General features: G+C 44.3%; 1 long non-coding RNA gene across 1 annotated transcript; it reads right to left on the bottom strand.

Moving 5' to 3' along the window:
• Positions 1 to 43323: 43323 nt before the first annotated feature.
• On the bottom strand, positions 43324 to 45152 carry LOC147728676 (uncharacterized). Its single transcript, XR_015309567.1, has 6 exons — positions 45087 to 45152; positions 44514 to 44577; positions 44330 to 44429; positions 44161 to 44240; positions 43997 to 44060; positions 43324 to 43723 (listed from the first exon to the last, which is right to left on the bottom strand). It is a non-coding gene; the product is annotated as an uncharacterized LOC147728676 (long non-coding RNA).
• Between the last annotated feature and the right edge of the window lie 26937 nt (positions 45153 to 72089).

The following is a 72089-nucleotide window of genomic DNA, read 5'->3' as shown; positions in this document are numbered from 1 at the left end:
CACTGTATTACTGTATGTGTTCACAAATGCTCTACACACACCCTCTGAGATAAGCCTATCAGCTCGTGCCAACCGACCAAGGGGGTGAGCAGGGTTATTTTAGGAGTGTATCCCCCTTATGCTGACAAGAAGCCAGGTTCCCTATTTGGACAAATGTGCAAACCATTGCCAACTAGAGATCCCCATTTCTAACAGTTTCCCTCTGCTGCCTCACCTCCATAAGTTTTGGAATCTTGATTGAAGTAACACTGCACACATAGCTTTATCATCTGTGTAGAGTCTTTGGGGAGAGAGCTCCACCCAAGGGTTCTGTGCATTCTATTGATTTGTATCTCCTCTGTTTCACTCAAGATCGTCAACAACCCAGGTAGGAGTTTCTCCATATGAACACAAATGCAACAGCGGACCACTGGGACCCACCTCCCACACATTTCCCTTTAATCACAGAATGGTGCACTTCATGCACAGTCTCAGCCATTGCTTCACAACTCTTTAGGTAGAGAGTAGGTAGAAGCAAAACACAGAATGGTGCACCCAACACTGAAAGGTCCACAGTTCTTGTTTGTATTTGTAATCTCCTTTATTGAAATTTGATGTTTTTCATAAAAACAGCCAAAATCACAGCCAACGTGTTTTATTCAGAATAATTGAACTTCATAAGAGCTGCAAGTAATACATAACAAACATGTAAAAAAACACACAACGCACACTAAATAAAAACACATTGACTCACAAACGTGATAGCTTCATATAATTAAGACATGGATATTTTAAAACAGCCATTAAGTGCTAATTAAATTATGTGCATATGGGTGCTTCATGGAAAAAGGGATCCCCATTTGGTAACATATTTTAAAAATCAATACATATACTTATATACTAGGATATACTAGAAAGGTATAATTGAAAGCAAAGTTTGACTATTTCAATTTTTTCTCAAAAGGAAAAAGACAACATTTAAAGGAACAGACATCACCATCCAATGTGATATGTTGGGCAATCCCCAGACCCTACTGAATATTTCATATACCACACAAATTAGAGACAAAATACGCAAATTAAATCCATCAATTCAAATTCCAATGTTCCTATTGCAAACTGAAATGGACAATAGATAACTATATTATAGAAATGTATAACACAATCTATGCATTAGGTGTAAAGTGCCAGTATAAAATTTATGGAAGAAAAAAAGGGTGGGGAAAATTCAGCTCTTAAAATCCCTAATGTATACCCATCAGAGGTCATGCAACAACGATGACACAGTAAAATCACGCACACAAGGAAAAGACACTACACCAATGAATTATAAAAATAAAAATATCTTTATCTCAGTTTCAGGCCAGATCAATCATCAGATAAATGCAGTTGCAGGCAAGATCAATAATGAGAGAAATCTAGTTCCCAGGAAAGATCACTAGTATAAATTAATCCAGTTGCAAGGCAAGATCAATATTAAAAATGAATCCAGTTTTATATAGAGGGAGTAAAGTTATCCCTATCTAGAAATTGTGCAAGGTAAACAAAAGTACTAGGATTCCACACGTAGAAAATCACAGGTGTCAGTCAAATGACTTTTGGTATTGTTGATACACAGTTCCGAGTGGGGACTGACTTTTAATGAGCACACATTAGGGCAAAGCAGTTCCTCAGCCACTTAGGGCAGAGCTTGCCAGTCTCTGTTCCTTTGGGGTAAACGGTTTCTGAGGCGGTAGTGGATTAGACACGGCTCCCAGGCGCTAGGAGCATGAGGCACTTTGTAGTCATGGTAGGTCAGCTCCCCAAGGGACGGTGATTAAGCCCTGATCGCAGCTGGGGTAAGGATGTGACCCTTGCACCCTGCTGAATGGTGCACCGGGGCCTCTCCGCTTCCCTCGTAGTCACTGTCCTCTCCGAGTGGGAGTCCCAAGGGAATTATGCCCTGTAACCTTCGTGCAGTAGGGAGCTGTGGGACGCTCTGAACAGCAGGGTTGCAAGTCCCTGAGGTGTTCAGAAAAGGGGTTCCGATCAGGGCCACATAGACCCCGGCAGTGTGGTGAGGTGAACGTCCAAATGTCTTAGGCTGTTCACTTAGGCAGTCCCGGGGAGCCTGCCGTTGCCAAGAAATGCCCCCAGGTGAAGCAGCTTGCGCGGACCCAACAAAAAACAGGCGGTCCGCCAGTGAGTTTGTGCCATTCCAGGCCAGCGGCCCGCAGCCCCGCCTGAATTCGCACTACACTGCGCTGTTCAGCGCACAGCGTTACCTGAGGTTGTAGGGCGAGCCTCCGGGCACTCGAACCTTGGCACAGCTTCACCAGAGCGGAGAAGCCCTTCCTGCTTGTAGCACAGCCTCGCTCCGTGACGATCCCCTCATTGCCGGGCCACACCCCGAGTGGGAACCAATCTCAGTGCGGCCTCCTGACACTGGGGATGGCGCACTCATGGCTCTTGAAGCTCCCGGGCCGTGGCGGTGACGATCGGTAGGCAGTATTAAATATACTTAACACCGGGGCAAGCAGTGGTGAATTTACTTGCGCAGCTCTCCCTTTTGCAGCACGCCATTCACGGGCACACAGCGCTCCTTTGCCCCAGCGTTTTCTCAGCAACCAGGGCTCCCTTTCAGTGCCGTAAGGTCCGGGCACACAGCGCCTGCAGGCTTCTGAGCTGGCGAAATTGGCGGACACCGCCCAATGTAAGAACCTTGCCCCGGCAGCGGTGACCTGGTCATGTACAGCGCTTCTTTCCCACAGCACTCTCCAGTTCAGTTAGGGGTGATCGAGATGGCCATACACACCCAGGGCTGCAGATGTAGTTCCTTGAGAAGTCACCAGGCAAGCGAGGTTGCACGCAGGCCCAACGTTACAAGGGCAAGTTTTTCCAATGTTGCAGTTTAGAAAGGCAGTCCTTATGAATTTTTGTGGAGACACTCTGGAGGTGTTTCTTTAGGTCTCCCTAGCAAGGCAGGATTAGGGCAGCTCAGCAGGTTGGGGCAGCAGTTACTTTGAGCAGTCAGCCTTCTCCCCAGTGGCAATCCTTCCTGGCGCAGCAGTCCTCACTCTGGCAGAGATTCTCCTAGGTCCAGCAGTGTAACAAGAATGTGAGGCCAGGACCCTCCCTTATATATTCTACAGTCCAGTGGCTAGAAAGTGGTGGAAGTCTCTGGAAGGGTCTTGGAGCAGGGCCTTCTGGAAGAGACCAGGGAGTTCCGGTATGTTCCCTGCCTTCCCTGACCTGGCTGTCACAGTGACGAGAGATAGGCCGTTAAGGCTACAGTGGGCAGCCCATCACAGCCCATCCCAGGGGAGAAGGTGTGAATCACCACTCCCACCTCTCAACCCAGGCAGCTATCAGTATGCAGAGGGGAGGAGGGGAGTATACAATGCCCAATCTAAGTGTAAGCAGGAAAAGGTCCACTTTCTAAAAGTGGGATCCCTAGCGTAGTAGTGCCCAAACCCCATATATCATTGGAAAGGGTTCCCCGCCCCGAGTCCAACAAGACCAAACATGACAGGCTTATTAGGTCCCTGTCAGAAATTATCCCATAAGGGGGGGTTCCCAATGTTAGCCTATGAAGGATTATTCCAGCCCGGTCATATAATGCTGTTGTGCAAAAACCACATATCTAATCACAAACCTGCCAAGTCAAACCTCCCTTGACACTGGGGCATATATAACATACATGCATATGTGTTAGAATAAATATACAGGAATTGAAATAACCCATGAACACCACATTATACCTTAGGATTCCTAGCTCTGGATTTCCAAATGATCTCAACGCTTTTACAAATACATCCCATTTCATTGCAAAAATGCGGACATTTAAAAAAAAAAGGGAAACAAATCACAATGCACCTTGAAAACCTGTCTTGGGCATCCATAGAATCCCAAAGCTTAACAATAACACTACCCATGTTCCCTATAAAACTGAATCACCCGTCAAAAATCAGACCAGCTAGCTCGTATTTACCTTAGAAGCATAGCCCATATGAAAATACGTTATAACTCTTGTAATTCAAACCCAGGGTGCCCTAGCTTACCTGGATCCATGGCTCCCTTTAGTGAATCTGGTAGTTCCTCACGCAACAACTGGCAATTGCCCATTATAGATTACTGAGCCCATATTTAAGTCTGCATCATTCATTTAAAATACGTTCACCTGTGTGGTTAAACCCAATCCCTAAATCATCTAGAGCTCACAATCATTTCATATATCAAGGAATAAACCTCACATCATGCCACCATATTGATAGTAGGGATCATGTTCCCATTCACCTGTACATTGAAGGCAAGATGCAAAGCAGAGCAGAAGACATATTTGAACGTCTTTTTCCCCTATCTGTGTCTTAGTCTTCCCTACTATTATGTAACCAAGACACTAATTTATTCCATAATGGGAGGAAGATTTGGTACACAGTTGGTCCATGTCATAACTGTCCAGTCTAGATCTTGCCACCTTCCCCGATATCCAAAATCCACCTCACACTACGTCACATGATAATCACCATGTCGGAACGGCAGTTACGTCTCCGTTAGAGCGTGCCGTGTGGAAAATGAAACCTCGCAGCAGTCCTATTTGAACGTATATCTCCCAATGTAAATCCCCGGACATTCATAATGAAGTTTGTTTGAGCTATCAATTTTTATCATCCAAGGAAACAACATTGTGGCAAGCATATTTGGATGAATGTTCTCCCCTTATAAGTATCTCAGTCTTCCTTACTATTGTTTCCCCAGTTCGCCAAACTGTTCCATAATACTAAAAATAGCCGCAAAATAATTGGTCCACTTCATGATCGGCCCATCTGGAACTTTTTGGCAGCTCAATAACAAATTACCTCATACTGAATCCTGTAATATCTGCTATATTGTGATTAGGGTACATAATTTTCTCCCTATATAAATGTATGAAATTTTAAATTTCTCCTCTAGTAGAGAATTGTCCTGATGATGACAACTGCTAGAGACAGTACTCACAAGTTGATGACCCACCCTCCATGTTCGTCAGTCAAATACATTTAACAAACACCAAATCCATGTGCGCACCATGAAAAATGCGATTGAGCCTAATCACAAATTTCCACTAATACCTCATCATATCAATCCAATTCATCATGACAACCAGTTATTTTATTGCTCCCATGCCAACATGCCTTACAGAGTCCACCATCCTTCAACCATTTATGTGTATTCATCATGCCTGAGTAAATCAATATCCCAAAATATGATTAAACTCATTGTCTGTGTTATGTCCCAATCCAGCTGCTCTCAGATGGCAAATCCACATGGCCTCAATCTGGATTTGCCACAACATGGTCAATGCCTTGAAACCCAACAGTTTTGTCTTAGGGCGCTCCTTCCTGTAGTGTTCCGTCATTGGATATCTATTGTCCCCATTTTTAAGAGCCCTACAGTGCTTTTGTAAGCATAATTTCAGACTTTGGGACATGCTCCCCACTTATATTATGTTGTAACTGCACTGAATACCATAAATTACAAACCGTGTATTGCAGTTCATGTAGTGTCACATGTCATGCACTTGAGTTGTGTTGTATCTAAAGTTCTTAATCTTATCCTAGCATACACACATGTTGCAGTTGCTACAAGTGTTAATGCCCTCGGGCTTAGGTGGTAGGTTTTTTATTCTGGTTGCTAAGTGTGGGCTCCCTTTTCCTGATTGAATCTTTCTTTCAACTTGGGTCAGCACATTGATGTCATGTCCCCTTTTTACGGATCAATCTTTCATCTCCATTATGTGTGACCAAAAGTTCAAGTCCTCACCACAGTTTCTTCTTGAACGAACCATTTCCCCATAGGGGATAATCCTTATAAGAGATTTTGCACGTGCACTGGGGGCATTCTTAATTGTGCTCTTAGTGGGCTCTTAGTGGGCTCATGTATTTATTTATTTATAAAATTTCTAGAGCGCACAAATACCTTCCGGTGTCTCGGCGCTAGAGTTCGTTAAGATTGCAGAGAGCTCCTACATAACTTACTGGTTGAAAAGCCATGTTTTAATGTGCTTCCGAAATATAAGTAGGGAAGAGATTGATCTAATATTAAGAGGGAGCTCATTCCACAATTTAGAAGCAGCAATTGTGAAGCGTTTATCGCCCCATGTCGCTTTCTTAGTGCGTGGGATGTGAAGTAGCTGGGATGCCTCAGAGCGTAAGGAACGATTGGGTTTATAGGGAGTGATGGATTTTTTTAAAAAGTCCGGTCCGGTATTGTTCAGTGTTTTATAAATGATGCACAAGGCCTTGAACTTTGTACGGCTTCTCACAGGCAGCCAATGAAGTTGGCGAATGATGGGCGATATGGATGAGAATTTGGGTGTGCCAGTTAAAATTCTTGCTGCAGCATTTTGCACTAATTGTAATTTATTCATAACTTGTTCCTGTGCAATCAGCCATAGTCCGTTACAATAATCAATCTTTGAGAGGACTAGTGTAGACATTAGGTTTTTACCTGAGTTTGGAGGAAGAAAAGGGAGAAGCTTTTTTACCATTCTCAAAGTATAAAAGGATGCCGAAACCACTGCATTAGCATGGCTATGGAAAGTAAGCTTATTATCGAATAGAACTCCGAGGTTCCTAACTTTTTGCACTGGGTGAGGAGGATTTCCCAGCTCTGCTGGCCACCAAACTGGTGACCAAGACGGGGTCAGATCACCAAAGAGCATGACCTCCGTCTTGTCAGAGTTTAATTTAAGGCAGTTCTGGTCCATCCAAGTGCAAATTGCTCTCATTCCTTCCTGGAAGTTGGCGGCCACTGCAGCTCCGTTCCTATGAATAGCCAGGACTAATTGAGTGTCATCGGCGTATGATGTTATTCCTATGCCGAATGACTTGATCACCCTCGCTAAGTCCGATACATAGATATTAAAAAGCGTCGGACTTAGCGAGGAGCCTTGAGGAACTCCACAAGGTAAGGTGAAATTGGGCGAATAATAGCTACCCATTTTCACAGACTGTTCTCTGTCTGATAGAAAAGATGCCAGAAGAGTCTTTGCTTTGCCTTGGATACCCATGGCATCGACACGGTCGATCAAGATGTTATGATCGACCGTGTCGAATGCAGCCGATAGATCTAAGAGTATCAGGATTGCTGTACCGCCTTGGTCTAGAATTATTCTAACTTCTTCAGTTGCTTTTATCAAGGCGGTCTCGGTGCCATGACCTTTTCTAAACCCAAATTGGGTCTCATCTAGTAGGTTGTTATCATCAATAAAGCTAGAGAGTTGTAGATTAATTGCCTTTTCAAATACCTTAGAGGGATAAGGAAGTGAGGCAATGGGTCGATAGCTTTTTAACTCTGCTGGGTTTAGTGTTGATTTTTTTAAAAGGGGCTTCACGATAACTTTCTTCCAGACTTTAGGGTAATCTCCTGCCTGGAACATCGTGTTACAAATGTGGGTAAGCACCGGGGCTACCTGATCAGATACTAGTTTAAGTATACTTGGGGGGCAAGGGTCCATAGGAGATCCTAATTTGACCGCATTCATAATTTCCTCTATAGATGCTTGAGGGAGCGAGGAGAATGTTTCCAGGGTTGGTCTGGTAGATATCTGAGGAGCTGCTGGGCCAACTATAGCATCAGAGATTTTTTGTGTGAAGTTATTAAAAATATCTGTAACTTTTCCTTTGAAAAAGTCTGCGATTTCATTACAGAAGGCTTGAGAAGGTTCTGTAGAATCAGGAACCGTAGGGTTGGATAACTTTTTTACCACCTGGAATAACTGTTTGCTCGAATTTTGAGCTGATTCTATTTGTGTGGTGTAGAAATTACATTTTACCTTCGTAATAAGTTTCTTGTAGTTATGCAGGGCTGTCTTGTATCTATCTTTATCGTTGTTGTCGTAATTCCTACGCCAACGTCTCTCTAGATTGCGACAATGTTGTCTTTCAAGCCTTAATGATTCAGAGAACCATGGAGCGGAAGGTTTAGTTCGGTTAGGCTGCAGTTTTTTAAGAGGTGCCACATGATCTAGTGCGTTATTGAGCCAGCGCACATAGTTGTTGGATGCCTCACCTGGGTCATTTGGGTCTTTGAGTTTAGTAGTTTTTAGTGCATTATTAAAGGCATGGTGATCGATATTTTTCCAGTCACGACATTTAATCTGTGAGCGTGCAGAGGGCGCGTCGTATTTACGTTTCCTAATTATTATAGAAAATACGACTGCCGAATGATCAGTCCATATAACTGGGATCACCGTAGGTTGATTCATGTATGGATTATTTGTGAATAATCCGTCCAGGGTATGACCAGCTTGGTGGGTGGGTGAGGAGACTCGTTGTTCTAGGCCTACAGTTTGAAAATCAGAGATAATCTTGATGGTATCTTTATCTGCATGATTTTCTAAATGAAAATTAAAATCACCCAGTATTGTATATTCTTTGTAGGCAGCTATTGGTTCTAATAGAGGATTGAGAGCTTCCAAGAATGATGTGCGTGAGGTGGGAGGTCGGTAAAGTAATGTGCCTTTAAAAGTTTGAGTGGGGGAAAGAGTAAAGGTGAAACATAAGGCTTCCATGGAATCATGGATCATTGGCTCAGTTTTTAGAGCCAGGTTAGCACGATGTATGATAGCTAACCCACCCCCTCGTTTTCTCGAAGATCTATCTAGTCGGGTGACATAATAGCCATCAGGAGTAGCTATCTTGAAATCCGGGCCAGAAGCAGAGTCTGCCCAGGTCTCAGTTATAAACAGGATGTCAAGATTTTGAGTGGCTATAAGTTCAGCGACCTCATCCCTATGTTTGACAAGGGATCGGGCGTTTATAAGAGCACAATGTATATATTTTTCTGGGGTTAGTGGCAACCTAGGGGCAGCTAAATTAGAGTGAGGAGGAGTGGATTTAAAAGAGCAGTTTGGGCAGGGATTAATAGGCAGATTGGCCAGTGTACTGTAATTTTCTTTCTGATTTTTGGCTTTTATGGTCTATGACCGAAATAAAGCTTAAACTGACCTATTTCATGCAGTTTTCTATCCGAACATAGTGCTATAAATGACTCCATCTTTTGCATAAAGCTATAAATCTAAAAAAAAAATCCTGTACCTATGATGGCACATGGTGAGTCGCACATTATAGGTGTTATCTTTTAGAAAGTGAAGTTGTAATTCAACACCTCAACTTATCCAGTCCATCGGCAGATAATATCATCAATGTACCACCCCCAGAAGAATATTTGTTGAGTCCAGAGGAATGCCCCAGGCATGTTCTCTCTCATACCAGCCCATAAAAGGTCACCATCAGAGGGAGAAAACCTGGAACTCATAGTGGTACCTTGGGGCTGGTGGCACCAGAGTCTATCATTAATGAAGTAGTTCCAGGAGAGGATGGTATCAATCATACTCAGTATAATTTTATTATATTAGTAGTGATCTGCCCTGCCCTTGTCCAAAAAGGACTTTGCAAATGCATGCTTATAAACTTGTGACATCGAACATCATGAATATTAACTCCTCTGACCATGCGAGGTTATTACATTTGTTAAGAGTATCATCACGATAATGAATATAATATGGAAGGTATGAGACATATTGCTGAAGTTTGATATCAACAAACTCAGAGAATTTTTTTGTAGGGGAATCCTCCATTGATATAATAGGTCGTCCTGGAGGAAAGGCTCCTTCCTTGTGGTGCTAAGGTAGAACATAAATGCAGGGAAATCTTACCCCCCATCAAGCAATAATTATCTATGTTCATCATCTGAGAGTAAACACATGTCCCTCCATTCACCTAGTTTTAGTTTTAAAAAGACAATGAGTTCATTCATAGGACTGCCCTTGATGCGCTCCTAGCACTGGCCATCACTTAATTGACAATTGATATCACTCAAGTAGCCAGATTTGCTCATAATAACTACCTTTCCCCATTGTCAGCTTCATGTATCACTATTATATCATCCTTCTGTAACCTTTCAGGGGCATGTTTTTCAGCAAGAGAAGGATTATGCATAAAACGTGGACAATATTCAGGCGTGTCATCTGACTGATACAAATCACATGTTACCTTCTCATTAAATAGGTAAATATGGCAAGGAACTGGAAGCATGAATTGTGACCTTTTTCTAAGGACACTATCCCCATCCAAATTTGCCTCTATGTCCAGATCATACAGCAGTGTACTTGCATATATGTTTTCATCATTTTCAATAGACAAAATACATTGTAGATCTTGTATATCAGAGACGCTATGTTTGGTGGGCATTTGTTTGGTGACAGGAAATGCAAGATTTTTGGGATGATGATAAAAAACTCCTTAAATTTCAACACTCGTACAAATCTAAACAAATCAATGTGTATATCCACATTGTCACCTTTTGATAAAGGACAAATATTCAGGTCTTTAGATAAAATACAATTTTCAACCTCATCTTAAATCTTTTTTGGAAGATTGATGATTTCCAACTCACTCTGTGCATTCAATGGTATTGACCCATCACCCAAAATGTGTGCATCATCCTTCTGAGCTTGCAATGTGAGATTCTCTTGAACTTAAGTTTTCCTTGAACATGTCTGAACCCCTGGTCTTCTATTTTCTTTCCTTTTCCACCTCCTTCAACCCCTTCCAGTTATCTAACTTCTTTGTTGTGTTGTTTGTTTCCTTTTCTTAACCTCTCTAGTTCCTATAAAAATAATAAGAAGAAATAGAAGTGCCCTGACCTTCATGTGTAGTGGGATGGCAATGGTCCTATAGCCTGCAGCGGACATCTGTCAGAGTTATTTACTCAACTGATCTTGGTCAGTACCATGTTCTTATTTGGAAGACATTCAATTTTAATAAAGGAGGTTCTCAATATACAGGTTCAAGGGATGAGTACCAGTGACTTCAGGGAGCCCCAGAATGTGCACATTGTTCCTTTTTAACCTGACTTCAAGGCCAATCAACTTTTTTTCATGGCCCTCAGTGCATATCAATAAGCTGTATTATTATTATCTGTAAACAAGTTGAAAGGTTCCCTGGACAGTGTATTAAAATGACCTGTGTTTAAAGTATAACACACCTACTTTATGTATCACAATCAAATGTTTATTAAAAAGTTTTTTTACACCATAAAATTAAAATCACACAAAATCATAGCAGGTAGATTAGCTGTGCTGTACAGCACATTTATAAACAATTCCACATTTAAAATACAATTATTAAACAATTATGACCAGCACAATTGGCATGACAGACTAAAAGGTATGTTTACAAATTATCACTACAGTTTGTACATCCTAGATTACATGTAAACACACTACTTGTAAACACTTCAAATCAATTAATGTTTCGCAAAATTGTTATTGCTAGGATTATACGAAGTTGAGCGTCGACGCGTTTCGATGGGTTAAATAATTTTCACCATCTTTTTCAAGACCATGTCATTTGTCTGTCACAGAAGGGATTTTTCTTCTCCCCTTATGTCTGCAGAGTGAGCTGTGGTGTAAGAGGCCCTCTGTGTTTCTCTTCCCTTATTGTCGATGGGGGACCAAGGTTTTCTTAGATGGGGTATTATTCTATTTTCTCCGCTGTGTTGCCCTCTTGCCTCATATTTAAAGCCCCTGCGACTTGGAATCCAAGAGGTTTGTTAAGATCAAGTCAAATCTTTTGAAATGACTATTGACTTCCTTTCTTATTCAGAATGTTCCGCTAATCTTCGGAATACTTCTGTAGTGAATGTTGGAAGGATCGTGGCGTCAGATAACTGCCTACTGCCCCGCTTTCTTGCCTAATTCTGATGTGCGACCGGTCTGGTTCGTGTAATTCTTATCTGTCACATCCTCCAGCACAAGAACTCTATTTTTATATTCTTTGGTGGTCTTCCTGATTTTTTCCATATCTTGCCAAATCAATGCAACTGAAATTGTGACACCAAAATATTAACCTGTGATCGCCATAGTGCCCTCCACTATGAACTGTTTCAAGTCTGTAGGAGAAATCTCATCTTGTGCACTGCCCTATGTCAGTTCCTAGACTTGCAGTGCTCTGAGCCATTTTGGCCAGCTCATCGTCCATAGTAAATTTGATTTTTGTGTGGTGGGTAAAGATGCACTTACTACATCGAGGCACCTGGGTAACCACTCAAATTACAATATATAATGCTTTGGTGTCTCCATCCACCTGCTGACTCACAGGGATAGTGTCACTATCTAGTGTGGCATTGGGCACTAGACAGCTCCAGTTTTCAAGTCCTAGCTAGCAGGCCTCTCCATCTACTGGATATTGCCAATTCCCATATCTCTGTAGACACTTTATTTCTCCGGATATTCTTCTTGTATTGGCCTCAGCAATGCCACCCCACTCCCATTATGCATTACAATACATAGAGGCAAATATTTTAGTGTTCAAGCTTAGTTGCCTGTTCAATATTGAAATGTGTAGTCCCAAGGTCCAGGTCAGCTACTCATTTACTGTGTATGCTCCAGATTGAGTTCAGGGGTCAAGAGCCTCTATTATCTAAGGTCTACTTCCAGTGGGACACCACCCGCAAATTTGGTGGCAGCAGGCAGGACCAGTCACCAGGCCTTCAAATCTTCAGGTCAGAGTAGGAGTGCCTCTGCTCTGACATAGTAGCTGCCGCACAACCCACAAGGCAAGGACAGAGGCCAGGCTATGCTACTGGTCAGCCAGGGGCTTTTCCGCCAGCAGGTCACCCTGCCCATGTGATCTTGTGTTCTGGCAGCCAAGGTCAAGAGCTGAGGGGGTAGGACAATAGCTCTCAAGATCCACTGGCCCCTGAATATTAGCAGCTGCTCCCCTCTCCTAGGTGCTGACATGCAGCCCATCTCCTCTCCAAAGAACCACAATGGCCCAGAAGCTGCTCCCCACAAGTTGTTCCATTTCAGGTTTTCAAAAGAGTCAACACATGGATCCCTCCACTAACTCAGTACAGGGGTGCAGTGAGGATGCGCATCATCCAAATCTAGTTTCTGCCACACTATGGGAGTCGAGGTAGTGTGACTATTTGTCAATATTTTACGCGTCTCACCAGCAGCAGATAAGCAAAAATCAGACCCTCACTACCAGACCTAATGTCATAATGTGCAGACCCTTCTCCAGGACAATTTCGGCCTCGGGGACTCGATCCCCCAAGGCCAGACAAGTATACTGTGGGGAGGGGGGTCCATGTAGTCCCCCTTCCCTGCCCAATCTCAGCCAAATTTCAGCCTATGGGGAGAAGGGTCGTCTAGCTCCTCTCCCCAGGCTGATTTCAGCCCCAGGGAACTTACCCCAAAGGACCAAGCCATTAATACGATGAGGAGGGGAGGAAACACCTATTGCGTCATCCATTATAGTGACACTGTATGGGCAGAGATGACCCCTCAAACCTGGCAGAGGAGTTGCTTCAGACCTACCACTATAGATGGCTTTGACAGTTTAAATACTGTAATTGAACCTTTTGAAATCAATCCTTTTGACTGGTCAAAAACTTCCCATTTAAATATTAGTAAGTCATCCCTATGTAGGCAATGTATACCACACTGCAGGGAGCATGTTATTTAAAGTAGGGCATGTAGAAATGTAATGTTAACATGTCTGTACATTTACTAGCACCCAAAATGTATTTTCACTGTGGAAGGCCTAGCTGCCCTATGTAGAATACCAGAGTTCAGATTAAAATTCTAATACTGTAACTCAAGAATTGGACTAGCTGGGAAAATAGTTAAACAGCTATTTTAAGAATTATTTAAAAAAAAACATTCAATGGTGAGGATGGGTTTATATTAAATATTAAAGAAAAGTAAATTTTAGAAAGTTACTTTTTCCTTGCCTAAAGCTTCTTGATGCTAATTTGCATTTGCTCTCATTCTTCTCCCAGCTAGTGATTAGCATTAGAATATGTGTTCAACAGGTATAAAATGCTTCCCAGGAGGAAACAATAGGCTGACCTGAATGGGCAGAGATGACTCCTCTGAACCTGGAAGAAGAATTAATGTCTGTCAGGTAAGATTACTTTGCCCGCTAAATTTAGAAATTGCAGTCAAGCAGGTAGTAATTTCTAAAGCACTAGCAGGAATCGCCGTCACTTCCAATGCAATTAAAGGTTTTGAGCACTGCTCCATCAACATGATAGAGCCGTCCATAAAACGTATTCTATTTTCAAAAAGAAAAAGCTGAAGCAGGATTTTCTTTTTGAACAGAAATAAAAATGGCCCCCTCACAATGGGAGCGATCTCCCATGGCAAAAGAAGCATTAGACAGACTTTGCTGCCCCTTACAACTAGGACCTCTATGATCGACCATCTAAATTAGGTAGGAAGACATAAAGGTCAGCTTTCAAAGGCCCTTACTCAGTCGTGCTATGTGACTAGTGTCACCATGGCAGAGACGGATTAGTGTCTGCCATGATTACACCGATGGCCTGTCTGCATCAAAATTTTGTGGCAGGAGCATCATCTTGCCGGTAAGGATACTCCTTCACCATTGTGACAGAGTATCCTAACAGTCAAGTTTTAAATCAGCCCCTAAGTCAGTAAAGTCTTTGATCAGTACGAATCTGCTTGGTGTATCCGATCTGAGCTCCTGTATGACCAGCCTCAAATTGCGCCTAGGTCCAATTCTGCTGGGATCATTGGCAATCATTGGGGCTTCGTGGTTCTTGGAGCTATTTGAAATTTTGGTGTCATTTTGTTTATTACATTTTAACAATTTACTGTTTTTTTTCTCTACCTCTTTTGATGGGAGATTCGTTTATAAAATCACTAACACTTCAATAACAGCAACCATTGCCCAAGCAGATAGGTCTCGACTTTACAATGCAGGGGCCAAGCTATTGGGTTTGTAACTGTTTGTCTGTAAGACATAGTATAAAAATAAACCTAATGCTTCATTGCATCACAAAAGGTTGCACCATCAGCCTTCTTTGAATGTTTTGTCTTTATGAGAAACACCTGTTCCAAGATGGCCAACAGCGCATCACGACGCATGTTCGCAAATGGATGGCTATCTTAAAACCGGTTTTCTGAAAGAAAGGATAACCCAAGATGGCTTGGAAGTATGTGTATATTTCCTTAGGAAAAGCATTTATTATTTTGCCAATAACTTTGGTTTTGCTTTATAAATCGCTATGATTTTTTTTAAACTTCACCTTTTTGATTCAGCAGCTGTGTTGAAAGTTTCAGGGTGCTCCATCAAGCAGGGTCCGAGAAAAAACGGGGATTCCAAAACTCGTTTTCCCCATTGTAGGAGAGTAGGATCTGCTTACTATGGTTACCCCCAGTTTTTGCTGGGGTTTCACTGTTTTTCGACTTTAGTCTGGCTAGGGCACTGCTATCCAGGACCCCACCCTAGGTGCTTCCTCTCTAAATTGATTGCATTTACTATAGGTACACTCCAGTTTGGTTACTGGGGTTCCCTTGTGAGTCCCTAGTATATAGTACACTAAGTATTAAGGGTATAGGTACCCTAGAGGCCTACCAGGGGCTGCGGCATGTATTATGCCACCCATGGGAAGCCTTCCAAAATGACATCACAGGACTGCTACTGCAGCCTGGGTAAGGTGGTGCATGCACCCCTTACTAAAATATAGGTTAACTATATCTACCTTAAATCACTGCACATAGAAACCTATCAGTCCCCCCTATGGCAGGCCTTATCAATCCTGAAGGCAGGGTATTTGGTTTCATGTGAGAGGGCGTCCATGCATGAGCAGGGCCCCTCTGCAGCCTTCCGAATCTATTCTCTGGAGCTGTTCTGGGATGCCGCCAGACCATATACTCTTAAGTGCCTTATAACCTTGCGGTAAATGCTAACTTTGGAATGGCTGCATGGAAACATGTCGTGTTTGGTGTTAAACACTTTGGAATCCTACCCCCCACACCAGTTCTGGCGGTGGGGGTAGAATTCCACCCTTCCAGAGGGAGGGACATGTACACACCGGTCTGCCAGATAACAGTTTAAAAGAGTCCTGGCATCACAAAATAGATGCTGCAGCCACAGACACGAGTCTGACCTACTGCTGCTGACCGAAACTCTGGCAGGGGAGGCCTGGAAAATAGGTTTCCTGTCACAGGGAGGTGTAACCACCTCCCATACAGGCTTTAGTGTATTGGGGCTGACTGGGTGCACTCTGAGAGTGCTTTGAAGTCTTCACTGGGGCACATTTGGTGTCCAAGGGGAATATCCCAGTTCAAACCGGTTGCAGGGGCTACCAGCCCCTGCCCTGCCATGAAACTGGACAAAGGAAATGGGTGCAGCCACCCCTCTTTCCAGACCCTCTCATAGGTGGGACCCCAGAGTATGTCCAACCCCTTTCTTAGGTATAAGTAAGGAATCCCTGGCAACAGGACTTTAGATTATACCTGGACAAAACTCTGCTAAAGAATCCTGGAACTTCGATGCTCAACTAATGACTAGAGGATGGAAGAATCTCCCTTGGAGTCAAGGAGTGACTCCCATGCTTGGCAGGCACCAATTAAGCATTTGCCAGTCTGCATCTCTGAAGCTCCTGCCAGACTCCGAAGTATTTGCAGTCTCTGCTTTTTTGGCTTTAAAAGCCAAGAAAGCTGAGATAAAATTATCTCCCTATTATCTAGCTGTCGCTAACACCAGTTAGCGACAGCTAGTAGGAGATAGCGACCATCTTGGGCCCCACTTTGCATGTCAGTGATATTTATCACTAATGACATGCAAAGTGGGCGTGCCAAGATGTTAGCAACTGGAAACAGTCGCTAACATCGCTATCTCCTATTACCAACTTTTGGAGATATTCGCGCTAAGCGCGAATATCTCCAAAAGCTAACACCTGCCTTGAGCAGTTCTTAGCCATGTTATCCAATGGGAGGTGGATAACATGGCTAAGAGCATTAGCTCGGTAATGCATGAATACCGCTGACTTTTCAGCGATATTCATGCATTGCGGCCGATTTTTATCGCATTTGCGATAAACATTGGTAATACCAAGGTTTATTTGCGGTAAAAATCGCCGCAGCTCAGCGGTAAATTTTTGTCTCTAATCAAGCAATAGCGATAATTATCGCTATTGCTTGGTAATATGCCCCGAAGTTTCCTTGACTGCAGAGGGTCCTTAGAGACCACTACACCTCACACAGCGGGATTGCTGAGAGGTCTTTGGAAGATATAATTCATGTATGCACTACTGGCCTCACTGCTCTCTCAAAATCCTTCTTCGCTTGCTAGGTTTAAAAACGGAGTCACATTCTTAGAAAATGTGCACAGAACAACACTGAGCATCATGGCTTCTGGGCCTGCATGGGCCGTGAAATATTTACAGGCATTTCAATGTTACAGGAAGCTTCAAGCAAATGGAAGGCTACTCTGATATTTGATTAATAGTTGATACATTCATATGTAGTTATTAACATAGCATCTCATAAGAATATATGGACATAATAAACAAATATATTTTAAGTATGTTTCAAAAGAAAAAAGCAGAAGGTGAGTAGTGGGTCATGGGAGAGCAATGGAGGAAGTTGCCTAAAGCAACTTACATGGTGGAAATGGGGCCACAAATATAAAGCAGAATAAGCACACAAGGGGGATAAAGGAGAAAACCACATTCACTTCCATGAAGTCTTGAAAGAAAAATGAAAACGTATTTCCCAGTTGTAAGCAGTGGAAAGATACAACTCATCCAATCTGAGAAACTGTAAAACAACTATGATCCACAGGAAGGACAAACAAATGAAGAGGAAGGCAAGCCGTTAAATAAGAAGCAAGCAAAGTAGGGAGACGGGAAATACAACAATTGATAAGCAACGACTGGCACAAAGCCACTATTGGTATTGGTATGGTCCACAACAGGTCTTTCAAAAACACACAGCGAAAAAGGTCTGTAGGTGAGATCTAAAATGCAAGTTATTACTCCAGTATCCAATTTTGAATGCCTTTAGCTTCAATATTTCTCATCCAATGCGAAATGCTATGAAGTAAAACCGAAGGCTAATCAGTTCCCAGCTGAAGGAGATTTTGGAGATTTACACCTCAGTAGCCTTCCATAATCTTTTTGGGCCACCTACAATATTTTTGGTCCTGAAGAAAGCCGCACAATTAGCATAGCAGGCTGAAACTAGTTGGCCTACACTTTTTTAGGGATATTGAGGCATATTCACACTTCAAATATATCCCAACTATGTTTTTACCCATGTCCTAGGACCCTACAATTAAAACGTTTAAATGGGTATTTCCTAGAGGCATTTTTATCATTTAATTTCACTTCACATAGCACTTCACTTTCCACAATCAACCTGCTCCGCTGTAATCAGGCGTCGAAGCACAGCTGGATTGCATTCGGCAATCCAGCTGGACCCCGATGATAAAGCATGCCACCTATTAGGTAGGTGGGTGAGGGGTTTCATAAGACAAAGACCTGTTGTCAGCGTTCCTCTACTAAGGTACAGGTGAACAACCATGACCTCAACCTGATAAAGGACTTGTCCACTTTGTTTTCTAAAAAACATTTGTGCAACACTTCAAATAGTAATAAAGTGAAAAACACCACATAAAAAGGATGCCACACCTAGTTACAAAAAAATAGCTTTCTTTAATAAATCAAACAAGACAAAAATGATAAAACTCCAATCAGTAGAACCAGAGAAAATGCCATTTTAAAGATTTTAGTGAAAATAGCGCAATAAACCACAAAGCACCAACTACGGATATCTGGCTTGCACTGGGCCAGGATAAAGTGACAAGTTCAGACCAACCGCAATAGAGTGTTGTGAGGATCCATATTGAAGATACATTGCACAGCTGAATTGAAGCATCGGATCGGAGATGTGTTAAGGATGTGGTGCGAGGGCCTGGTTTCGTCATTGAGGGTACCGTGAATGGGGCTTGCACTGCAAAGTTCGGTTTCAGGATGTGGTGCATAGTCGGGCTGATGTGTCAGTTCTGAGGAGTTGTGAGGCTGAGATGCAAAGTCGTCATCGAGGCTGCGAGGGCCTGCACTGAGGAAGTGTTGCAGAGTGGCAGTCCAGGATGAGGCTTAGGAGGCAATGCAGGTCTTTGCATTGGATCTTATTCATGCAGCAGCGTTGTTCAATTCTACTCAGATTTGCGCCACGCAGCAGAGGAGATGCGTCGGTTACGTTGTATTCACAGATGCTGGTAGAGCACCTTAAGTCCACTTCCAAGGGTCCAAGACTGAGGTGGCACCACTTGGCAGGGTAGAATCCCAGTTGGCAGAATCCAGGTGCAGGTGTAAGGTTGGTGGAAGCCTATTGTGTCTCTGAGACTTCAGATCAAAAGACCAGCCAACTAGCCATTTGTGTTACTCTGGGTTCTGGGTTAAAGAGATGCAGGCCCAGTCCTTCTAAACCAGGCAAGAGGGCAGCAGGTTAGCACAGCAGGGCAGCAGTTCTTCAGAGCAGTAGACCAGCAGAGTGGCAATTTTGTCAACAGCACAGCAGTCCTTCTTCCTAGCAGAGTATCCACAGGTTCAGAAGTGTAATGAAAAGTTGGTGTCTGAGCTCCAGTATTTATACCCAGATGTGCCTTTAAAATGAGAAGAAGAAGCACCTAGAGACATGCATTTGAAGTGCACAATTGCCCTGCCTTCCTCGCCTTGGCTCCAAACTAACTACAGGGGGTATGCCACCCTTTGATGGAGACAGTACACAGAACAATGTACGTTGGGCTGAGCCAGGCTCGCCCCCCCCCCCATCCTGCAGTGATGGCCCTTCCTGTCACACCTCATCTCCCATTGTGTGTGGTAGTCTAGGAGGAATACACAAAGCCCAACTATAACTGCAACCAGTGATGTGACCCAGAGATAGGCTGCAGGCACCAAATGACTTAGGCAGAAAAATGAAAACTTTCTAAAAGTGGCTTTTTCCCAATTTTCAAAAATGCTACCCTAGAGGTTACTTTTATGTATTGAAAAGGAAGGTTAAGGCGTGGCAAAAAGTTCACTTTGCCAGGTTGAAAAGGCAACACAGGCTGCAATGGCAGGCCTGAGACATGTTTAAAGTGCTGCTTAAGTGGGTGGCACAATCAGTGCTGCAGGCCCACTTGTAGCATTTAATTTACAGGTACTGGCCTTTTGTAGGGACGTACAAGTAAATTAAATATGTCAATTGGCTATAAGTCAATGTAACATATTTTAAGGGGAGAGCACATTTGTAGCATCCTGCCCAGTCTGGGTACAGGCACATGATCACGTCACACATGGAGTAGGGTATTAGACGTCTTTTGTTTTCAGCATGTAACTGTTAACTGAAAATTCTATGTCATGATATCTATCACTCACACCCATGTGCTTACGTCAATGTTCTATGGAGTCCATCAGGAACCAAAAGGGTCCTGTCATCTCTGACCCACAAGACGCTACATCTTCCCCTTTGTAAGATAAAAAAGTACAAATAATACATATATACATCACAACTCTTCAATACGTAGTTTTGGTGCTCAAATCAATCGCCCAGATTTGGTCACATGAGGTTGCAGAGATACAGGGGAAGGGTCCATGGCTGACACTGTTGACAGAGACACTGGTACAGTTAATGGGCTGTCCAAATTCTCAGGTGGATAAGTCTCACTTCTGACATCACTAGCTGGCAAAGTTCAAGGCAGGTGCTTGAAATGTGAAGAATCTTATGTAATAGACTTTCCAAGACTTTGAGAAGTCACCATGCGTCCTTTACTAGTCACAACCCTCAGCATCAAAAGCAGCATCAGAGTAGTACTTCTGCTTCTGTTTCTGGTTGACAATAACTTAGGGCCCGATGTAGGTAAATCCCATTTACCGATTTTGAAATACCAAATTTTACCGATTCGGTATTTCAAAATCGGTAAATGGGATGTAGGTCCCAACATCTGGAATCGTTACCGATTCCTTACAAATTCGGTAATTACCGATTCGGTAAATACCGAATCGGTATTTGCTATTGAATCCTATGGGCCTTTGAAGCCCATAGGATTAAGGTTAAATACCGAATCGGTATTTACCGAATCAGTAAATACCGAATTTGGCAAGGGTGCAGGGGTGTCACTTTGACACCCTCTAGCACCCCCAAAACGGGCATGTGTGCAAGGTGGCACACAGACATGCCCTAAGGGCATGTCTGTCTGTCACATGGCACATGTGTACATGCACAGATGTGCATGTACACAGGAATCGGTATTTTACCATGGATTTGTATTCCATGGTAAAATACCGATTCTGTAAGCCATGTGCTGATGGAACATTGGCTATCTACATTGCATTTTCGGCAATTTTACCGAATCGTTATCATTACCGATTCGGTAATGATAACGATTCGGTAAAATTACCGAAAATATGCCCCTACATCTCGATAGCCCTTTACCGATCGGAAACGGCCGAAAATCGGTATTTTCGGCCGATTCCGATCGGTAAAGGGCTACCTACATCGGGCCCCAAGTCTCCTATTTTGAACACAGTGCTCCAAACACAGCATTGTCTATCCATATAGGTCTTCAGTTTGCTTTTTTGAGATGAGTCAGTAGTGTAACGTTTACCACTGTCAAAAGATCTCTTATTGGTACATTGTGGCAGTTTTGTGTCAATGGCTCTCCCAAACATGATGGTAGGACTTTCACCCATGGTAGAATAATGGGGAGTTGACCTGTGTGCATGAAGTGTAGACTGAAGTACTGATTTTAATTCAAGCTTTTTCAGTGCAGGGGGCTGAATTGTCTTCCATTCGCCTGTGGCCAAAGAGGTGTACTTTACTGATACTTGACATTGAGATGAGTGAGAAAATCTTTACATTCTCCACTATTAAAAGGCATGCCATTGTTAGATTTTAAAATCAAAGGAACATGTTGCAAAAATACTTTCTAATTTTGTCAATGACTCTGTCATGATTAGTTGACAACATATCTTCCACAAGTGGAAAACATGAATATTCATTACCAATTACTAGTAGATGATGTCAGTTGTTAAGTGGTCCAAAGTAATCAATTTGCATTCTTCCCCCATGCATGCTTTGGAAGATTAGACAAGTTTAACGGATGCGGGGTTGTATTGAATAACGAGTATTTGCACATATTACACGCCTTCAACCCTTTTTCAACTCTATCAACTCTATCATCAAGACATAGGAATCACACATAGTCCCGCAGAGCTTGGTTAGTAGCAACAACTCCACGATGTCCCTCATGAGCCTGTTCAATAACTTGTTGTCTCAGACTCTCAGTAATGACAAGTCTTGTGCCTTATAAGATGATGCCTTCTGGGGTAACTGAAAGTTCTTCCTGCACAATTGTAATTTCTAGTATTCACTATCATCATGAAGGGGTCAAGTATGTTTGTGCCATGATTGATGTTTAATAATGTCTTTGAGTATCAGCAAATCTCTGTCAGAGCTAGTGGGAGCAATGCTCTGTTCCACCGATATAGCAGCTGGGGTACTGGATTAAACAATGAATGAATCAATCAATCATTGAACTTGTAAAGCGCACTACTCACCCGTGAGGGTCACAAGGCGCTGAGGGGAGGGGGTGCTGCAAGATCAAGATCTTGAGGAGTCTTTTGAAGGTGAGCAGGTCTTGGGTCTGTCGCAGGTGGGTAGGGAGGGTGTTCCAGGTCTAGGAGGCGAGGAAGGAGAAGGATCCGCCGCCGGAGGTTGTTCGTTGGATGCGTGGGACGGCAGTGAGGGCGTGGATGGCGGAGGGGAGCTGGCGGGCGGGGGTGTAGAAGTTGAGTCTGTTGTTCAGGTAGGCTGGTCCGGTGTTGTGGAGTGCTTTGTGTGCGAGGGTGAGGAGCTTGAAGGTGATCCTCTTGTTGACGGGGAGCCAGTCCAGGTCTCTTAGGTGGGAGGTGATGTGGCTGCGTCGAGGGATGTTGAGGATCAGGCGGGCGGAGGCGTTCTGGATGTGTTGCAGCTGTCGTAGGTGTCTGGCTGGGATTCCTGCATAGAGTGCAGTGCTGTAGTCCAGCCTGTTGCTGACGAGGGCTTGGGTCACTGTTCTTCTGGTTTCGGTCGTGATCCACTTGTAGATCCTGCGAAGCATGCAGAGGGTGTTGTAGCAGGAGGAGGAGATGGAGTTGACATGCTTCGAAATGGAGAGGGAGGAGTCGAGGATGAATCCTAGGTTGCGTGTGTGGTACGTGGGTGTTGGTGCTGTTCCCAGTGTGGTCGGCCACCAGGAGTCGTCCCAGGCAGAGAGGGTGGGGCCGAGGATGAGGACTTCCGTCTTGTCCGAGTTCAGTTTTGGGCGGCTGCTCCTCATCCAATCGGCGACGGCCTTCATTCCCTCGTGGAGGTTGGTTTTGGTGGTGTGCAGGTCCTTGGTGAGGGAGAGGATGAGCTGGGTGTCGTCGGCGTAGGAGATGATGTTCAGGTCATGCTGGCGGGCTACTTGTGTGAGGGGGGCCATGTAAACGTCGAACAGGGTCGGGCTGAGGGATTAGCCCTGGGGTACGCCGCAGATGATGTCAGTGGCTTCGGATCGGAAGGGTGGGAGGCGGACTCTCTGGATTCTGCCGGAGAGGAAGGACGTGGTCCAGTCCAGGGCCTTCTACTGTAGTGTAGTTCCTATATTCCCAATAGGCTCTGCGCATTGGAATAACATAAACGGTAGTTTAGACGTAGACTGAGGTCGACTAGGTCTCTACTGAATATGTTAGACTTAATTAGGTATGCCAGCTAGCTCAGAGGTCACTAGAAACTTTCTCGAATGAACAGGGAGGAATTAACTTCCCTGATTAGACAAGAAGGGATTAGTTTCTGACAACCGCATAAACATGACAACTTTGCTCCCCCAGAATAAGGAGTATATCTCCCGAGTAGTGTAAAAACAATAGATAGCTATTTCACTCAGTCAATCGTGCATACTTAGTTTCACCAGAGTGCAGAGAAATAGAGATACAGGCGTTTTCAATAAAAGGTGTTATTTATTGAGCAGTCTTCTTTCTCATGCAAGAGAAATGAATTGCCACGATTGCAATACTTGTTATAAAGTAAAGTGCGTACAGTAAAAGGAGTATTATAAGATAATACTGTAAAAGCATTGATATGGTTTCTGAGCCATATGATACTTAAAACGGATAAAATATATACAATTACATACAATGATAAAAGTTGACTAAACGTACTCAACTGGTGCTTCTAAATACGCCACCCCAGTGTACCTAACCTAAGCCTAGTACGTGGGAAGGAGTAAGGGAGTTGCAGTTTAAGTTAAGTACGTTTTGCCAAGAATCTGACTCAAGAATTCTCTAAGGGTCTAATCAGCTCCGTACCGTGGTTTTTAGAAGGAAGGAGGTCTTGTATCTCGTCTCCAGGACTCGATCTCCCAGTAACCCTCAAGGGTGACTGGAAACACTGGAGCTGGATTTTCTCGGCAGGAGAAAAAGACACCGTCTTTCTCAGTGCGTCAAATGGGAGGGACGGCTTCCTTCGGCACTCGCATAAGCTGGGCTTTGGATAAGTAGATAGCCGCTCTGCTCCAAACCACCTTGTGTTGCTTAAGGCAAACACTGGTATATTTATATCTGGAAGGTGCAGTGTTTGACGTAAGGTTGGACATAAGACGTCAATAAAAGATGTCACTAAGAACTGGCCGTTCTTTCAGGACTCACAGGAGTTCTAGGACAAATCAAAACAAAAGCATGGGGAATTCCCAGGTTGCTGGAGGTTTGGTTTGTTTAAAGAACTTGTTGTACTTTCTAGGAGTCTAAGGAAGTAGCCTTGTCGTATTTAGACTCCAGTGGCTATTACTAAATATGGATATGATTCTTATGCCTTTATAAGGATATGATTTGTTATAACCACAAAAGGGCATAAATCGGGAATATTTAATTAGGGTCCTAGATACGTTCACAACACCCACTCCACGTATAATGTCCATCATTTCTAAATACTAAGCAATATATAAATAAACATATAAGTATGCATGTGTTTTCCAGCCCACCCGAAAATACATCAAATGCATTTGAAATGTTATAGATACACGAAATGAGTATTATACTGTACGCTTACAAGCAGTAGTATCATTCAGATAACATTTCTGAAGTGCATTATAATCTTCACTGAATGAATCACGAAATTTACATTTATGAAATGGCTCTTAATACAGAAGAGAAGGTCGAGACCATTTCATCACACAGTTATACAAGATTGTACATGTGCTAGAGGCTGGTTCAAAATAATATCTCTAGAGTCTCTAAAAATATAAGAACTGTTCTCTAAGAATAGTTCTGCTTTAAGCAGAGTATCATGTGCCCAAAAAAAGTAAATATTTTGGAAATTGAGAAAAAATATACTTTTGCTTTCATGGGAAAAAATAGTTCCAAATGTTTTCAGCAGTGCTGTTTATAAAACCTGAAGGCCGAATTCAGAGTTCGGGGAGCACTGTGTGCTCACTATTTCAATTGTTATTCTCGTTGTTAGGAGAGAACATTACCTCAGCTAGACCGGCAAAAAATTTGTCTACAACAGTAGGTGAAAGTTGGGCCAACGCTGAAAAATCAGAAATAGTGCATATATGCGATGCATTGCCATCATCGGTGTTCAGATCAGCAATGTTCACAGAAGGTTGTACCTGTGTGGTGCCGCTTTTATCTCGTACTTCACCGCCACCTAATCGTAATGGTGAAGTCTCAACGAATGCCATCATTAGAATCGGTAACCGCTGGGGACAACACGTTGCATGAGTCGTTACCAGACAAAGCAAAGCGTCGATATCCATTGGTACTGCTGATGGTAGTGTAAGACAGACGTCTAACACGCATTCTTCTCCGCATAGCAGACATCGAAGCACAGGTAAGATGCAATTTTGCCAGATTGGTCTGAATGAAAGAAACCAGGTAGTATTCAGATCTCTTAGCCGGGCCAATCCGAGGACCTTAGTGATACGGTCTCGGTATCGTATTGTTAGGATCGTTTCTTCCATCGTAGCCTGAGTTTTGTATGTGACTTGGCTTGCCATATCGGAGCAGAAGGAACAAAAATAAAATTCCTGCTATGAGTCCCAAAATAAGAGGCGGGCACCCAAAATGAGAATGCACAAAATTCGGGAAGATGCCCAGAACTGTTTCAAAGGGTGCTAACAGTCCCGAAAAAATTGTCTTAAATACATGTGCGATGCCACTGGTATCTGACATTTTAAGATTTGGCTTAACATTTCTGCAAAATGCATGGGGCAATTTGTCGATAAAAGGGTATCTATCTCTGCCGCTGTCCTTGCAACTTGCAGGTCATACGTCTCTTTGGACGAGGCTAAAGGCACAGTTGTTTGTAAAAGAATAGACTTCATTCTGCTTAAAGTATCAATTTGAATAGAAGAGATATTCACAGAAGGCCATAATGCTGCCTCCATGTCTGGATTGCTTTTTGGATACAATACTTGCATACAACATATGACCCTGGAAGTGACGCTCACGAGATAGGGTTTTCCTGGCATCATGCCACAACAGCTGTGGTCACTTAATATAACGTAGCTACAGTTGGAAAGTTGTCTGAAAAAGGGCTCTCTCTGTGTAGCAGGGGTGCCGTGCAGATGACTTGAAAGGTTGTTCGATGAACCTTCGCAGGCTCCATGCAAGTTTATACCTTGACACAGAAGTGTACCGCTTAGTGATTTTTTACAATTGTTACCACTAAGAAATACCTCTTTTTCCCTTCACTATAACATTTATGTGTAAAAGGTAAATTCCAGGTTGATTTGATGCATCCTTTACCCAACCTTTCATACAGGACTGCTGGTATATTGAAACTGAAAAGTTGTTATCGGGATTGTAATGGTGCCATGTATTATCCATTCAATGACAGGTCTTTCTGACATTGTCAATGGTAATCTTTCTAGTATTTCAATGCTCAGTACCGTATAATCTGCTCCTTTTTGTGCCAACGAGATTTGTCTATCAGTAAGGTTAAAGATAGAAAATAATGACGTTATGTTGATTAGACGCCATGGCACGTGACCTGAACGGAGGTTTTGTAACGTCCAGCCTGGCTGTACAATATAACGCAATTGGGATTGACCATGTTGTAACATTATCATATCCTGTTCGATGATATCAATAGGAGATGATACAATGCTGTCCAGTGAATAAATTCCGGAGGACAGAGTCGTTAACCCATTGTCCACCACAGAAAGGGATTTCTCCCAATTAATACGATCAATTTCTTGTATTTTTTCTGCAGTTTCAATTTGTGTTACCTTCCAAGCTTCATTGTAAGCTGCGTATACCGGCGTATATGAAACGTTTTTGATGCTGTTTGCGAGGTCCCAGTAAGAAATCTCGCAAGTCAGCACCTTCTTTAAGTAAAGTTAAGTGTTGCTTAATTTCGGGAAGTGTGGATCTTTGTAGCCAGTCGAGGCATAGTTTTCCTACACTGTATGTTGTAATTATCCCTGGATGTTGTCTCTGGGAATATCTTGGGTCTGGCCTGTTCTGTTTGAACCCCTGTATTTTGTCCAGGAATCTATCTTGACAGTTATTAGTGTCTGTGGGCCATATCAACCATTTGTTCCAATCAGAAATAGTACTGTTTTGTTTTAAAATATAGGACACGTCTAACCCCTCATCTGTAGTGGTGTTTCTATCAGGCATAGGTTTTGGTATAGACAGGTTGTTTAAATCTTTTATCTTGGCTAGACCAAGGCAGGTTGTTTGTTGAATGGTGTCATTCAGGAACATTATTTGTACTGGAATGATGCAGGCTCTAAATAATGATTCTAAACCTTGTACCTGCCACTCTTTTGTACCCCAGATGGTTTTTGTTTCAATTAAGCATGGGCGAATTTTGCGAATTTGCGGTTCGCTAATTTGCGTATTCACGAATTCGCAATCCGCAAAATCCGTGAACTCCCGCAAATTTGCGGATTTTTCTTTTTTTTGTGTTCGCAAGGGTTTCTGCCAGTTCGCAAGGGTTTTGTACCAGTTCGCAATTGCAAACTTACTTGTCGGCTCGCAACGGTCGCGACTATGTTGTTTCTACGTCTGGTTCATCATCACAGGTTCACAGCACCCTCTGTTTCACCACTGCCACCCTCTGGTTCACCCATGCCACCCTCTGGTACATCACTGCCACCCTCTGGTTCATCACTGTAGATTATGGGGGGGGAAAGCAAGCACACCTGCCCTGCTTCAACTGACATGAATTAATTTGGGGTTGATTAATGTCTCACTGAATTTAAACTTCTAGTCTGGCACCTGCTTCCTTATCTGTAATATGCTTTCTGTTGCAGTGCAATTTTTTTTCACAGGACCTTTGTGGCCTACTTGTAGCTATTCTATGAGCCTGCTGTGAGGGTCAGAGCAGGGTCACAGAATAGTTGCAAGTAGGCAACTGAACTCTGGAGGGGCCCCTCAGGATGCACTACAGGGAATGGTTACTAATGATGAGTTTGAACTTTTGCACCTGCTGAGTGCTTTCAGTTATGCAAAACTCGTTTTTCGGCAATTTCGCGGGATTCACGGGGCGTGAATTTGCGCGAGATCGAATTCGGAAGCTGCAAATTCGTGTGAATATGCGATTTGTTTTTTTGCGGCGTGTTAGTTCGCAAGGTTTTGTGCGTTTTAGCGAGCCGCTTGTAGCGCAACGGCGCGAAGTTACCCTCACGGTCGTTCACGGGCCATCTTGTTTGCATGACATATTTCCGTTTCCGGCCACAATGTGTAATCTCGCAAAGTATGCGGCTCGCTAGTACAAGTTTGCGTGTGATCGCGAGGGAAATCTCGGTCGAACTTACCCACGCGGTCGTGAACGGGCGCGGCCATCTTGTTTCTCATTCATTGCTATAGTTCTGGGCATGCTTTCTGTATCCTCTCTGAATCTCTGCCATCCTTTGCTTGTTTGAAGTTTTTTTTAATCTTTTTTACTTATTATCTATCCCTCTATTTTTCTAGCTCTATATTTTTGTGTTTTCTGCTACTTTTGGTTAATTTTAAACTACTTTTTTAAACTCTTTTCTTTTCTTCTTCCCTATTCTATTTCTTCTTTATTATTTAGCTTCCTTTCTGCCCAGACCATGGTAAAGGGAGCCGGGAAGCATCCTGAGAAGGGGAAGGGTCCCGCACCCCGTGCCCGGCTCCCATGCGGGCGTTTGAGAGGGGAGACAGTCACAGCCCGGGAGATGTTCAGCGCAGAGGAGGTGGCCGCACTAGTTTTTTATGTTCAGTGCCGCTTCCCCAGGCCAGAAACCGGTCCCCGGTAGCTTGTTTCCTTCCCAGTGTAAGAATTGGCTTTTGTAGTTTGGTTTGCCCTGTTCCCATCATGCACTGGGACAGGAACAGACTAATTTGCATACAGCCAGGTTCTGAAACTGGGATGGTGCAGTGAGCTAAAAAACGGTGTTGGATCTAGCCCTGATCTCTTGACTGGGTGAGAGTATTCTGTTTAATTCAGAGACTCTGTCCCTCACCACCCCTTGTTGTAAATATTTTTGTCCACCCTAAGCGTGGAAGGGTATACTCAGATGTGAGTCCCTTGCTCATTGCCCCATCAGGATTCAAGCAAGCCGGGCCGAAGACGGCTGAAATGCCAGAAACCGGTCCCCGGTAGCTTGTTTCCTTCCCAGTGTAAGAATTGGCTTTTGTAGTTTGGTTTGCCCTGTTCCCATCATGCACTGGGACAGGAACAGACTAATTTGCATACAGCCAGGTTCTGAAACTGGGATGGTGCAGTGAGCTAAAAAACGGTGTTGGATCTAGCCCTGATCTCTTGACTGGGTGAGAGTATTCTGTTTAATTCAGAGACTCTGTCCCTCACCACCCCTTGTTGTAAATATTTTTGTCCACCCTAAGCGTGGAAGGGTATACTCAGATGTGAGTCCCTTGCTCATTGCACCATCAGGATTCAAGCAAACCGGGCCGAAGACGGCTGAAATGCCAGAAACCGGTCCCCGGTAGCTTGTTTCCTTCCCAGTGTAAGAATTGGCTTTTGTAGTTTGGTTTGCCCTGTTCCCATCATGCACTGGGACAGGAACAGACTAATTTGCATACAGCCAGGTTCTGAAACTGGGATGGTGCAGTGAGCTAAAAAACGGTGTTGGATCTAGCCCTGATCTCTTGACTGGGTGAGAGTATTCTGTTTAATTCAGAGACTCTGTCCCTCACCACCCCTTGTTGTAAATATTTTTGTCCACCCTAAGCGTGGAAGGGTATACTCAGATGTGAGTCCCTTGCTCATTGCACCATCAGGATTCAAGCAAGCCGGGCCGAAGACGGCTGAAATGCCAGAAACCGGTCCCCGGTAGCTTGTTTCCTTCCCAGTGTAAGAATTGGCTTTTGTAGTTTGGTTTGCCCTGTTCCCATCATGCACTGGGACAGGAACAGACTAATTTGCATACAGCCAGGTTCTGAAACTGGGATGGTGCAGTGAGCTAAAAAACGGTGTTGGATCTAGCCCTGATCTCTTGACTGGGTGAGAGTATTCTGTTTAATTCAGAGACTCTGTCCCTCACCACCCCTTGTTGTAAATATTTTTGTCCACCCTAAGCGTGGAAGGGTATACTCAGATGTGAGTCCCTTGCTCATTGCACCATCAGGATTCAAGCAAGCCGGGCCGAAGACGGCTGAAATGCCAGAAACCGGTCCCCGGTAGCTTGTTTCCTTCCCAGTGTAAGAATTGGCTTTTGTAGTTTGGTTTGCCCTGTTCCCATCATGCACTGGGACAGGAACAGACTAATTTGCATACAGCCAGGTTCTGAAACTGGGATGGTGCAGTGAGCTAAAAAACGGTGTTGGATCTAGCCCTGATCTCTTGACTGGGTGAGAGTATTCTGTTTAATTCAGAGACTCTGTCCCTCACCACCCCTTGTTGTAAATATTTTTGTCCACCCTAAGCGTGGAAGGGTATACTCAGATGTGAGTCCCTTGCTCATTGCACCATCAGGATTCAAGCAAGCCGGGCCGAAGACGGCTGAAATGCCAGAAACCGGTCCCCGGTAGCTTGTTTCCTTCCCAGTGTAAGAATTGGCTTTTGTAGTTTGGTTTGCCCTGTTCCCATCATGCACTGGGACAGGAACAGACTAATTTGCATACAGCCAGGTTCTGAAACTGGGATGGTGCAGTGAGCTAAAAAACGGTGTTGGATCTAGCCCTGATCTCTTGACTGGGTGAGAGTATTCTGTTTAATTCAGAGACTCTGTCCCTCACCACCCCTTGTTGTAAATATTTTTGCTTCCCCAGGACCATCATGGCAGGTGGCAGGATCGCTAGCGGGTACGGGATCCGGGAGCGCCAGAAGCGGTGGGAGAAGGTGTGCCGGGCCATGTTCCAACACTCTTAGGTCCGGCGCACCTACAACCAGGCCACCTACCGTTGGACGGATCTCTTGGACCGGGAACGCGACTTGATCGACCTGCTCTGCCTTGAGATCCCCGGGCTTGGTGAGTAGTAGTAGCTATTTCTTCACTACTCTGTTTTCTCCTGCTCTGCGTGTTATTATATTGCAATTTTTTGTTTTTTACCAAGAGCAATAATGCTGCTGATTACATTGTAGGTAAATTATATTTCAAAATCTTCTGTGCATTTCAGGTGCACTGCTCTCCTTCTCAGTAGCGTTGCTACTATGCTTATTTGTTTTCGATTTTGTGTTCATTTCATTGGCCTGAGAAATTATGTATGAGTGTAGTTTAAAGAACTGCGTAATGCTAGACACTAAGGGTCAGATTTTTAATTACCGGCGCATCCCTGCAAAGTAGCAGGGATGCGCCAGTAATTGTGCGCCACACTACCACCACCCATGGTGCGCCGTATTTACAATGCGGCGCACCATGGGCCCAAAACGTCACCAAAGCGTTATGCATCTGTGCCGTAAAGGCGGCGCATTGCTGGAGTTGTGTTGTGTCGCAACGATGGCGCAGCTCCAGCAATGGTCTGGGGTGCCCTATCACCCCAATGCTGCGTCAAGCCATACGTCTGCTTCAAGCAGGCGCAGGGTTTGAGTCACGCGTCATTGTCCTAAAAGTGACTGATTGAAATCTTGTAGATTTCCCTCAGCCACTTTTAGGATGCGTTCCTGCGCAGGAACGCCCTCCCTTGCGCCGGAACGCCCCCTGATGACGCAGGGCTTTACAACGTGATGCATCTCCCATATGCATCACGTTGTTAATATACGCTGCACCATGGCGCCTCTTTTGTTCTGCCGCTGCGTCACAAAAGTCACGCAACAATGGAGCAAAAGAGCTGCAAGGGGCTTCTAAATCTGCCCCTACAGACTCAAGTCCAGTCCTTCCTTTGTACACCTGGCAATAAGAAGAAATAGTGGTGGTGGATTGATAGTTTGAGTATTTTAATGACTGGTTAATGTAGTAGGAAACTTTTTAGTGTTGTCGCTGATCTGCAATCACGATGGACTTTGTCTGTCACTTCGCGTGCTGCGGACTGCTGCCTGCCAGTCCCAGGCGAACCTTTTTAGTAGTTTGTTTAGTGAGTTACATAACTTTCCAAGTCGACGGTCCGCAAATCAAGCAATACTAATATCATAGTAGACCACATGAGATAGGTCAATATGTCCAGTGGAATAGTTGTCTATTTGCTATTTCGCCAAAATATTTTGTTATTGTTCTTTTGAAATGTTTGATTTGGTTGACAAATATCATCCATGTTTTCTGGTCTTTCTTTCTTTCATGTTGTACATCAGCTCCCCCCAGGGGCAAGAGGGCATTGGAGGAGGCTGCTGCTGCTGCTGAACAAGGCCAGGATCGGTCAGGCGAGGGCTCCTTTGCTGACCCCGGTAAGTTTTAATTTTAATATAGAGTACCTATTTTTTCCTAGCGTTCCTCATTCGATTTTTTCTAAATCGTCTTTGATCTTCTTGTAGACTGTATCTAAATTCTTATCCTTCCTCGACTATGACTTCCTGTGGTATTACTAGATTATTCTTATTAGTCTGTCTGTGTAGCTAACTAAGATTGCACATTTGGCAAAAGGTGTAAAACGAAACTCCCATTCTAGTCAGCAATAGCTCTATGCACTGAGTGCAGTCCTCTGGGATTGGCCATAATGTCTTTTCAAGTCTTCTAAATGTTTATGCTTTGACAATTACCAACAATAAAAAGGTGAATGACCACCAAGAAAGAATAAGATACTACTTTACTTTTGGGTTGGATAGGAGGACAATCCATACTACTACTGTTGCAGGGACAAATCTGCACAAACAGAACTATGGACACTAAATAGTGCATTGTTTATCAATTATAATAGGCGCAGGTAGACTTTACACATACCTCAGTGATATCAGACTTTGAAGAACCCCCAATCTCCTTACTGACTAGATAGTGTGGCAGAGTCATTTAGCTCCCGAATTCATCGATGATTGATCCCCAATGATGATTATCCAACGCAGGACAAGAGTACGGAGTCAGAGTCCAGAAGTGTCAGAGGCACGGACTCATGTTTGCTCATTCACTCATGACCAAAAACCACAGAGTCTATTTAAGTTTTAATGCTTTATTGAAAGTAAAAATATTTATTAAAATCAAGCTTGTCATAAAACATAAACGGTTGATTAAAAATGGAAAAGTGCTTATAGTGATATTTCACACATTTATTGTGGGCGAGCCGAGCCCTCACCTGGTTTGAACTTTAATTTTTCTTTTTGGTGCTGAATCATTGGTCCCTCTGTCCTAGTGGTGATGATTATTTGTTCTTAGAAGTGAAGCTTCTGTCTGTTATGAGAAAAATGGTGCGTGTTAAAAAGCAAGCATTCATCCGTTGTGCCAAAAAGTGCAGCAAGACAACACCCTTCCCTGGAAAAAGGGACATTTTTACTTTAGAGTAGACAGTCACAAATTATTAGATTGGTTTGTGTATTCACATTTCTTCATTTCTAGACAAAATACTAGTGAGTGGTGTATGTCTTTGACATCTAACATTCTTAAATGTACTTTGTAGGTGGAATATCTGGTGCTGGGCCCAGCGCCGAGGTGGAGGAGGAAAGCTCTGGGGAGGAGGCGGTGCAAGTGCCGGACCAAACTGCTGTGCGGGTTGCCACGGTAGTGGCGGGCAGTGGTAAGCTCTTATATTCCTTACTTATTGAGATTGCAGACTGCATAGTGTGCTCCCAGTGAGAAAACGTAAGGTTTGTCCAGATGAGAGACATGAAGAAGAATGATTGACATATAATTTGAATCGATGGATGCCTGGATCATGGTACTATCTGACTCTTAGATAGCATATGTGTATATAGAGAGAGTAGGCGGTCACTGGATGGACTAAGTGTTACTTTGAAGAGCATGTAACACCACACCCGCACGTCTGTCCCAGTGTAGGAAAGTCAAGGAAAAGAAGTTGTAATTTTGGCCGAATACTACCATGAATAGTAGCAGTAGTTTGTATTGCAAGCACAGCATATATCCGGCTATTACGATGGCCACTCACTACCTCTGTTAATAAGTTTAGTAGAACTCGGTCATTCATGTGTGGATGTATCACTGTTCACTCAATAAAAAGCTAAGCACCTAAAGTCATCCCATATGTAATTAAATACATACCATGTGCAGTTATAGATAATCAGAATATTTATCTTCTTCATTTTCCGTTTCTAGTATTCATTGGCACTGTAGGGTGAAAGTTAAATTAATTAAGTAGTAGCCCTTGTAACAGAGTATTCTAAGTGCCACCCATAATAGAAAAGTAAGAGAATCACCACCTGCATGTACTGGACTGGTACAGTAACGCAAGTCTGTCTCACTCATCATGGCGGGCGTCTGTTTTTCTCGGGTGCAAGTTGACTGCGCTGGCATTATGCCGGCTTGCAGAAGTTAACGTACCAATTTTGCTAAACAAGAGAGAAGAAGAAGAAGAAGACTGGTGTACTGTCATAGTCGACTCTAATGGAGTGAGTCCATAGTGCTCGTAGAATTGATTACTTAAACTCCCACTAATGTTAGAGCAAGGATGAAGAAGTGGAAGGTTAGATAGATACTGGCCACAATAGTTATGTACTCCGCTAGCAAGGATGAAGAAGTGGGAGGTTAGATAGATACTGGCCACAATAGTTATATACTGCGCTTGCAACAAGTTGCTAGTTCTACTGTGACACAACTTTTTGCTGAATCATTTTGTGTTATTATTAAAGAGCATTGGTTACAGACTATGTCTTTTTCTTTCTTCATATAGATGCTCCTTTCAAACCAACACGGAAGGAGCTGGCTAGACGGGCCCGGCAACGGAGGCTGGAGGCCACTGTCGCCGAATATCGGCGGCTGGTGGCCCAGGAGGAGGAGGACACACAAAGTACGTCTACAACATCTACGGCGACACCTGCATCCTCCTCCGCGCTCCCTGGGTCAGCCAGTCAGCGCAGCAGGTCTCCAGCGGTACGGAGCCGGGGTACCGCAGCCACCCGCCACCGCCGAGCAGCAAAGAAATCAGCTGCCCCTCACAGTAGTTACAAAAAAAGGATGGACCGCCTTTCCCTGAGGGTCTCCTACCTCGAGCAGGAGCTCCTCAACACCAAAACCCTGCTCGAAACCCTCCGCAAGGAGCATACCGACCTGGCCCGGAATGTCAACAGCAGCAGCCAGCAGTAGGAGGAGACTGTCCCTTGCCCCTTTTTTAAAGACTTCTGGGGGGGGGGGAATTGGGAGTTGGGTTTTTTGGACTTTTCACGGACATTCGTTGGGGTTAGGGAGTGGGGGTGGGTTGGGTCTTGCGGGAGATTATTTTTGTTAGGGATATAAATATACTTTAAACTTTATCTTAGCATACGTGTTTTTTTTTACTGCTTTTGAGGCTGGTGGGTGGGGGTTTAACAGTAAGTTTGTTTTCCTGAAACTTAAGTGGCATCTTGATTCAAGTTGTGTAATTAATTGCCCAAATGTTTTCAAAACTAAGTGTCTCTCACAGAGTAAGTGAATTCAATAGTCCTAGGACTTTACCAGTACTAGCGTCAGTCTCTCGTCTCTCCTAATACTCCATTTTACTTCCTCCACCCAAACGCTTATCTTACCTGTAATTTGTAAATAGGGCTAAGCACAGGGCTGGCTGCATGGCAAATGGCGATTAAGGTTGGCAATCCTGAGCGGATGAAATGTCATCATTGAGGTGGTACTAGTGGTGTTACACAGTGGCAGTTGCAGCATCTGAAAAAAAAGAAAATGAAACCTTGTTTAGTTGTTTGTCCTTACCGTAGCATTAGAACGGTACAATAGAGAATAGCAGGTGACAGTACACTAGAACAGTGCCACAATGTAGCCTAACAAATGGTAAAGTATTGAAAGTATAACTAGTACTTGCGTTGAATGTCTTTGACATTGGCTACTACTACAAGAAATAGTACCAGCAGCGTAATAATTTGCCACGTCTAGGAGGAGAATGTTCTTGATGATCAATCAAGTTGATGGCGCACATGAAAATCTGCTTTCATTTGCCAATAGTGACTGAGTGTCAAGCTGAGTAAGAATAGAATATATCCTCGGATTCCTTCACCATCCTGTTGCTATGACCTTATCCTCCCCAGCAAGGGTGTGGAATTATTGCTGTCATTTAGTCACACATCAATCAAAACCACACAGGGGATTTTGGGAAAGTTTTGTTGAAAGAAAAAAAAAAGCACAGCATAGACAAAAAATAATTGAAGATAAAGAAATCTTTGGGTACAAAGCTAACCATAAATCTTTTAAGTGACATAAAGGGAGTGCATGCACTACTGCATGCATGGTTAATGAAAAGTAAGTAGTACTTTCGACATCTGTGAATGAAAGAATGAGACAGTACAGGGCTGCAGTACTAATTATGCGTTTTCACTTGCCTATCTCTGCACTCAGAGAAACACTTCTTACATTAAATTAGGTTTAAAAAATAGCACAAGTAAAACCTATAGAATGGCTGTAGGGATGAATTTAGAAGCAGAGATCAAAGAAATGCAGAGTCACACTCATAGAAGTTCACAGCAATAACATTACTTAAAAGATAATTAGAAAAGAACGGATACTGTATCTGTATGTTGTTGTAGTTGTCCTGTTGAATTTGGTAAGTTGCATGCATCAAACCATTCCTCTTATTAGCGGGACTCCTCCATTCCAGCTGACGCTCCGTCCATCAATGTTGGTGACCAGAAGACACCCTGTCCACTTCCTGCCTGGCGGATGCTGATATGCGGCTCGCTAATGTGAAGCCTGACTTCATCCTTTTTTTCCCATTGCACAGACTGAAACCCGGCCTGTAATTATTAACGGAAAAACAGGAAGTGATATTAGAACACCACTGATAAATAAATGTAAGGTATGTACGCTGTGTAGTGCAAAAAGTCACACTTTGAGTTTCCTAATAGACAGTACAATATTTTTTAAAGTGCGTACTCTGTCTGAGTCTCCTTTTGAAGGATAAATAAGTATGGGCAAATTAATTTAGCGGATCTTTCCCCTCAAGCTAGGTGTACTGTAAACTGTGCTTTAGACCTTCCCAGCAGTGCTCCCACCCAGACCCTTACTAAAGCCAGTCGCAAAAATGTAGAAGACCCCCAATCAGATCTCAAAAAACGAGGCCTAGTAGAAAACTGGTGACAAAACGTACTTTGAAAGTAAAAGTAGTCCCAAATACCCCCTTACCCACCGTGGATTGTATTCAAACTACTTGCAAGCAAGCAAAATTATCCATACCCAGCATCGCTCCAAGACTCGCAAACCCCCCCCACCCAAACACATGCAATACAAATACTGCTAACCCTAATGAGCCCTAAGTTAAGAATAGTGGCAAAGGCTTTCTTTAACTATGCCAAATCCCCCCTTTCCCACCATGGATTTTCTTCAAATCACTTGCAACCAAAATTACACATTCCCACGAGTGCTCTAAGACCCCAGAACTCAGTTGCAAAAATCTAGAACACCCCCGAAACACATGCAATCCTGCTGCTAGGGCTAACCCTAACGAACCCTAAGTTACAAAAAGTGCCAAAAGGCTTTTCCTTATGGATTTTGTCCAAACTACTTCTATCCGGTATTAGACCTTACCAGCAATGCCCCAAGACCCGCCAACCCACCCGCAAAAAAGCACAACACCCCCAAACAGCCAAAAAGGAAAATCTCATACTTACAATATTTATCGGCCTTCGGTCCAAACGCGCTGTGCAGCTAGGTCATAACTCCCGTTTTCCACCACGGATTTCCTGAAAAGCAAATGCAATCAAAATTAGACTGTCCCAGCAGTGCTCCCAGACCCCAAAACCCACCCACAAACACCCGGAACCCACCCAAAGAGCACCTCAAAGACAAGCAAGTCAGCAAAAACGCAAAAAAAATTTGCCTCCGATTTTGTCCAAACCACTTTTATCCGGTATTAGACCTTCCCAGCAATGGCCCCAGAGCCGTCAACCCAGGCGAAAACAAGTAGAAGACCCCCAAACAGCCAAAAAGCAAAAGTACAAAAATGGGGACTTCATTTTCAGGCCAATTTCCAAAATCACTCCGCGCGCGCTCTGCAGCTAGGCCCTAACTCCCCTTTGAACCATGGATTTTCTTCAAACCTCTTGCAATCAAAAGTATCCATACCCAGCAGTGCTCCCAGACCCCGAAACCCACCCACAAACACCAGGAAGCCCCCCAAACAATCCCCCAAAAACGCTAAATTGAGCGAAATGTCAGAAAAAGCAAAAACTTTTTCCTCATGGATTTTGTCCAAACCACTTTTATCCGGTATTAGACCTTCCCAGCATTGGCCCCAGAGCCGTCAACCCAGGCGAAAACAAGTAGAAGACCCCCAAACAGCCAAAAAGAAAAAGTAAAAAAATGGGGACTTAGTCATTTTCAAGCCAATTTCCAAAATCACTCCGCGCGCGCTCTGCAGCTAGGCCCTAACTCCCCTTTGCCACCATGGATTTTCTTCAAACCTCTTGCAATCAAAAGAATCCATACCCAGTAGTGCTCCCAGACCCCAAAACCCACCCACAAACACCAGGAAGCCCCCCAAACAGGCCCCCGAAAACGCTAAATTGAGCAAAATGTCAGAAAAAGCAAAAACCTTTTCCTCATGGATTTTGTCCAAACCACTTTTATCCGGTATTAGACCTTCCCAGCAATGCTCCAAGACCCGCCAACCCACCCACAAAAAAGCACAACACCCCCAAACAGGCAAAAAGCAAAAATGGAAAATCTCATACTTACAATATTTTTCGGCCTTCCGTCCAAACGCGCTGTGCAGCTAGGTCATGACTCCTCTTTTCCACCATGGATGTCCTAGAAAACAAAGGCAATCAACATTAGACTGTGCCAGCAGTGCTCCCAGATCCCAAAACCCACCCACAAACACCCGGAACCCCCCCAAAGAGCACCTCAAAGACAAGCAAGTCAGCAAAAACGCAAAAATAATTTCGCCTCCGATTTTGGCCAAACCACTTTTATCCGGTATTAGACCTTCCCAGCAATGGCCCCAGAGCTGTCAACTCACCCGCAAAGAAGTAGAACACCCCCACTAGTGCAGAGTCTTTCTTCATTGGGTGTAATCCAGCCCTCTGCTTTGAGGGAAATAGGAGCCTGGAGGAGGAGGATAGAGGAGCATGTTCTTGTGAACTTGTGAACCTGAGGAATGCAGACTGCGGCACCTTCAAATCAATAAGCAAATAAGTGAAGACAGTTCTGCTGATGGGCTTGTTTTTGTGATTAGGTGATTAAAGTTTTTATTTATATTGACTTTGCAAAACAAAGAAAGACATACACACAGGAATAAAAGTGAATAAGGACGAAAAAGAAAGTTATTGATTCATTGGCTCATTTTCAGGGCTCGGGGTCAGGGAAGAAGAGTTTGTCCTCATACTCTGAGAATTCAGGCGGGAGTAGGTCACCTAACAGAGAAGAAATTCCCTCATCTAAGTTAGTGTCCTCCTCGTCTTCTTCCGGCGTGTATTCTCGTACTTTGTAATCTGGTGGTATGAGGTGCTGATTCATCTTGATCATTGTTAACCTCTCCACATTTTTTGGCGAGAGGCGGGTCCTTTTGCAAGTTACAATGCCACCAGCAGCACTGAAAACACATTCAGAAGACACGCTTGCGAGTGGGCAAGACAAGTAGTTTATAGCCAGGTTGGAGATCTCTGGCCACAATTCTTTTTTCCCATGCCAATACGCCAATGGGTCATCATGAACATAGACCTCTGTTGAGTCATTCAGATAGTCCTGCACCATCGACTGAAGGTTCTCCACGGTTCCTCCACTTTGCTTACTTTTTGCTGGGAACTTTTGAGAAGCAAACCCAAGCTGAGTTAGCCAATGCTCTTCTTCACACAATGTTACTGTTGTGTCTGGTGCAGATGATCCGGTTGCTGGTGTCTTTAACGGCTGAGAGGTCACTTCTGCCACAGCCCCAGGTGCAGAAGTGGATTCTCTTGACTCGGGATGGCCTGCTGATGCTAATGTACTGCCTTTTCCTTAAATTTCCTGCCGTTCTCTTTCAAACCTCATGGCTGACACAGCTAGCCAACGTTTGTACATTAAAACTTCTGCGTCACCAAAAGCAAAGAATGCTCTGCCTGCCAGTGCCTTTTCGTAGCGTGGATCCAGAATAGTAGTACAAATGTAATGCTGTTCTGAGTGGATCATTTGAAGACATTCATCGCCAAGTAGGCACTGTAATAATTTCTTTGCCAAATCAAAATCTTCTTGCTTTTCTTCATCTTTTTGAAACATAGAAGACACCGCCTTCAGTTGGTGCTCTAGCATGCGCAACAATGGGATAGCTTTTCCCAATTTACAGTCCTCCCTGCTGACTGCACGCGTGAAGACCTCAAAAGGACGAAGCATGTCTGTCAGGCTTTTAACTAGCTCCCATTGCTCCGCATCTAGCCTCAGGTCTTTCATAGCTGTACCCAGTGTTAAGAAATACTGATCGACTACCGTAAACTGCTCATACAGACGCTCAAGCATGTAGAAGGTTGAGTTCCAACGTGTTGCCACCTCCTGGATGAGTGCTTTCACTGGCAGTCCACGATCATGTAGCAGGCCCCTCAGATGCTACCGGGCCTTAAAAGAATGGCTGAAATGTGTGCACATTCTTCGGCAGGTGGTCAGTAACTCGCACACTGGACTTTCTTCACTCAAGAATTTTTTAACAACCAGGTTTATGCAGTGCGCCAAACACGGCACTCTGAAATATTTACCCAGTTCCATGGCCTTAACACATTGGCGCCATTATCCGTGGAAACATAACCAATCTTGCGTTTTTTTGGGGACAGCCATTGAAAGACCTTTGTGTTAAACTCCTTCAAAATGTTTTCTCCTGTATGACTTGTCTCCATGCCAAACATGGCTAGTGTTTCCGAGCAGCTTTAAAAACGTTGTCCGGGTCAACACCTGCCCTTAGCTTTGCTTGAACTCCTGAAAAAGAGACCCAGTGTGCAGTGATGCACATGTAATCAGTGCCTGCACCACTGATCCACATGTATGTTGTCAGATGTATAGTGTGAACAGCACTCTTCTGCAAAGCTGCCCCAATCACCTCCAGCACATCTGCATGTAGTGCTGGAACCCCAACTCTGGCAAAATAGAACCGGCTAGGAACCTTCCATTTAGGGCAGAGCGCTGCCACTAATTCTAGAAAATCAACCCCTTCTTCAAAAGAAAAAGGGAGAAGGTCCAGAGCTAGCATTTTAGCCAGCTTAGTGTTATACAGATGCGTCAGTGGGTGGTTGCGTTCATATTGCGCTTCTGTAAACAACATCTTTTTAATGTTGCCCTGGACCAAGCATTTACGGGATGATGATGATGATATCTTCGACCCAGTTACGCTCTGTGATGATGAACTTTTTCTCATTGGTGTCTCACTCTCTCCCACACTCTTAGTGTGGCTCACAGGGGGTGTGCTGCTGACAGGGGTACTGGGTGTAAGTGAAGAAATGTTTGACGCTTCTTCCTCCTCGTCATTATCAGATGAAACATCAACGTATACAGTTTGTTGACTTCCAATTCGGGCTTCCTTGATCTCCTTTAGGTGCGCATGCCATTGGACAGTGTGCTGTCTCTCAAGATGACCTCTCTGGCCTCCGGTACCATAGTTGGTACCAAGCTTACCATGACTAACTGCAAGCTTACAAATGCTACAAATGGCTATGTTTTCTCTTGTTGGGCAAACACTAAAGAAGTCCCAAACTGCGGACTTCAAATGTCTGTGGGGGGCGGAGGAGGCGATACTGGTGGTCATGCTGCTAATGCCAGATGAAGTGGAGGATGTGTGTTGCCGAACTTTACTATGTTGTGCACTTGCACCACCACTAATTGAGGTCGAGGTGGATGGAGGTCCCTTCTGGCGAGAAAAAAATATGGAAGCGGTAGGTGGTGGTGTACTAGTTAACTCCAATGATGGTGATCCCATTGCCTCCTCGTCGACAACATCACGCTTAGCAGCTTTTCGGGCTAGGGTCAAAATGTCTGTTTGCTGCATGCCCACTGAGGCTGGAGTGGCGTGTATGATGACTGCGTCGTCGTCGTGAGAGAGTCTTCATCAGCAGGAGTAGTATATGCCACTTCTTCAGCGTCATCATCACACCCCATAACTATGAGTCTTTCGGGGACCTTCCTTTTACGCTTAGCTACCTTTGTCAGATCATGGTGTGCCTCACTCTCAGACGCAGTGGTGGTTCCCAATTGTCATCCATATCATCAGAAGGAAGGGGGCTTGAAGAAGATGTAGACATTACTTGCTAGGGATGTGGAAGACAATGAATGATCAGGAGGAGTGGCTTCCTCAAATGATAGCTCGGCTTGAATGTCGATTTCCTGATGTGCCCCTACTTTGGGAGGAACAACTATTGTGGGCGCTTGTGCCCCTCCATGCACCTCTGCTTGCGCATCTCCTTGCGCTGCCTCTCCTTCCACATGTACTTGGGCTTGTACTTGCACATGTGGTTGTTGTTGCGGCTGTGGTTGTTGAACACTCGTCAGATGAGTTACAACAACCTGTGTTGATTGAGGGACATTACTGCTACTTTCTTGCGATGAGCCAACATCACTGGTCGATGGTGATTGAACAACTAGACTAAGTGCCTCTGCAGCACTCAAGGGTTTGGACTTAAGTTGGCGTGGTGGTTGTGGCACTGAGCCCAATGGAGCGGGGGTGCTGCTCCCAGCTTGGTCCCCAGCAGATCCCGCTGCTGCTGCAGGCGTACTTTTTTTTTATTCCCAAAAAATGTGGCAGGCGGTACACCAGTCTCGTTGGTAACTTGCTTCTTCTGCTCCTTAATAATAAAGGGATTTGTAATAAAGGGATTTGTAAAGCGCATGGTGACGCCATCTCGGCGTGTCCCCGCGCTGTGGAGAAAGAGACAGTGCCGTGACAGAAAGACAGAGTCTATAGTGTGTAAAGATATGTTTTTAGAAGTTTTCTGAACAAGAAAAGAACTCCCTCTTGACCTATAACTACTTAAACTATAGGAGTAACCTCTCAAACATAGGGCATATACCAACAATGTCTACACAAGATGAAGAGTTTTTTTCATTTTATTTCATTTTAGCAGTTTAAAAAGTCATTTTTTTCTCCTCTTTTTTTTATTACTCCTTTTTTATATCATATTTTTCAAAATTCATCAGTTATAAAAAATATATACATTTTACACAATAGCTACAAAAAAACATTTTACAACACAATCAAATTGTCCTTATTTCTTCAAATTTATACAAAACATGAAATCAATTAAATAAGCACACCAGGTAAAGAGCCACGCACACACCACAGACATCCTCCTAAACATCCATTCCATCACAAAGACAGCAAAAAAGGAGATTTCCTATAACATTGAGACTGTAGTCCAGTAAATGACCAAAGTCATTTAGATTTCAACAGGAGAAGAAAGGTCGACGCGTTTCGGTGGAAATGCCGCATAAGGGACCACCTTCATCAGGACCAAACAGACAGTATGGTATAGGATCTCTCAACCTGGGGTGCAGATCTGGAACGATATGCACAAGAAAGAAGTAATTTACTAATATGCCCTACAATACATAGTCTGTTTTAAATCACATTTGAGACAACAGAATGGACCATTGTACATACTTAAAAGTTCATCCAACTTGACACTAACAAACGTAACCTTATAACCCATAAGCCACAGTGTGATATCCAATAACACAAGCGAAAGAGCAATTTATTTTTATTTTTATTTTTATAATGCAGTTGATATACATATCATCTAGCACAAAGAAGGAACCTCTTCAGTATGTACCTTTCTAGGACACGTACAGGCATTTAGGGGTGTTTCTACTCGTTTCCAAACACTTAAGCCCGATCTAATGCAGGGAAAGCATGGAAATTATTTTAATCTTTCAGCTTGTATACAGAACCTTACATTTTACTGTATACTATACAAGCATGGACACTCATAATTACCTGGAGATACGTAGATGTTCACCAGGCCAGATTTATATTCCTTTTTTATTAATGGATAAGGCAGCTGTTTTTTTAGGAACCTATAACAATAACGAAAGTTGCTGTTCAACCCTGATAACATCCTAGCACATATTGAACTATATGCCTACCAAAGAAAAAACCTTTTTACCTGAACTGTATACAAGGGGACAGAACCCGGCAGAGGAGGGCTTATAACTGTCTCTAAGGTCGACTTATTTTTCGTTGGTGGTGTGGAGGGGACGCCACATCTAAAATAAAATAATTGTAGATACATGACATATATCCTTTCAAAGTGAGAATCGCTGTTTTAAAGTGCATATAATGCTACTTACTTTTAAATAATTTTCCTAGTTGTATAATCCTCATAAAATGGTATGTCTTTAATCATGTAGATACCTACAACAAGAACATATGTAAAATATGTAAGAGGAAACTGATTCTCTTCTACATTAAGAAAATGCAAGACTTGCATCCAACCATGTGTGCTCTGCCAAGGCCAAAATTAAGTGCACATACATTTGAGTTAGAGCATACCATCTCTTTTTGGCAGGGTCGATATTAGAGAAACACAAATTTCTAGTAAGAGTATTCCATCCCCTTTTGGTACAATAGGTTGGTCAAGGTCTCCTACAGGAAACAGACATCTGTTCTAGAAACCAATCATTCTGGGACCAACGTTCCATTGTTGCACCCAGCGTGTGTGCTCTGCCAAAGCCGAAATTAAATGCACACACATTTGGGTTCAAGTATACCATCCCGTTTTGGCAGACTCGAAACTCGAGACGCACATGTTTTAATTAGAGTATACCATCCCCTTTTAGTTTAAACAAAGCGGTCAGTACCTCCCACAAAATTCTGATACATATTCTAACAATTATTCGATCTGGATCCCGCCGTTTACTTACATTTTGCAAGATCCAAAGATCCTGGTCCCCAATGCAAGCCGCCTCTGCCGTCGTCCGTAGTTTACTCCGCGATTATAGGTAGTAACCTCCCTCTTAAATAGCCCGCCAGAGTCCAGCAATACGCTACAGCTGCGGGGACTGCCCGTGATCTATTGCTCTGAATCAAGACGCGAAGACATAAAAAACGGACCATACGCTACCGCCATCTTAGAGTAGTGTTTAGCGAACTTTGAAGAAACGCTTACAATATGTTACTAGGAACTCCATTCACCGAAGCAGCAACTGCCTACATGTATAAATTGGGTAGAGAAAAGCAAATACCTAACTAATATTCAATATCTCGACTTCGATACGTTGACAAGAGCACTAAAGATAGAAAACGGACTAAACCGGAGCCGCCATCTTGAGGTGATGTCAATAAGGCAATAAAGGACTGCAGTCTTATTCTAATGGTCCCTATAGAAAGGCACAAGATTCAGGTATAATAACTGGATAAGCGTCACTTTCCCTAGCTCATCTCGTGCACAGGGTATTTAGACCAGACATCCAAATTGGTACCTACGATGTCAATATACAATTGAAAATGGTAACATTAGTCAGTTACACAAACTGCACTCATGGTGCAAAATAGTTTTACAATGCTAGGGAGGATGGAGGTACTTCTATTTATTGTTTTCGCACACATTTGTTACTGATTCGTCCCAAGGAAAATAATACAATTATCGGTATTCCACAAAAAGTAATAAAGACATATCTGAATCTCAGCACAGCACAGATAATGTCATGACTTCACTACATGATACCTAAATTTCTAACCTCAATTTCTGGCAGGTATTCAGAGAAGTATTCCAGAGCCCTTGTAATTGAAGTTTTCTGAACTTGGTTTCAGTTTCTACCAGCCTAATGTTCACAGGGAGTGAGTTCCATTTGTTGGCAGCTAGCACTCTAAAGGAGCGGCCTCCCAAATTAGCTTTTCGGACACGGGGAATTTTGAGTAGGCCAGTCCCTTGAGAGCGAAGTGCTCTACTCGGCTCGTAAGTGTGGGCTAGGTCCTTAAGATACTGAGGAGCTTTGTGCCATATGATCCTATGGCATATTAAGAGTGCTTTGAATAGGATCCTTTCTTTTATGGGTAGCCAATATAGAGCGGCAAGAGTGGATTTGGATGCTGCTCTTTTGGGTAGTCTCAGGACCAAGCGAGCTGCAGTATTTTGAAGTACCTGCAGGCGCCTCAGGTTTTTTTCGGTGGTTACCAGGAATAACACATTGCCATAATCTATACGGGAGGTCACTAAAGCTTGGGTCAAGGTTCGTCTAGCCTCTAAGGGAAGTAGGTCCAGGGGGCGATTGAGAGTTTTTAATACCCCGAAACATTTTCCCACTAGCCTGTGAATATGGCCATCATAAGATAACTTTGGATCAACCCAAATGCCCAAATTCTTAGCTTCTTTACAGGGAGTGGGCTGAGGGCCAAGGCAGGCTGGCCACCAGTCCCTTGTCCAGCTTGTGTCATTCCCTCCTATCACCAGTACCTCCGTTTTGGAGCCATTAAGCTTCAGGCAGTGGTGATTCATCCAACCTGCTAGGTCCTGCATGCAGGCCTTGAAGTTAGCAGCTGCCGATGTTGGGGCTTGGGAGAGAGAGATCAGCAGTTGGGTGTCTACATTATATTTCTACACCGTATGATTGCACCACAACTGCTAAGAGCGCCATGTATAGATTGAACAAGGTGGGGCTCAGGGCAGAGCCCTGAGGCACCCCCTGTTCTAAGGCTATGCTGTCTGAGGAAAAAGCTCCCCGCTGTACCTGAAAGCTACGATCAGTGAGAAACGCTTTCAGCCAACTCAGTGCTGACTCGGTGACCCCGGCTTTGTTTAGACACTGTAGCAAGATATAATGTGCTACAGTGTCAAACGCGGCACTGAGGTCCAGCATGATGAGAGCCATGGTATGTCCAGCATCTGCTCCTAGTCGTACGGTTTCAGTCGCTCTCAGAAGGGCAGTCTCCATGGAGTAGCCCGACCGAAAGCCAGACTGAGAAGCGTGAAGGAAATTGTTAGTTTCTAGATGGGTCACTAGCTGAATGTTAGCCACTTTCTCTCTTCGCTAAGTAGGGTAACAACAAAATCATGTCCAGATGTCATATTGCCAGAGAAGGTAGCATAGATGTCTTTTATCTTTCCAGAAAAATAGTTGGCGATTTTATTACATGTTTCCACTGAGTCGTTTTGGGTGGTGTTGTCATTAGTTAGCACTGAGATCTCCTTAAAAATTTTAAAGAGCTCCTTAGAGGAGTTTTGTGCTTCCCCAATACGGGATTTATAATGCATGGCCTTAGTGGTACGTATTTTGATGTTATATTCCTTTTGAGCTTTTTTGTAATGAGTTTTAGTTGTAGGGCAGAAGTCTCGGCGCCATTGCCGTTCTAATTTTTTGCAGATGGATTTCGCGGCCTGTAACTCAGGTGTAAACCATGGGGCGGTTTTCTTTCTGCTATTAGGTCTCTTGATAGTACGTACTAGGGCAGTGCTGTCTATGGCAGTTAAAATACGGTCCTCTAACCTACTGTATGCGCTTTCGCAGTCCGTGCCTCCTGGCGGTCCTCCTAGCTCGAGTATATTGTTAAAGGTTTCTTGAGAGAAGTTTTTCCATTTTCGACATTGATAATGATTATTATTGTCTTTTTTAGTCTCAGGCTCTGATATCAAGATGTGAAATGGTATTAAAAAGTGATCTGACCAGGGAACCGGTAAGGGTGTTAGAACTTTCACTCCGTTCCATTTTCCAAAAACAGGGTCCAATAGGTGACCGAGTTTATGGGTGGGGGAACTATTTTTTAAATCTAGTTGTAGGGACTGTAACTCTTGCCTGATGTTTTTGGCCTCTTTATCGAGTTGGTCGTCAAAATGGACATTCATGTCTCCTAGTACCATAATTCTGCTCTTCCTTATGGCTAGGTGGGCGGTCGCTTCCACTAGGCTAGTAGTGAAGTCGTGGAGCTTGCCTGGGGGTCTATAGACAAGAATACCCGATATAGAGTGTTGAGGCCCAAGTATAATTGTGAATAGACCCGCTTCACAGTGGTCAATCTGCAGGGGTGCTAGAGAAAATTCTAGCGGCGCTTTGATGGCAATAGCAATCCCTCCGCCCCTCCCCTCCTTCCTATCTAGTCTGGAGAGAGAGTAACCAGGTGGCAAGGCTTCTATGATTTCGTGGTCGGAGTGTTCTCCTAGCCAGGTTTCTGTTATAAAGAGTATGTCAAGTGCTTCGTCTTCAAGTAGGTCACGGATCTGATTACTATGTTTACTAAGTGATCTACAATTTAACAATCCTACTTGTACCCTTCCTTTGTCCAGGTCATTAGTCGGTACTCTAGTAATTTTAAGGACACATGGAGCAGCTTCGAAGAGATGCCGCCTCCATAGTGTGCCAGCAGGGTGCATTAATCGGTGGACATAGATCTAGCAATACCTGTCTTCCATATTGTATGTGGGAGGATCCAGACCGGCCAGGGGTCGTGGCCCCGGTCGGCCTCGGACGGGCGCAGATGGGCTAGACTTTGGCTCGACTTCGGCTCGCTTCCGGCGCACCCGCTGCACGCGTCCGCTGCGCGGTCGCTGACCCACACACATTTATGGAAAGGTAGGAGCAACTAGAGCGCTGACCTTGCAGCCCTGAGCCTGGAAGTGCTGGGCTTCTCCTCACCCTCTGCATCAAATGCCCATAATGGACGCGGCGGACCGGGGCGGGAATATAATGAGTGCGTGATCACAGAGCTTTCCATTCAGCCCACAGGTGAGGCGCAATCAAATTACAAAATTACACACAAGAATTCACTGTGAAAATTACAATTAGCATCCAATCGCTGAAGTTAAAAAACGCTCTATATTCAGCGCTCGCAGTGCACTTCTTGACATACAGCGCAAAGCAGATAGAGTCAGCCACTGCCACCGGCTAGACTCGTCTCCACCCAGCGACTGCGTTTCTACTGGCTTTTAATCCTAAATCACATACAGCGCAACTAGAGCGCTGACCTTGCAGCCCTGAGCCCGGAAGTGCTGGGCTCCTCCTCACCCTCCGCATCAAACGCCCATAATGGACGCGGCGGACCGGGACGGGAGTATAATGAGTGCGTGATCACAGAGCTTTCCAGTCAGCCCACAGGTGAGGCGCAATCAAATTACAAAATTACACACAAGAATTCACTGTGAAAATTAAAATTAGCATCCAATCGCTAAAGTTAAAAAACGCTCTATATTCAGCGCTCGCAGTGCACTTCTTGACATACAGCGCAAAGCAGATAGAGTCAGCCACTGCCACCGGCTAGTCTCGTCTGGCAACTTTCTTGCTGGAGGAGCTACAAGGAACTTTTTTTGGGGCCATCTTCTTCAGATGTCAGAACAGCAGGCCGCAGTTGCACGAGTTGCAGAGTTGTCTTGTCTGTGGCCACACGTGACGTCGCGTGACGTTATGCTGCACACACACCGCTGCAGGACTTCTTCCTGGCACTGGTGGTTCTCTTGTGCACCTAAAAGCAATGCAAGACAGAGGAACATCAGTTATACACCCCAAAAAGTCGAAAAACACATAAATAACAGCACAATCCCATGCCATCCAGGCCCTCAATGATGTTTAAATTCAAGACACCCCACAGAAAGTCTAGGCCCATGCACCTCTGAGTACCCCTGGGCATAATGGATGGAAGCTAGGCAAAATGGGTGCAGGTCTGAGAACACTGCCTGCCTTCAAAATGGCCCCTTGCCCCCCCAGCACATGGCCAGGGCCTGCCTGTACCAGCACTCAAAATGGCCTCCACCCACATGGCCAGTTCCAACAACACCCCCAAAAAGTCGAAAAACACATAAATAACAGCCCAATCCCATGCCCTCCATGGTGTTTACATTAAAGAGACCCAACAGAAAGACTCAGTCCATGCACCACTCACTAACCCTGGGCAAAAGGCCCCAACAGCAGCCAAAAAAATCGAAAAACGCACAAAAATCAGCACAATCCCATGCCATCCATGCCCTCAATGATGTTTAAATTCAAGACACCCCACAGAAAGACAAGGCCCATGCACCACTCACTACCCCTGGGCAAAAGGCCCCAACAGCAGCCAAAAAATTCGAAAAACACAGAAAAATCAGCACAATCCCATGCCATCCATGCCCTCAATGATGTTTAAATTCAAGACACCCCACAGAAAGACTAGGCCCATGCACCACTCACTACCCCTGGGCATAATGGATGAAAGCTAAGCAAAATGGGTGCAGGCCTGAGAACACTGCCTGCATTCAAAATGTCCCCTTGCCCCCCAGCACATGGCCAGGGCCTGCCTGTACCAGCACTCAAAATGGCCCCCACCCACATGGCCAGTCCCCATCAACACCCCAAAATATCGAAAAACACACAAAAATCACCACAATCCAATGCCATCCATGCCCTCCATGATGTTTACATTAAAGAGACCCCACAGAAAGACTCAGTCCATGCACCACTCACTAACCCTGGGCAAAAGGCCCCAACAGCAGCCAAAAAAATCGAAAAACACACAAAAATCAGCACAATCCCATGCCATCCATGCCCTCAATGATGTTTAAATTCAAGACACCCCACAGAAAGACAAGGCCCATGCACCACTCACTACCCCTGGGCAAAAGGCCCCAACAGGAGCCAAAAAAATCGAAAAACACAGAAAAATCAGCACAATCTCATGCCATCCATGCCCTCAATGATGTTTAAATTCAAGACACCCCACAGAAAGACTAGGCCCATGCACCACTCACTACCCCTGGGCAAAATGGATGAAAGCTAATCAAAATGGGTGCAGGCCTGAGAACACTGCCTGCATTCAAAATGTCCCCTTGCCCCCCAGCACATGGCCAGGGCCTGCCTGTACCAGCACTCAAAATGGCCCCCACCCACATGGCCAGTCCCCATCAACACCCCAAAATATCGAAAAACACACAAAATCACCACAATCCAATGCCATCCATGCCCTCCATGATGTTTACATTAAAGAGACCCCACAGAAAGACTCAGTCCATGCACCACTCACTAACCCTGGGCAAAAGGCCCCAACAGCAGCCAAAAAAATCGAAAAACACAGAAAAATCAACACAATCCCATGCCATCCATGCCCTCAATGATGTTTAAATTCAAGACACCCCACAGAAAGACTAGGCCCATGCACCACTCACTACCCCTGGGCAAAATGGATGAAAGCTAAGCAAAATGGGTGCAGGCCTGAGAACACTGCCTGCATTCAAAATGTCCCCTTGCCCCCCAGCACATGGCCAGGGCCTGCCTGTACCAGCACTCAAAATGGCCCCCACCCACATGGCCAGTCCCCATCAACACCCCAAAATATCGAAAAACACACAAAAATCAGCACAATCCCATGCCATCCATGCCCTCCATGATGCTTACATTAAAGAGACCCCACAGAAAGACTCAGTCCATGCACCACTCACTAACCCTGGGCAAAAGGCCCCAACAGCAGCCAAAAAAATCGAAAATTCCAAAATTGTAGTTGCAGCAACTGTAATGCCCCAAACAAATTACTTGTGAAATTTCTAATCCAAAAGTGATCCAAAGAAAGTCAAAAAGGCCTCAAATCCAAATATCCAGCAGCATCCACAAAAAGTAATCCTTCCAGGTCAAGATCCAAATGAAAGTGACCAGCACATGAAGAAAGCACTGGGAGGAGCCTGCTGGACAGGAACAGGAAGTTGGAGACTGTGGGGCACTTCCTTCCCCCCCCCTCAAAATGGACTCTTTGCAAAAAAAAGTGCAGGCAAATATCAACCTGAGGAGTTATTCTGATAAAAATCATCATTTTCAGAAGGTTTATGCAGCTTGCTGGTGGATTTCTTGTGCAGAATGGCAAATTTAGCAATTTCGCGAGTGCGAGATTGTTGCTGCCCGTCGCATCTACGTGTTGGCAATTGCGAACTCCCGCGATACGTGATCACGGCGTACTCGCGTTGACAAACTCTCGCTGTGCTAGATGGCAAGCCGCGATGACGTAATCGCGGTCCCCAAACTCCCGCGGGATCCCGCAGCAAGATCCAAAATGGCGCAGCACACGCAAAATATCAAGAAAAACAACTGGGCAAACGCTGAATGACGGTAAGTGAACGCCGCGCGCCGCAATATCATATCACCAAGCAAAAAAATCTGCTGCGTGCGAATTCGCGGATTTTCGGCAAATTCGCGAGAGTTCGTGGATTGCGAATTTACCGAAAATACGCAAAATCCGCGAGCGGAACAGATTTTCCGCCCATGCTTAGTTTCAATGTTGTTTTTCCAAAATTCAAAACCAAATGTAGACATTTTTCATAAAATTTTTCCGAATAAATCAGTTAAGTATTTCTCAACATGTTTTTCACTCCTGTCCTATTTAACATTTTGAAATAAAATGTTTCTGGATTAGTGTAATTAAACCCTGAGAAGTATGAAAATTTCTCATAAAATATTTTCGAACTGCCTTTTGACGGAGTTGGACAATGTTCCCATTGATTATAACTGAAAACATTTCTAGGATTTGCAGACTTATGCAGATAATGATGCCCAAAGTGATTGTAACAATAAATTTCCTCATAATTCGATAAACCCTGTAAATATTCATGTTCTGTAAATTTTGCTGACATTTCTAAATCTGACATCATATTATTAATATTTTCAAAGTCCCAATCATCAGAGAAGGTACTAGGTGATACAAAGTCACTTAAGGAAATCTTAAATTGGTGTGGATATTTCAAGAGCTCAACCGGGCCATAGATTTCATAGTCAGTTCTGTCCCATGCTATACCACCAGGTATAGGGATGGCAGTGATGTTCACTGATGATAGTTCTCTTTTTTCGATGTCAGAGGATCTGTGTGGTTGTTCTGACTTGCTGTGTCCATTGTACTATATTTTCCATCAATAAATCTACCCAAACGTAAAACCAAGAAGAGCCACAGAAGGAGGAAAAGTACACCTAACACAATCCATAATTTAATCCATGTTGAAGTTAGATATGTTTCTCTCAGTTGTTGAAAGTGCTCTGTGATTTTCTTTTTAAAGGTTTTTGTTGCTGGCTTGTCTCCATGTTCTCTTGGATCATCGGAAAAGTCATCAAAGTTGATAAATATAGCCAGATGCAGTTCTGTCAATTGGTGGGATTGCTTCCGGATTTCCATTGATCTTTGCATTTTCTTTTGTTACATTTGTATAGTCCGAGGCTACATCGTTGTAGACTGGTGTTTCTTGATGAACTGCTGCAATTTGGGTTTCAAGAGGCACATTCCATGGCTTTGTTGCATAGTCCTTTTTTAATTACTGCAGGTTTATCAAATGTGATTAGTCTTTCAGTTTGAACCTCTTGGATTGTAGCAAGATTTGGTCTTCTGCTATTTCTTGGGAGTCCACTGGGCCTACTACTTATTATTGGCCACATGGTTGTGGTATTACCAGGTTGATTGATACAACTCGGTTCTCCTTTTTACCTGCAAGGGGCGGTAGTACTACTGATCTTGTTCCGCTGACAGCTAAGACAGGTACTGCTTTTCTGTAAGTAGGCCGAAATTCCTTCTTCACCGCGATCTTTTCTCTGACCAGATCCCCAATCTTTGGAATCCAGACAGGTCTTGCTGGGACAGGTGGTTTTTCTTCAGTGGTTGTTGGCTTTAGCTTTTCGTTACTCAGACTTTTTCTTGTTTCATTTAATTCCTGTAAAACAGCCAAACGATCTTTGATATCAAAGGTTTTTTGTTTCACCACTGAAGTCTGACAATTCAAGTCCTCGATGATCATTCTAGTACCAAATAAAAGTTTGTACGGACTGATACTTCCTAGAGAAATTCTTGGCATGTTAGTAAGACTACGTTGGACACTTATTAGATGTTTGACCCACCCGTCACCAGAACCTAATACCCTCACTTTTATAGATTGCTTTATGTCACAGTTTTTACTCTCCACTACCACATTTCCCTCGGGATGGAATGGACTAGAATACCACAATGCAATGCCCATGCTGGTCATGGCCTCCTTGTAAGCCTGAGAGCTAAACGCAGGACCCTGGTCAGAATGTAGCATGCCAATTGCGTATGTGCCGATAAAGTCTCGCAAATCTTTTATAACAGTTCTGGCGTCAGCCGAGCGCTGGGGGTCTCATCCAAATGAATCTTGTCTTAATATTTATGGGATCGCATTTTTCCATCTGGATGTCTGCGCATAGAGGCCTGATGCTTTCTAATAGTGGTGTCTGGGCTGGTGTCTGGTCTTGTTCACAACTGCGATCTCTGTTGCAATCCTGACAATTCATTGCAAAGTTATAAATTTCTAAGCTCATCCCCGGCCACCAGTATTGTGATTGTAATTCTTTTAGAGATTTCAGGATCTCTTGATGCCTCAGACCCAATCCCATGTGTGCTTCTTGTATCAAGAAGACTCTCCGGTTTGTGTTTGGAATTACTCTATCCCCCACTCCAGGGATTTGAGCAAACGGAACGGAGTTCACATCAATTATGTATGTATTGCCGAGTGGATAGTTTAGAGGTAACGCCGCATAATTGCCTTCCATTGAAGCTTTTACTGCAAGCAGCGTTTCGCCATCTATTTGTTTTTTCGTACGCTTTTTTGTAGCTATGGAAGCCGAGTGATCGGCTGCCGCTGTGGCTCTGTCAGGAAATGAATTCCCTGCAATGTGAACGCCATCACGTTGAAGACTCTGCGTATATACCACGTGAGTCTCTTGTAGTTCTTTCTGCAAAAGAACTACTTGTTCCCAAAGTTTTTTATGCTTTATTGTGGCACCTGTCTCATCTTTGTAACCCTTTTTTATCCAGGTCTGCATTGAATTATTATAAGATCGGACGCAGTAATGCGAATCGCACACTATTAATGTCGGGAATTCGCGATCGGCATTTTCAAGTGCCATCTTTAGAGATCTTATTTCAGCTCGCTGAGATGTACAGTTTCTGAGTGATTCAGTTTTAGTGACCATCGGTCTGAATTTACCTAAGCGCCAGCGACTTTTAACAATCGCGCACGCAGCATTGTAAATTTGTTTTTCCACAACGTAGTGTTGTGCAAATCTGTCCGTGTAGATTACACAGGTGTACTGTTCGAGAGGCAGAATTTCTACTGACAGTGGGCATTCATATTCGTATTCCAGATTTTCTAGTTTTTTCATTTTCGGGTCAAAAGCGTGTTTCACATCTTCTGTAGCAAGAGAATTTTCCCATTGTATCCATTTTGGATCTAGAGCTATAGCATTTGGAATGCCTGGTCTTGTTACTGCCTCAAGGGCTGATACTGCTGTCAAAACAGATATCCTCTTCCCTTGGCCTTGGGCTCTTTCTTTTGCTACAGCAGTTTGAACCGCATTTAGAATTTTTTCAGTAGAACTGAATTTCATTTCAGCTTGTGTGTACAAGTGTGATTTGTAAGCTATTGGTACAGTTTCTCCCCCATTAGAGGTCAGGTATGTGAATCTGCATCTTCCTGGGATGCCTCGGATTACAAGTTTGCGTTCGTTTGCGCGTGTTTGTTTTAGTTAACATGTCTGTCTGTAATGATCTTAAACTTTCTGTGTGTTTTTGAGTCTAATTAATTGGTTTAAAATCAGGTTTTATCAGTTCGTATAGAGGTTTAACCCTCTCTGCATAATTTAGAATGTATGTTCTTCCAAAATTCAGGAAACCTAGTATTGATTGTAAGTTTTTCTGCGTTTCTGGAGCTTAGAGCACTGCACACTTCTCTAAGAAGTTGTCTGCTAGGCTTTTGCCTTCACTTGATAATTCATATCCTAAAAATAGGACAGTTAGATGGGCAATTCGTGATTTTTTAAAGTTAAATTTGTACCCTTCAGATGCGAACCCAAGTATTATGGTGTTCACTCTTTTCAAGTGAGTCTCCAGGTCATCGTCTGTAAGATAGATGTTGTCGGCATAAGATAATGCCTCATCATCATAAATTTGTAGTAGCTCTGTTACCCTGGCTGAAAATAATCCTGGGCTATTCTTGAATCCCTGTGGGAGACAACAACATTGTTTGTGGGTCCCCATGCTGGAGAAAGCGGTCAAATATCTGCTTTCAGGTGCTATGTTTTGTCAGAAGAAACCATTTGAAATATCTAATGTCGTTTTATATTTCTTGCGCACAATGTCATTCATTAGTGCTGCACTGTGTGAGTTTTGTACTGCAAATGTTTTACAGCAGGTGTTTAGGTGTCTGTAGTCCAAAACTAGACGATATGAGTCGGCTGGCTTGGAGACAGGAAACAAAGGATTGTTAATTTGTGAGGTGCATGTTTCAATCACCCCCTGATATTCAAGTTGATCTAAAATTTCTTTTACTTTTTTTTAGCTTCTTGCTTAACAGGATACTGCCTCTGTGCAGTAAGTTGATTTTTTAACTGGATTTTATGGTGAGGAGAATCCTCATCCCATCCTACATGATTTTTATATAATGCAGGGGCTTGGGCCATTGTCCATTTTCTAGCAAGTGTGTATTTTTTATGAATTGGAATGTGATTTGAGAAGGCAGGCATAATCATTTCTTCGCCATGTGGGCACTCCCTGACAAACTCTGGTGGCCAGTCCCTTTCTGCTAGAAGGATATCATAACCTTTAGATAGATTCTCCCAAAAGACACCTCTTATTTTCCTAGTTTTATCTCCCTCTATACGTAATATTATTTTGTATAGTTTATGGGGCACGCTCACTCGGGTGTCTGCAGTTTCCACTTGAATGTATTCATTCGTGTCCACTGTCTCCAGAAGATTCATCAGGATCTTGCGAGCTATGGTCACTTCCGCTGCGCTGTCTAGCATAGTCTGTGCCCACTCTCCATTTTTCAGTTGTGTCCTCGGAATTCTCGGCATGTTTTATTTTAATGCTGGCTACCTTCTTTCTGGGAAATTGTTTTTTTTTACTTTGATGAGCATGTTCCTTGTCTTTGGACTTGACGTGCTCTTCTTTATGTTCTGACCGTCCTCTTCTTTCCGATTTCTTTGAGGAAGTCTGAAAAGATCGAGAGGGACGTGTATCAATATCTTGATATCTGTCAGGTTTTTTCAAATTGTCCCTATTTCTAAGGTTGTATCTTTTTTCAGAGGGCTCCCGTTGTGGAGACTTGCCCGCCTCCTTCTGGAGATCTATTTCTTCGTTGGGGAGACCTTCCTCTGGACTGAAACTGTTTTACTCTGGGAGAGGTTTGTTTTTTACCCTCCCACTTCTTCTTTTGAGAATTGAGATTATTTTTAATGAAAGTCTTTTCAGGATTTTCAATTAGTTGGGGTTTTACTGGTTTACAATCCAAACTATCTCTGCCTAATTCTTCATAGGATTTTTCAATTATTTTAGCAAGTTCAAAAGGTTGGTCTGCTATATCCGTCTCTTTCAATATTTGGCGGATCGCCACACATGCTGCTTCTCCTTTTATGTTGGCTAGTAATATAGACGAGACCTGCTTAAAGTCTTTCAGTAATTTCATACCCAGAGTTAAAGCAGGTTCTGGACCGTATTCATTTTGAATCTGTCTTAGTGCATCTGGTATAACCACCATAGACGGAACACCATGTGTTTTTGTGTAGATAGAAGCAAAGACTGTGCCCCAAGTGTCTCAGTCCTCCACATGTGGTGCGATCCCCATTGGGAGACAGATAGTCAGAATTCTGTGTTTTTCGTGAGGGGTAGTATCAGGAAATACTGCCTCTATCTGAGTAATTTTTTGAGCTAACCAAAATGGAATTTGTTCCCGTTTTGCGGGTGTTTTACCAAGACATGATTGTATATTCTGTGGTGTAATTTTGTTTGTGTTACCCTGTTGAGGGGTGTTTTGTGGAATTTTAAGTGCAGGTTGGACTGTTGAAGTTCGCATGACATATTGGACCAATTGTCTATGTATTTTAATTAGTTGTTTTAGCTGAACTAAAAGTTCTCTGTCTGACATTGTTTCAATGTTTGGATGTGGTGTGTATCTGGCTAGAACCCACCATGTGGCTCCTGGTCTACCTAGTGGACCGAGCCTGGTAATGTGATTTTGATGTTTTAGGGCGCCATTAAACCAGAGCAGGTGCTCTTGGTATGTAAGTGGAATTTCAACTTCCTCGAAAGGAGAGTATTCCGCTGGAGCCTCCGCTATTTTGTAGTAGTGAAACTCATGTGTTACAGCATGTGCTGCTGGAAAAAATATCCAGGAATAGAATACTTCTGTCTGACGAAATTCATGTGCCTCTACCACAAATACGACTGTATCACCTCTTGATGTTACTCCATTTTCTATAAGTTTTATAGTTATGGTTTTTCTTATATTGACCGGGATGAATATTACATCCGGGTCGTTATCTCGGACAAGTGTGTCGTCCGCTACGAGTTGAGCTGCTAGTCTAGCTCTGTCCCTTTCGTCCTCACTGTCTGACATTTTTACTGACAGAAAGTTTGCAGAGCAAGTTTTGAGGAAACAAAGATTAGGTGCACAATATTTTGGAACACTGTATCCTTCAACGTTGACTATACCGAAAACTAATACATAGGAATCTCTTCCTACTAAGTTTCGGCGGATATTAACCTTTCACCCACTCCAGACATCTATTGGAGTTTTTTACGGGAAAAAGGGGTTTGTGTGAAAAAGCACGACTGAGTCTTGCGTTAGATTATTGCCTTACCAAACGTTGGGCGCCATGTAGTGTAGTTCCTATATTCCCAATAGGCTCTGCGCATTGGAATAACATAAATGGTAGTTTAGAAGTAGGACTGAGGTCGACTAGGTCTCTACTGAATATGTTAGACTTAATTAGGTATGCCAGCTAGCTCAGAGGTCACTAGAAACTTTCTCTAATGAACAGGGAGGAGTTAACTTCCCTGATTAGACAAGAAGGGATCAGTTTCTGACTACTGCATAAACATGACAACTTTGCTCCCCCAGAATAAGGAGTATATCTCCAGAGTCATGTGAAAACAATAGATAGCTATTTCACTCAGTCAATCGTGCATACTTAGTTTCACCAGAGTGCAGAGAAATAGAGAGACGGGCGTTTTCAATAAAAGGTGTTATTTATTGAGCAGTCTTCTTTCTCATGCAAGAGAAATGAATTGCCACAATTGCAAAACTTGTTATGAAGTAAAGTGCGTACAGTAAATGGAGTATTATAAGATAATACTTTAAAAGCATTGATATGGTTTCTGAGCCATATGATACTTAAAACGGATAAAATATATAGAATTACATACAATGATAAAATTTGACTAAACGTACTCAACTGGTGCTTCTAAATACGCCTACCCCAGTGTACCTAACCTGAGCCTAGTACGTGGGAAGGAGTAAGGGAGTTGCAGTTTAAGTTAAGTTAGTTTTGCCAAGAATCTGACTCAAGAATTCTCTACGGGTCTAATCAGCTCCGAACCTTGGTTTTTAGAATGAAGGAGGTCTTGTATCTCGTTCTCAGGACTCGATCTCCCAGTCACCCGCAAGGGTGACTGGAAACATTGGAGCTCGATTTTCTCGGCAGGAGAAAAAGACAGCGTCTTTCTCAGTGTGTGAAATAGGAGGGACGGCTTCCTTCGGCACTCGCATCAGGTGGGCTTCTGATAAGTAGATAGCCGCTCTGCTCCAAACCACCGTGTGTTACTTAAGGCAAACGCTGGTATATTTATACCTGGAAGGTTCCGTGTTTGGCGTAAGGTTGGACATAAGACGTCAATAAAAGATGTCACTAAGAACTGGACGTTCTTTCAGGACTCGCAGGAGTTCTAGGACAAATCAAAACAAAAGCATGGGGAATTCCCAGGTTGCTGGAGGTTTGGTTTGTTTAAAGAACTTGTTGTACTTTCTAGGAGTCTAAGGAAGAAGCCTTGTCGTATTTGGACTGCATTGGCTATTACTAAATATGAATATGATTCTTATGCCTTTATAAGGATATGATTTCTTATAACCACATAAGGGCATAAATCGGGAATATTTATTTAGGGTCCTAGATACGTTCACAACACTACTGGATTCCGGCTTCATGGAGGCGTGTTCTCAGTGTGCGGTGGCAGACTGTGTCGAAGGCGGCTTACAGGTCCAGGAGGATGAGGGCTGAGGTTTCGCCGTTGTCTAGTTGGCGTCAGGTGTCGTCTGTGGCGGCGATGAGGGCTGTCTTGGTGCTGTGGTTTCATCTGAATCCGGACTGGGATGGGTCTAGGATGTTGTTGTCCTCGAGGTGGCAGGTCAGCTGTATGTTGGCGATTTTCTCGATGACCTGCGCCGGGAAGGGGAGCAGGGAGATGGGCCGGAAGTTCTTGAGGTCCTTGGGGTCCGCCTTGGGCTTCTTGAGGACAATGGATTCTTGACCACCCACATCGACGATCGCCTCCGCAATGATGTCGGCTTCGGGATCAATGCGGCACAGCAGCAGGCGTCTGGCATGCGTTACAAGTCGGAGCAGCGCTCATGGCTATGGCAGGCTTGCGATGTCGCTCGCTGGTGCCAATGTGGCACGGCAGCCGGCATCGGGTCTATGTTGCAAGTCGGAGCAGCGCTCATGGCTTTGATGCAGATGACGGCGTCGCTCGTCGGCGTCGGTGTTGCAGAATTCCTTCTGTAGCAGCTAGAACAGCAAGTTCCAGATGCTGGCAAACAGAAGGAGTAAAGTCTGGTATCCCTGAGATGTCAGTCAGGAGGCAAGCTCAAATCAAGCCCTTGGAGTAATATTCTGCAAGATGATGAAAGTCCTTTGAAAGTTCCTTCTCCTCTTCTTGCACTGAAGACAGCACTGTAGGCCAGCCCAGCAACACAGCACACTGGCAGGGGGGCAGTCCAACTCCTACAGCTTCCTTGGTTCTTCTACTTGTCAGAGGTTCGTCTTGTTCCAGAAGTGACCTAAAATCTTGGGGTCTGGGTCCCCATATTTATACTGCAAAATCCTTTGTCCTCTGAATGCAGAGGGGCCTGTACCTAGTCCAAACCAGTTCTGTACAGTCCTGGAGCAATTTGTTTACAAGACTCCTTCTTTCCTTTGGCAGGGTGGGCCAGGGTCATTAGACACACTACAGGAGGTGGAGCCAGTATTGTGGAAAGCAGGAACAGCCCGAATCAGTCACAGATGCTACTCCTCCCACCCATCTACATGCAGATAAGTCGATTCAGCCTTATGCTGACTCACCCTGTCTCCTGGAGCCAACCCAACCCCTGTCACTCACAAACCAGACATACAATACACAAGCTAGCAGAGACAGGCTGGATGGTTAGGAAAGAAAATACCTACTTTCTAAAAGTGGTATTTTCAAACACAGAATGTTAAACCCAACCTTACTAAAAGATGTATTGTATCATTCTGAGTTCAGCATACTAAATTCGAATTTCTACCATGTTTCCTGGGTCAGTTAGGATTATAAGATGTTATAATCAAACTGCCCATTCTGGCCCATGGGAACAGGTAGTCTTGCAACAGTGAAAAACTAAATAGGCTGTAATTCAATATGAGGTCATGCAAAACACATCAGGCCACGACCTACCTTTTACATACATTGCACCCTGCCCTGGGGCCTACCTTAGGGGTGACTAAAATGTAGAAAAGGGAAGGTTTGGGGACTGGCAAATGGGTGCACTTGCCAAGTCAACATGACAGTACTAGACTGCACACAGGCTCTGCAATGGCAGGCCTGAGGCACACTTTAGAAGATGATTCTGTGGGTGTCACTACCAGTGCTGCAACCCCACCAGCAGCATTTGATTTACAAGCCTTGGCCACAAATGGTGCCCTGTACTAGTGTCTGACAAGTAAATAGAAACACCCAATCATGGAGTCATTAATCAATACATCAATTTTACATATGGAGCACTTGCACTGTGGCACTGAATAGCAGTGGCGCAGTGCCCAAAGAGTCTAACCAGCAAAACATATCAAAAACAGAGGAGGCAATCAGTGAAAAATGGAAGGGAGACTCACGCCAATGGTACGTGGTCTAACACGTGTCCCCTCCAGCTGAAATGTGGGGAGAACTACCCTTCCCCTTGGGAGTTCTCTTCACTAAGGCGTAAAAATCTGGACAGACCATCAGCATTGGCATGTTCTGTACTAGGGAGGTGTTCCATCGTAAAGGCCATCCCATGTAGGGAAATGAACCACCTAAACAACTTTGGGTTCTCACCCCCTCATCTGCATCAACCATCTGAGGGGCCTGTGGTCTGTCTGAACCCGGAAGTGACTCCCAAACAGGTATGGAATCAATTTCTTCAGTGCCCAGACCACAACAAATGCCTCACGCTCAATTGTATTCCACCTCTGTTCCAGTGGAAGTATCCTCCTACTGATGAAGGCTACAGGTTGTTCTAGGCCCTCCTCATTAATCAATGAAAGAACAGCCCCCAAACTATGCTCTGAAGCATCTGATTGGACAACATATTCCGTTGAGAAGTTGGGCGCCTGCAGCACGGGTGCTGTGCACATAGCAGTCTTCTGGGCGTCAAAAGCCTTCTGACAGGTGTCAATCCAGTGCACTCTCTTGGGCTGCTTACTGGAAGTCAGCTCAGTCAAGGGTGCAATAATGTTACCATACCCCTTGACAATCCTCCTGTAGCACCCTGTGAGTCCTAAAAAGGCTCTCACCTGTGTCTGAGTCTTTGTCGGTTTGCATGCCAGGATGGTATCAATCTTGGGTTTTAGGGGCGCCACCTGGCCGCTCCCTACTTGGTGCCCCAAGTACACCACGGAACCCTACCCGATCTGGCACTTACTCGCCTTGATCATGAGGCCTGCCTTGCACAGTGCCATCAACACTTCCCAAAGGTGGCACAGATATTCTTCCCAACTAGGGCTGAACACTGCAATGTCATGCAGGTAGGCGGCACTGAAATCCTCCAGTCCAGCCAAAACCTGGTTGACCAACCTCTGAAAGGTGGCAGGGGCATTCTTCATCCCAAAGAGCATAACCCAGAATTGGTAGTGCTCATCTGGTGTGGAGAATGCTGACCTCTCTATGGCCCCATCAGTCAAGGCGATCTGCCAGTACCCAGACGTCAAATAAAACGTGCTGAGGTACCGTGCAGCCCCTAACCAATCAATGAGTTCATCAGCTCTGAGGATGGAGTACGGGTCAGTCCTAGGGACTGAATTGAGCCCTTGGTAGTCCAGACAGAAGCGGTGTTTGGGTGTGGCACCAGGAGCGGCAGCCTTTGGGACCAAGACCACTGGGTTGGCCCAAGGGCTGTTAGAGGACTCAATCACCCCTAAGGCAAACATCTTGGAGACCTCCTCCTTGATGTAAGCTCTGACCCTGGCAGTCACTCTGTAAGCCTTGTGCTTAACAGAAGTACTGTCCCCAATGCCCACATCATGGGCCCACCACTCAGTGGCACCAGGAACCAGGGAGAACAAATCAGAGAATTGCCCCAACAATTGACGACAATCTTGCTACTTGTCAGGGGTCAGTGTGGCAGACCATCCACTGACCCATCTTGCTCTGTTGCAGACAGGTCAGGAAGAGGCTTGGTCTCCTCCTCCATTCCATCATCTGTCACAAGGAGCATGTCCACTTCGGACCTTTCTAATTGGGGTTTCAGGCGGTTACCATGCAGGACCCGCAAAGGGTTCCTAGGAGACTGCAAGTTCACCAGGTAGGTGACATCACTCTTGCGCTCCACCACCTCAAATGGTCCGGTCCACCTGTCCTGGAGAGCACAAGGCTCTACAGGGGCCATGACCAAAACTATCTGACCAGGCTGAAGCTCAATCAGAGTGGCATTCTGATCCTACCACCACTTCATCTCTTCCTTGCTGGCTTCCAGATTTGCCTAAGCGAGTTGTCTGAATCACCTAGTCTGGTTCTTTAAGGACAGCATGCAACTGTATACATCCTGGGAAGGTTTCCTGGGAGATTGCTCCCAGCCTTCCTTGACCAGACTCAAAGGTCCTCTTAACGGGTGTCCTTACAACAGTTCAAAGGGACTGAACCCTAGGGACGTCTGTGGCACCTCACCGTAAACAAAAAGAAGGCATGGCAAGAGGAGGTCCCACTTATGCCTCATAGGCTCCTCAAGGCCCATAATCATGCCTTTAAGGGTCCGGTCGAATCTCTCAACCAGCCCATTACATTGGGGGTGGTAAGAAGTGGTGAACTTGTATGTAACACAGCACTCCTGCCACAGAGACTTAATATACTTAGATATGAAGTTTGTACCATGGTCTGACACAACCTCTCTGGGGAACTCCACACGGAAGAAACTCCCCATCAGTGCACGTCCCACCACGGGGGCCGTCACTGTCCTGAGCGGGATGGCATCCAGGTACCGGGTAGCATGGTCCACCAAGACCAGGATAAACCTGTTGCCCTTGGCTGTCTTGGGGTCTAGTGGCCCCACAATATCAATGCCCACCTGTTCAAAGGGGGTACTGATGACAGGGAAAGGTTGGAGAGGAGCATTTTGCTTCCTTCCACTTTTCCTACGTGCCTGGCAAGTTTCACAAGTCCTACAATGAGTATCTGAACTCTTCCGCATCTGGGGCCAATAAAAATGGGTGACAAGCCTTTCAAAGTTCTTGTCCTGCCCCAGATGTCCAGCTAAAGGCAAATAATGAGCCAAACCCAGTAGGAAGTCTCTAAAGCACTGGGGTATCACCAGCACATGGGCTGACCCAGGCTCAGCAACCTTAGGCTCTGTATACAGGAGGCCGTTCTCACAGTAGATCCAATGTAATCCAGACTGGTCACCTGCTGCCTGGTTTGTGGCCTGTTGCCACAATCCCACAAGAGAAGGGCACTTCTTCTGCTGTGCACTAAATTCCTCCCTGCTGGGTCCTCCTTCTTGCTGCCAATGGGTCAGTTCAGACAGGTCTCCCAGTTCAGCAATTTGTTCCCCTGTAGGTTCCAGGGCATTCCCCTCAAGGTCTGCCTCCTCCTGGACCGTGGGAACAATGGGGGCTGGTTTCCCGTGCCCCCTGCCTCTTTTCTTTAAGGCAGGTTCCTGGGCCATACTTTCAGGCTCCATGACCACTTGAGCACCCTTACTGGCTGCCATAGACACGCCCACTCAGGCAGACCAAATATCTCCAAACGAGCCTTCTTCTCTACCTTATCCCAAGGGGAGCTTTCTAAATCATTGCCTAACAGACAATCAAAAGGCATGGCTGACCTCACAGCTACTTGGAGAGTACCTGGAACCCCCCCCCCCCCCCACACTCAAAGGAAACCTGAGCCACTTTGCTGTGGCTCTCTTTGTTGTCAGCAGCAACAACAGGGAAAAATGCATTGGGGACCTCCTGCTCTTCAGACACCAAGTGACACCTGACAGCTGTCACACTGGCTACGGTGTCTCTAAGAGTATCTACTCTATGGTCATTGATGGTCACCCACTGCCTGTATTTTGTATTGTTATCAGGCAGTTGAGCTTCAGGGACCATCTCAAAGTCTCCTAAAGAGACAAGGGATATTTCTGCCGGACTTCACCCACCTTGGGCACCCATCTCCCCCCCCCCCCCCCGGGTTACACTTCCCATCTGACGGGGTGGTGCATGTGGTGGTGCTTTTGAATCCTTCAGGGGACGTTTTGCATCATACCAACGGTGGCCCACCTTGACCACACGTAAAGCACTTGTAGGGGCCCCTCTGAACAAGTTTACCTGTCAGCCTCTTACTTCTTCTCAGGGGGAGGATGGGAGCCCTTCCTTGGTTCCCTTGGGAATGACTTTGTGCCCCTTTCTGGAACTCCCTCCATTTACATTTCCCCCCCCCTGCTCTTCTGCTGGGGACCCTGCCACCTTTGGCGGAGTATCCCACATGACCTTTGTGGATCCTGGTACTGACCCAGCAGTCCGCCTCCTCAGCAAGCTTCATAGGGTTAGTTAACTTGCTATCAATAAGGAGCTGGCGTAGCTCTGGAAAACAATATGCAAACAAGTGCTCCCATGCAAACAAATCATAGAGTGTTTCAAAAGTATCCAATTTGCTACCCTTCACCCAACCATCCATAGCTCTGCCTTGATCTCTAACTCCCTCAACATTCTTTCATGCTCCATTCTCATTCTCTTTCACTCCAAGGACACCCTGCTATTCTTTATTTCCCTCTGACCCCCCATCTTAAGTTTAGCCATCTCCAGCTTGTGCATCCTTTTTCTCTCCCTGTCTTCCAGCTCTCTGTGGGACAGGTCTTTGGAAGAGACGCTACTGCCAGGTAGGGATGGTACCCCTTCCCTAGCTGGAAATACTGGCCTATCCAGCTGCACATCTGCATCCCCCACTGGCTCCACTACCAGTTCAGGGGTATTTCTTGCTTCTGCCCAAGCCCTCAGCGCCTTTTGGTAGTCATCCTTTTTGGAAATACCTGTGGTAGCAACTTTCAATTTTCTGAAGAGATGATTGAGCTGTCTCAAATTGTAGGTTTCCAACCTCCCTTCCTAAAAATCTAAATCCATAGATGCAACAGACGCTGGTTTACTCATGGTAGTAAGAATTGGCAGTTCTCAGGAAAAATAACAGTCCAAGGAAAAAAAATTCTGCCAAAATAGTATGTGGTCGCGTTTGGTCTGCATTCCCTAGTAGTGTATACCAATCACTGTATATGAGCCACAAATGCAAGTCCAAATCCTTACCGCCAACCACCAATGTTAGAACTGGGGGTTAACAATGGTATACACCTGAATAGCAGTGGCACAGCGCCCAAAGCGTCTAACCAGCAAAACATATCAAAAACTGAGGAAGCAATCAGTGAAAAATGGAAGGGAGACTCACGGCAATGGCACCACATTTAACCCCTCCCTAACCCGAGTACATGCAAATGACCACGCCACACACACGGAGCTTGATATTACATGCCTTTAGTCTTCAGGGTGTAACCGTTAACTGAACATTCTATGTCATGAACTCTATCACCCACACCCACGCACTTATGTCACTGTTCTACAGAGTCCATCAGGAACCAAAAGGGTTCTGTCATCTCTAACTCACAAGACAGTACAACAATCACAAGACACTACAACAGCACTGGTTAGCAGTGGTAAACTGCGCTAAGTTCTGAGGTCAGCAAAAACGAAGTCAGCAAAAACAGGAGGTCTGAAGGCAAAAGGTTAGAGGGAAAATCATGTCAGGTCTAACAGTGCCTTTCAAAATTTGAGCATAAAGCCAGTGTTGGCTACGTGGACTAATCACAGCTTTAGAACCGGAGATAAATGTACACAATGTAGTTTTATTTGACCAAAGTACAGGAGCACAATTTTGTTAAGCAGTAAAGAATTCTTAAGAGGCAGTTTAAAAGTTGAAATACTGGATGTGCACATTATGAGCTGATATTATTGAAAACAAATTTAATATACTAATAATGTAATGTTCATTGCGAAATAAAGGAGATGGCAAGCTTAGAGTGTAATCGTTTCATGCTTGACATTGGAAGACGTCCAAATTTGGAATTCTCTGGAAATAGGAGGCGTAATTAGTATTGACATCTTGGACTACATGATTGTGTCCTGCATTGGAAGATGGTGTTGACCTAAAAGAATAATTTTGCTAATGATAATAAATAGCTGATAAGAATCATTTTAACATCAATTAAATGTGCAAAACTTACTGGGTTGGGAGCAGCTAACTAGGAGGGAGGTTGTTTAGATTAGAATGGAATGTGTTTCGTTCATTACATAAAATAGCAAATGAACCAATTCTCAAGGCAGGGAGTGTGTGTGTGTGTACAGAAACGGGAACGCAAGAATATTCTTGCTACTACAAAATGTCACCTCAATTGTGTGATGGTATACAGAGCTATGCAGTCTCCGTTCCCTGACATTAGGAGGCACTAGAAACTTTTCTATCATGCATCAGATATTAAGAAATGAGAAATGTTATGACGTGACCGAAGCCTGTAGTAGATCCCAATTACTAACCTTCCTCAGTTTGCAGGCTTTTCATTTTTACCAGGCCTATGCCCTGGCACAGTTTTTTTTAATAAAAGCTGGCAATATTTGCTTGCATGTGCTTGTTGGAGCTGGTAATGGATGTGCCTTTCACCATGAGCTATCCTTAAAAATGCTTTCCTTGCAAGTTTGAAACTGGAAAGAGGAAAATCGCGAATGTCCTGAAAACTGTGCACATTTGCACACCTCTAATATTGAGCCAACTACATTTTTGGTACTGCAGAGTAGAAAACGTCTGCCACGGAATTACAATGTTGTGAAATAACGTGTAATATGAGCTTGAGACACCATATTATAAACAAGTAAACCATAATTCTAAAATGATTTAAATGGATTAACAAGACAGGTATCCAAACTCTGCACAGCGCAAGTGTAGACAGGCAATCCTTGTAACAAGTATTACTGCTGTCTCTGGAATTGCAGAAACCAGATAGCACTACAAGCTCACAGAAAACACCTTCTTTTTTAGGCTTTGATTTGATCAGTAAATCCGTACTCATGCCCGCAGCGCCGGTAGTGCCGGTCAAGGAAAGGAGGCAGTTTCCGCTCCCGGAGGAGCATTCTAACACCCGCCTGGAAGCCGCACGGGACTCCACTGTCCAGGAGCCCGTGCGCGACTGGTCAGAGGCACGCCCACCCGCCCACCGGTGTTCATAACAACGTCAGGTCGACGCAGCGCGGGACGCAGCGCGGGATCAACGCCGGACGAAGCCCGGACAAAGGGCGGACAGTCTGTGACAGTCTGGGACAGGCAGGGACTGGGCTGGGCCAAGTCCTCCGGATCTTCCTTAAAGGTACTTTGTGAGTCGTTTATCCTTAAAGTTCTGGCAATCGTCCTGGAGTTATGGGAAAACGGAAGCTGTTAGAAGAATCAAGTGACCTAGCAGGGGGTGCACCCAAGGGAGGGAAAAAAGCAAAAAAATGCAAAACCAAGCAAGTGGCTAAACGAATGCCTAATGCGGGAGCTAACTGTGTCATGGACCGAATAGACGATTTGATACAAGATTGTGGAGACATTCTGACCCAAGCACCTATAACTGTTGAGATACCTGATGAGGGGTCTATGCAAACAGGGTCTGGGTTGCACAAAAAGCTAGATAAGGGGGAGGTAAAAATTCCTGATATGTTTATGTGTAAATCCACAAAGGGGCCAGAGGCTCACACCGTAACAAATGTTGAGAAGGAATCATGTGTAGATCAATTGGACCCACCCTTAGTTCTAGATGGTAGTGTGGTGGACTTAGAACCGTTATTTAGTAGCAATAGGTTCTCTGTTTTGTCTCAGTCAGGATGTGAGGACCCAGTAGGAGACTTGATGATGCCCACTGACAGTGAAAATCTTACATCTGTGCCTGGCCCTATTGGTGTGCCGATCTCCCCTGATCTTACAACTGATCCCCTGTGGGTAATTATTAAACAACTGTGTGGGTTGGTGGAGGCATTGCAAGTAAAAGTCGATAACCTAACGGTCCTAGCTAATGCCAATAAGATTACACCTGAACTTGACACGCCTAATCCATTAAAAGCTAAATTGACAGGCTCTATGAATAATACCATGACTAGAGGGAAGAACTGTGTTCCACCTGCACCTCTAATAGCTATTCCACCAACACCTACCTTGCCTGTCAGGAACGAAAGGGGAAACACACAACCGGTAGGCATTTTCCACGCAAAGGGAAAAATTACGACAACCTTGCCTAAAAGTATCCCTACAAAACCTAATGTCACACCTAGAATTTCTCAAGTAGATGGAAGCAGAAGGGGTGAGAATAGAAAGGAGGGTTGCATGCATGATCCTAGATTGGGTTCCCTTAAACCTTTCAGTCTTCGCCATAATGACCCCCCTAATCATACTAGGGCTGTTTATATGGTGAACGTTCCTAAATTATCTATGGGGCGAGACCATGAAACTCCGGACTCTTTAACGAATAAGACAATCCATTGGATTAGGCACATCAGGGGGTGTAGGTCCGTTATCAGGGAGGATATTTCCAAAACCACAAGATTCACAAGTCCCGGCGACACCTATGACTGCATCGAGCTTGATAGCCCTGGAATACTTGATAGCCCTGGAATACAGGACCTGCTCCCCAGATAATTCCCGAATTCAAATGAGATCTCAGCCCTTCCAAAGAATGTCACAAACTAATGTAACGTCAGAGAGGATCACATGTGATACCTCTTCAGGATTGGATACTAACGATTGACTCCGGATTGGAGAAGTATCACCCAGGGAGATAAGTAGCAATGAGGCTTCAAATTTTGCACTTGTTGTAATGGACCACACTTTCTCTAGCTCAGAAATACCGCCCACAGGGATGTTAAATGCACAGAATAGAGTAGCAGGCACCATCCAGGATATTAAAAATTCTGTAAATTCCCCTGTTACTACAGGGGTTCTTCTCTCCTGGAATATTGCAGGACTTGGAGCAAAAATGGACTCCCCAGAGTGGGCTTCCTTTATCAATAGACATGATATTTGTCTATTCCAGGAAACCTGGGCTCTGGAGCAGTTACATTTCCCAGGGTACCTGAACTATGCAATCCCTGCGGAAAAGAAAGGGAAAGGTCGACCATCAGGTGGCCTGGCTATTTGGATTAGGCAAGATCTTGATGTAACAGTTAAGGTAACTCCTACTAGGCACAGGGATCTACAGGCGCTCCTGCTCGAGTTCCCAAAGCGAGACCCTATTTATCTATACAATGTATATGTCAGAAGTACCGGGGGTAAGAACTCGGAAATTTTAGTATTTCTGGAGGAACTCCTAGAAAGCAATTCTCTCCAAACTAATAATATTATTATTGGAGGAGATTTTAATGTAAACTTTGAACCTCTCCTGAATGACAACTGGGATCTCTCATATGAAGAAGATAGGGTATGGGGGGTCCCTAAACTGGATTTACCACCCATTAAAAGATGGACTCAAATTGCTATCCAACTGAACTCTCTTTGTTTAAACAAGGGAGTCAGATCTGCCAATGGTAGAACAGAGGGTGACAAAAGTGGGGCAAATACCTTCAAGACTGGTGCCCGGCAGAGTAGAATAGATTACATTCTAGTTAGCTTGAGCCTGTGGAGGTATCTTCAGGATATGCAGGTTATGGATAGACTAGAGAGTGACCATAATCCTCTATCAGCTAAAATATCTTATTGGGAATCACCAGTAGCGTTAATTAGGACGACTGACGCTGTTACTCCAGTGGACGTCGTTATCACTAATGATATGCGTCACGTCCGCTGGGCTAAAGTTGCGATCAATCAGGAGAATGTTGATTTTATAGCTGGTAAGCTTACGCAGGCAACAAAAGATATGAAGGGGATACTGGTAGCGGAGTGTCCAACCGCTAATAAGGAATATGCAACCGAGATACATGAGGCTTTCTTTAAGGACCTACGATCAGTGTTTGTAAAGCCTTCCTTAAAAAGCGGTCCTTGTAAACAAGTCTCCCCACGCTGGTATTCAGCAGACTGCAGGCAGGCTCGCCTGGAGTTAGGTAGAGCCCTTAAAAATGGTTTGAGTTTAGATGTTTGCGTAGCCAGGGCAGCGTATAAATCAGCCATTTTTAAATCCAAGCGCTTGTGGGATGAGCAGAGGTGGGCAGACTTGTTGGAAGCAGGACATCATAAAGATCCACGAAAGTTCTGGAACACCTATAGGAGGGGCGTGGATAGCAACTCCGATAAGCCGCAGAATTGGGTTCCACAGGATAAATGGGTATCCCATTTTAAACCGCAGTTTGCGATGGCAGCAGGGCAAGACTCTCATGTCGGGGTGTCTTGTATACCCTTTTTGGAGGACCCCTTTACCCTGGGGGACGTCCAGCTGGCATTGGATAACGTTGTTCCTGGTAGAGCGCCAGGAATTGACGCAATCCCAGCTGACCTATTCCTCCAAGAGAGAGATTCGTGGGGAGCATACATATTATTATTGGCAAATGCAGTGGCAAGAGGAGCACCGGTCCCCAAATCATGGAAAGGGGCTGAAATAATCCCTATCTATAAGAAGGGGGATAAATCCCTGCCTGGAAACTATCGACCAATTAGTTTGATCGATACTACCCAGAAGATCATTGGTAGGCTTATTCTAAACAAGGTCCAGGTTTGGGAGAGGGAGCACAGCATTTTGTCCCATT

This window comes from Lissotriton vulgaris, chromosome 3_1 (genome assembly GCF_964263255.1).
Source record: "Lissotriton vulgaris chromosome 3_1, aLisVul1.2, whole genome shotgun sequence".
In the NCBI taxonomy this organism is placed as follows: Eukaryota; Metazoa; Chordata; class Amphibia; order Caudata; family Salamandridae; genus Lissotriton; species Lissotriton vulgaris.
Note: the sequence above shows the minus strand (reverse complement) of the source record. Positions and strands in the feature narration are given on the sequence as shown.